Consider the following 72,089-nt stretch of genomic DNA (forward strand, 5'->3'; position numbering starts at 1 on the left):
GGGATGTAGTAGAGTTTGTGGGTAGGTGTTTTGATTGTCAGCGAGTGAAGGCAAAGTGCAAACATCCAGGTGGACTACTATAGCTTATTGCGATTCCATAATGGAAATGGGAGGTCATTTCCATGGACTTCATTACAGGGTTTGTGAAGACAATGAGACAACATGATTCCATCACGGTTATCGTGGATAGGTTGAAAAAGGCTGCACATTTCATTCTAGTGAAATTTGCATTCTCAACTAATGATGTAGCACATGTATTCATCAGAGATGTGGTCAGGTTGCACGATGTTTCAAAGAAGATTGTGTCAGACAAGGATGCAAAGTTCAATTCCAGGTTTTGGAAGGAGTTATTTGCAGGTTTGGGCATAGAGTTGGCCTTTAGTACAACTTATCATCCACAGAAATATGGAAAGATAGAGAGGGCCAACAGAATATTGGAGGACATGTTGAGGATGTATGTGATGCATCAACAGTGGAAGTGGGAAGAGTATCTCCCCTTGGTAGAGTTTGGATACAACAACGGGTATCAGGAGTCATTAAGGATGAGTCCTTTTGAGGCATTGTATGGGCAGATTTGTAACACTCCTATCAGTTGGAGTGATTCGATTAACAGGGTGTTGATTGGACCAAAGATGTTGGCAGACATGGAACAAGAAATGCAAGTTATAAAGAAAAATCTAAAGGCATCATAGGATAGGCAGAAAATCTATGTATATCAGAACACATTGTTCAAGGAGTTCCAGGTTTAAGAACAAGTGTACTTCCTCATAAAATTGAAGAAGAGCTCCTTATGGATTGGATCATGTGCCAAGATGACACCACGGTTTTCTGGACCCTTCAATATCATTGAGAGGATTGGGCCAGTAGCCTATTGACTTGCACTACCTTCGACAATGAAAGTCCATGATATTTTCTATGTATCATTGCTTAAGAAGTATGTTAAGGATGTTGATCATGTGATTGACTGGTCTATATTGTAGGTGGAACCAGATGGAGAATTCTAGCTGGAGCCTTAATGTATGTTGCAGAAAAAGGTGCTCATCTTCCGAACCGAGAAATCAAGCAAGTTAGAGTGCAGTGGAAGCACTTTGGTCCCAATGAAGATACATGGGAGATGGTGGATCAGATGTGGGCTATGTAGCCTTCATTGTTTTTTGGTTGAGGCAAATAAATTTTGGCTTTGTGTTTTAGTGTGATTTTGGTATATGTTTTGATGATTTTTCTAAATGTACATATGCAAATGGATGTAAATATTGTCATGATCTAAGCTATAAAGCTCCAATAAGCGGTATGAGCGGTATGTCATTATGATGTCATGTTATTATGTTGTTATGTTGCTTTTCTTTCAACAGGGTGATCATTGTAGATATTGCATTGAGCTATGTTATAAAGTTCCATGGGAAATATGTTTGCTTTTAGCGGTTTTGCTGAGGTCTTGGTGTGGTCTAACACTGAGGATGGTGTTCCCCAAAGGGGAGGGTTCTGTAACAACCCTGGTGAAAATTCCATGTAATAAAAGTTAATAAAGGAAAAAATAATAACCATGGTTGATGGGACACTTATTCCAAGCTGAATGTTGGGCAAGACATCCTAGGGGCTATTCATTTGGTTGTTTATGGCTAAGGAAATTGGCAAAGGAAATGGATAAGGCTTTGGTAAGGTAAAATGAAATTTTTGGCATATTTATTTATGAAAATAATGGAAATTAGGAGAAAAGGGAGGTGAAAGGTCACAGGTTACATGTGAGGAGGAAATTGAAGGAAAATAATGGAAAATAAAGAAAATAGAGGCCTCATTCATAAAAAGGCTTCTGAGGATCAGTTGGTAACCTTTTGTTAGTTGAGTTTTGGAGCTCTCTCATTATTCTCTCTCTCTCTCTCTCTCTCTCTCTCTCTCTCTCTCTCTCTCTCTCGCTTGGACACTTAGAGTTTTCTTGGAGCATTTTGGCATTGGAGCAAGAAAGGAAAAGAAGGCAAGAGGAAGCAAAGATCAAGCAGGGAAAGGCAAGATCAAGTAGCTATTGTAGGCTTCATTATAGGTATCAATTTGCATGGGTATTTTCCTTGCTATATTTGGTATGCATGGGATTGCATGTGGTTCTTTTCTATCATGGAATGGGTTTTGCTAGGTGTGAAAGTGTTTTCAGCCTAGCCTTGCCATTTTTGGATAGCCATGGTATGACAGGGTTCTCATGTTTTGGTTGAGCTAGATTGTCATATGGGTTCGAAGCTGAGTGAGCTGGATCTCCGAAATGATAGAACACATGGCCTAATAACCCCTGAGCCAGATTGTGGGTTGCAGTAAAGCCAAATTTTGTATTACCTAGGATGCCCTAGGAATCCTTACCGGTGAATGGCAGGATATGCTGTAAAGCCTAGAGGTGGTTTTCTCTATGTTGGGCCTAGTGATCACGGGTTTGGGATATGTGGTAAATCCTAGAGAGTGGGTCTCGGTTTAGGGCCTAGTGATTCGTTGTGGATTATGGTAAAGCCTGAGAGACTGGGGTCTTGGTGTAGGGCCTAGTGATCCGGGTTTGGATTGCGGCAAATCCTGAGAGACTAGGAGACATGAAAATTCCTCACGGTGTAGCTGGAGAAATCCAATGGCATCCATGCTTGTTTGGCCTAATGATCGAGTGAATATTATAGTAAAGCCTATTATGATGTGTTCATTGTGTTGGCCTAATGATCCAAGCTGGATTACGATAAAGCCTGGTTTCTATTGATGAGGGTGAGGTGGTTTATCCTCGGTATGCCATGGTTGGTTCTTTTGGTTTGAGTCCCACATTCATGCTTGGAATATGGCATGGGGGTGAATGGTTGAAGAGAGATTTGGATCAGCCATTCTATGGTCGTGTGGAATGTGGTAGTCCTATTTCTGGTTGTTTTATTGCATTCATCAATGAGAAATTCATTCCCTTTATTTTTATGTGTAAATGTACTAATGTATATGTGGATTTTGATGGTTGATATGTTAATGGTATTTTTGTTCCTATTATGTTGGTTATATGTATATTTTGTGGCAACAACTATGTATGTCTCTCAGAATGTTTTTACTTGTAAATGAATGGATATTGTATATATGGCCTAATAGTTGATAATGCAACAAATGACACGAGGGAACAATGGTTCATAGCGATTCTCAGATAAGTATGAGATCCCTACACTTAATTATGTTGTTTACACCTGTAGGTTACATGTTGATGATATGTTTGATGAAATGCGTGGCATGGCTAGTAGGGGCCTAATTAAGGTCTTGTTCAACTTATTTCTTTTGCATTATTGTTTCCCTATATTTTTACTGATTCTAAGCTATCATTCCATTCTAGGCAGTGGCCTCAACTCTGGGCCTGAAAAAGTGGCTTAAATTCTAGGGTCGTTGGCACCAAACTGGCAACTTTGGTCTTTGGCCGTTGGCAGGAAAGCCCGTGAGAACAACTTTGGGTCTCTGGTCACTCCCATGCCCATAACATGAGAGCGACTGTGGCTTAAGAGATCCAGAACAACAGTGGGACCCAGGGGCACACCGTCTGAGTGGCTGACATGTCTCCAAGGATCCCGAAGTTAATGTTGGATGACTGTGTGTGATGTTTTCATCGATTCCACTTCCTTAAGGTCACATAGGAGGTTGAATCTGATCATAGTAGCATCTTGTCTCATGTTTACCCCAGTTGGCATGGTTACTTGGGTGGATGTGGGAGGAGGGTGTTACATAATAGATGTAGGAGAAGCCACCATTAAATAAGTACCTGCTGCTACTAATTCCTATTTATCTTGTCGTGATAGACTTATTGCTACATTAATTGTCTTCTTCAAACTTCCACCCCATGCTTCCTCTTCTATGAATTGTACACCTATGTTGATTATGACATTTTTGGTTAATGGGTTGTACAAATTATATGCCTTGGATTCATCGCTATAACCAACAAATATTAATTTATCTCCCTTATTGTTTAATTTATTTCTTAACTCATCTGGGACATGCACATAAGCCACACATCCAAACACTCTCATGTGAGTAACACTATGTTTTCTTCCACTCCATGCTTCTTCAAGAATCATGTTCCTTACACTTTTGGTTGGACATCAATTTATAAGTTAAGTTGTGCATGATACAACTTTAGCCCAATATTCATTTGATAAATTCTTTGTTTTTAACATACTCCTTTCCATTTCCATAATTGTTCTATTTTTACTTTTAGTGATACCATTTTGTTAATGTGTGTACCTTGTTGTGAATTCCATGCCCCCTGCAAAAACGTAAGAGGTCATTTTAAATGTTTTCACCGCCTCTATTTGTTCTCAAATCTTTGATGTAGTTCCCACTTTGTTTTTCAGCAAGCGCCTTGAATTGACAAAAGTGTTGAAACACTTCATTTTTATGTATCAGAAAATGACCCATGTATCTCTTGTGTAGTCATCTATGAATTTTAATAAATAATAACTTCCATCAATTGAGTGTGTAGACATTGATCCACACAAATATAATTGGACAATCTCCAAAGGTGCCTTTTCCCTTATTGACTTTCCTGCTATAAATGAGTCCCTATGTTGTTTTTCCATTATGCATCCCCCACATACATTATTTGGTTTTCCTATAAGTGGAAAACACTTTACCATGCATTTCGTATGTAATACTTTTAGGCCTCAAAAGTTGAGATGTCCAAACCTTAAATGCCATAACCGATATTTATCTTTAATCTTTACTTAAGAGGTTGTTTGTGTGATTGTTGCAATTTTTCTTTCATCTTCTTGTTGGTTCATTAAGAGTTGTGCTTAAGCAAGCTCTGCCTTCAAAGCTATTTTTATCCTTAAGGGAAACATTATATTACTTTTCATTTATACTTTTCCTATGATCTCTTTGCCTGAAAATTTATCTAGAATTGTGCATTTCCCATTTTTAAAAAATAAATTTATACCCCTTTGCATAAGTTGTCCAATACTTATCAAATTGTGTTTTAAACTGACACAAAATACACATCTAAAATATACTTTTTTCTCCCCCTTCTTGGTTAGGATATTGACATTTCCTTTACCCATGACTGACACTTTGTTATTAGTCCCTAATGCGACTTCTAATTTTACACTCTCATCCAAATTAAAAAAAAATTATATGTTCTCTCTCATGTGATTGCTACAACCTGAGTCTAGAAACCATACATCTTTTTGCTTCTCTTGTGCTACATTGCAAGTTAATAACATAGTGTCTTGGTTTTGGTTTTCCTTGTAAATTTTTCATTTGGTTACTAAGATCATATTGTTTCTTTCTACATCCATTTGAATAATGTCCATACATCTTGCAATAATGACATTGAACTTTAGATTTTTCATACCTTTGACCTTGCGTTTGATTTTGGCTTGGATTTTGATTTAAACTTTAAGTGTTGTCTCTTCCACTTGAGCTTGAGGAGTTGCTTCTTCAACCTTTATATGAATTTCTTCGTCTACCTCTCGAATTTGATCTTCCTCTGCCTCTACCTTGGCCCACTAAGACTTGTGTCTTCAAAATATGTTCTAATGAAGAGTTTTTTGTCCTTCTCAGCCTATGTTCATGCGAAATGAGTGATGCATGAAGTTCATCCACTAAAACTATGAAATATCCTTTGTCTCCTCTATGTTCACAACAATAGATTGAAACATTACTCATGAATTTCTTAAAAAAAATCAACAACTCTCCTATCTTCAACAGTCTCACCATGAGATCTGATTTGAGTTACTAGTTCAATAATTTGTGTAAAAAACGAGTCTACTATCATAGAATCCTTCATATAAACTGTATCAAAATATCTTCTCAACATTTGCAACTTTGTTTTCTTCACTTTTTCCATGCCTTGATACGTTCTCCAGAGAATGACCCATGCTTGCTTTTACTTTGTTGCTCCTATAATCCTTGGGAAAATACTCTCATGCACTGCTTGAAATATGTAGAAAAGGGATTTGGAGTTCTTCATGTTATCTCTCAAAAAATATCTCTCTACTTGTGTTAGTGCATTGTATGTTGCTGCAATGGCTGGTTCTTGGAACCAATTCTCTACAAGATCCCATATATCATGATAAAAAAACAATGCCTTCACTGTGATTTCCCAATAATCATAGCTTGTGCTTGAAGCTACCATTGCTCACTGATAAAACCTTGACTCCTTGTCCAAAGTTAATAAACGTTCGCTCTTTGGATCTAATAAACTCGATTTGATAAGTTTGCTATGATAAACCTTGCACTGATAAACCTCTTTTGATACCACTTTGAAAGAAAAGATAAAAGTTACAAAAAATAGAGGAAAATAGAGTAGCCTTAAGAGAAAAGAAAAATTAAATATGGGCTTATATGACAAAATAAATTTTACTAAAGAGAGGGAGGTTATATCTCTAAACAAAATCTAAAGAGCTTTACCACAACTTTGTTTTTACTTATAGTAACTTTTTAAGTAGGATGAAAAAACTCTAGACATAGGAAAAAACATGATGACTTATATGCAAGGAAAATTTGAAGGATGGAACTTTAAACCTTGGTGAATCTTACTAGTCCCCAATATGCAAATTGTAAAATGTATAGTGATATTTTTGTAAAAATATTCAAATTTCCAATGGTTCTTTATAGTCTCTATAAAAAATTTGTGATGTATAAGGTAAAATAATTCTATACTTAAAAAATTTGGGCAATCATTTTTAAGAAAAAATGGAAATTGATGCATACAAAAACATACATTGGATAGTCAACCATACATTTAATGACTATTTAACATTTTCTTGATTTTGATCGATGGATACTCATAACCAATTAAGGATGTCTTGGAGGAAAAAGAAAACATTACACTAGTCAAAACATTCATTTACTATTAAATTGTTTCAACCAAAATAAATAAATAAATAAATAAATAAATAAAAATAATAAAAATTATACTATTGGATTTGTTTATACCCTAGCAATGACACATTTCCGAATATTAAACAAGATAATTGAGATTATTTGCAACACACTCTCCTCATCACTATTTTTATCCCTTATCACATGAAATAAAGAAATAATTAACTAACTACATTTTTACATTTCAATTTTTCATTAAATAAAAATAAAATAATATTCAATAAACAACATGAAAAATCAATAAACCAATATAATCCAATGATCCAATAATTAACTTACTTATAATACTTCATATGTATCCATTCTACCTACTACCAAAGACACGTAACTACATCAGTGCTACTCTATTTACCCTACCAAGTACACATTGATCGCTAAAAAAATGAACTCCACAAACAATATATAAGCTTCATAATTAACTTACTTATAATGCTTCATATTTATCCGTGCTACCTACTCTATCTACTAAGGATACATAACTACATCAGTGCTACTCTATTGAACTTACCAAATTACCAGGGATACATTGATTGCTATAAAAATGAACTCCAGAAATAATATATAAGCTTCTTGATCGCTAGACGTTTGTTTATACTTTTTCATCTTCAGGAAAGTGCATCCTAGCCCTCCATTCAGATTTCCAATCGAATGGCATCCAAGCCAGGACCTCTTACGCCATGGCCATGGGAAAAACTTGGCAACTTCAAGGTAAGTTTATCGGCTACATCTGCAGATTAATTGAAAAAATTATGGGTTTCGACTGATAATATGAAATCGGATGTATTTGTGCATGAAGTATCTCCTCCTGTCACCATTGGCGATCAAGGCTTTTCATACCAATTTACTAGGAGGACAAGAGGCAGATAATTTCAGCCTCATTCTTCTTATCTTGATCGCTGTTCGATACCTTCATAATCAGTTATGGATAAGCATTTCTCGCTATCAGAATGCAAGGAGCAAACGCCAGATTCAATCAAAAAGTGTCGAGTTTGAGCAGGTTGATCGAGAGGGTACCTGGTATGTTCATCCCTCGGGTTTTAGTAATTATATGCCAGAAGAAATCACTTAACATCATCACTAACAACATTGCACACCATGTATTTCAGGGACGATTATATTTTTTTCCATGCCCTGTTGCTTTTCCTAGTTCATGCCTTCCTTCCAGGAGCTTCGAATCTCCCTCTGTGGAATACGAAAGGTCTTATTGTGACAACCTTGGCTCAGGCCGGGCCTACTGAGTTCATATATTACTGGGCACATAGAGCCCTGCATCATCATTTTCTGTATAGCCGGTACCATTCGCATCACCACTCTTCTTTCGTAACGGAACCCATTACATGTAAGAAAAACGTCCATTTTCTCTGTCATTAATTACGTTGCATTGACCGTGCGTTATATTGATGTCTCATACTGAAAATGTGCTTTTCGTTTCTGTTCAGCTGTCGTGCATCCCTTTGCAGAACATATCATGTATGGAGCAATATTTTCCGTGGCTCAACTACCCATGGTTATCACCAATACTGCTTCCATTGGTGTTCTGTTCGGCTATCATTTATGGTTTGATTTAATGAATAACATGGGCCACTGCAACTTCGAATTTGTCCCCCAATGGCCATTTAAGATTTTTCCGGTTCTCAAATACCTCGTGTACACACCCTCGTAAGTAATTCACGGGCTATACGATATATGAAAAGGATGGCTGGTTGTACAGTATGCCTTTGAAATTTCGCCAAAGATTGCTGATAATTACCTGTCATTTCACATTTCTTTTCGTCGTTCGATATTAAAGAAAGAAAATTAGTTTTTGCAGATTTCACTCTCTTCATCATTCTCAAGTGCGCACCAATTACAGCCTTTTCATGCCAATCTATGACTATCTTTATGGAACAGTCGACAAATCTTCAAATACTCTCTATGAGGCTGCACGTGAGGGTATATATCTCTGTCAACTGATTTGAAAAAGGTTGAATGGCTCAATATTTATTTATGTCAAACAGCATAAATGATGGAATATGACGAAATATATCTTTTATGGCGATTAATCACCAAAAATTTAATTTGAAACAGGGCGAAAAGAGAGGGTTGATTTCGTATGCCTGACGCACTTAACAAACCTGTCGTCGGTTTTTCATTTGCGTTTGGGTTTTGCCTCATTTGCTGCAAAGCCATACTCTTCCAAATGGTATATTGAGATGCTGAGGCCTATCAGCAACGCAGTCATGCTGGTTTTATGGGTGTTTGGACGAACATTCATCTCCGAAAAGAATCGGCTCGATCGACTGCATATGCAAACATGGGTGATTCCACGATACACTTTTCAGGTGATGCACACAGCTTTATTATTTGTGGGTTTAATAATTCATCTAGTAATTTTATATGGTAAAACTGAACTTTCTGTACGCAGGTGTTATATCAATTTAAATGTTTCTGAGCCTTGATGCTTAAGATTTTTAATGCATATTATTGTTTTGATCAATCTAGATTTAATAATCAATATAATCTAAACTAAGCTATATATTATTCTTAAGCACAGATAAGATACATGCAATCATTTTAATGGTGTATTGATTGCAAAGATACATGCAGTCAATACACCATTCAAATAAAATACTATATGTTGTGGGAGAGCAGTATTACTAAGCGTTTATGAAATATCTTGCCATAATAACATTGTTTGCTTTGGTTTAAGAAAGCACAGATAAGATGCCAGCTTTTTGTTGATATCCATAATTTTCTTATCCATAAATCCTTATTTCTTTACCGTCTTTTTTTTCTTCTATTTATCGCTGTTATGGGTCATGGTATTATACATGAGGGGCTAATAATAGATGGTTTGGCTGATGCAGTATTTCCTACCTTACGAGAAACCCAGGATTAACAAGCTCATTGAGGAATCCATATTGGACGCGGACAAGAAGGGAGCAAAAGTTATAAATTTGTACCTTCTCAACAAGGTATTATTGATCAATCTCATTTCGACCATTAGTCTTCTATCTTCTTTTCTATTTGGTTGAAACGGATCCTGTTTAAATTTTTCCTATTGATAACGCCCAGAATGAAGACTTAAACGAAAGTGGAAAACTGTTTGTCAAGCGACACGAGAATCTCAGAATTCGTATTGTTGATGGGAGTACTTTGGCATCCGCTTTTATTTTGAATTCCATTCCAGAGAAGGAAACAACCGAGGTGCTTCTTATTTCTGGGGGAGCATCCAAGTTGGAATCGGGTATAGCAAGAGTGCTCTGTGAGCGTGGGGTTAGGGTTCAGGTTTGCATATATATCCCCAACTAAATCATTGATTAAACACGGCTCCACTTTGCCTTTCGGTTTGATTCACTTACTATTTTACTTTAATGACCAGCATCTTCTGGCGGACTCGGAAGAACAAATCCAAAAAACAAAGTTGGAGGTGCCTCGGGGATTTAGACATAACCTCTTCCATGTCACAAGCTACCAGTCACACATTACCTGCAAGGTGGGTCTATGCATTATCTAGTGGTTTGTACTGTTGCAGAGATGTGATGCAAAGATTCTTCCTTGGGGAACTGTTTTAATGAATTCATATCATCCTCAGAAGCACGCTGTAATGAGGTTTTAGGGTTTTTAATCACACAGACGTCCCATGCATAGTTTTTTTTTTATATTGTGGTTCACGGGCATTGAGTGGCCGCTACATTCACAGTAGAGAAGCGGGGCAGTTCCACCCGAAGGGATCTGCCCGTAGGCCTACATCCACAGTAGAGAAGCGGGGGTGGTAGGCCTACATCCACAGTAGAGAAGCGGGGCAGTTCCACCCGAAGGGATTTGCCCGTAGGCCTACATCCACAGTAGAGAAGCGGGGGTGGTAGGCCTACATCCACAGTAGAGAAGCGGGGCAGTTCCACCCGAAGGGATCTGCCCGTCGGCCTTTACAGACCTAACCCCGAGGGCGTCGAGGAGATTTGACCCCGTGACCTCCCAACTGGCCCAACTGGGAAAGTACTTAGCAACGGGAACTCGACCATTTGAGCTATCCCTTAAGACTTACGTCCCATGCATAGTTGTGTTTTGACTAACCGCTGTATTTTTTGAAATCAATTTTGTAGATTAATTGTCACTGGTACTTCAGGATTTTGGTGTATTGGTATACTTACAATGGTAAACTTTAATGTGGTAAACTTTTATATGGGGTCAGAGCTTTGGCTTAGGATTTTCCCTAGGTACTTCCCTGTGTTACACTATGAAGTCATTATTTAAAAATATTTTAAATTTAGCTTTCTGGGTAAGGTTCAATTCCCAAGCAATTATTTTAAATTCCTATTTGATAAAATATGAAGGTGATTATTTAAAATAATTCGAATATGATACAGACATGGATAGTAGGCAGATGGCTCAGTCGAGAAGATCAGATGAAGGCACCAGAGGGCACTCGTTTTATTCCGCTTCTTCCTTTTCCAATACCAAATATTCGTAACGACTGCACTTACGAGACCGTCCCTGCAATGAGTGTGCCCAAGAATCTTGAGAATCTGCATGCCTGTGAGGTAAGCCTCATATTTTGTAAAAGTAATTATGTGTCCACTGGCACTATTTTATGGAAGATGCTGACAGTGATTCCGTGATTTTGTTGGGATGGAAAACGAAATGAAAGAACGGGTTGCCTAGAAGAGTGCTCAGCGCATGGCGTGTTGGAGGAATTGTGCATGCACTAGAAGATTGGAATCATCATGAATGTGATGATATCATTGACAGGGACAGCGTTGCTCGAGTATGGGAAGCTGCAATCAAACATGGCTTTCATCCTTTCAATTCGATCAATGCCAATTAATGATGTTTCCGTAGATGCAGAGTCCGAATAAATTCCTCAGACTGTTTTTTACAGAAAATAATTGTTGCTAGTAAGTACTGACAATAAAAGTAGTTTAGTCGAACGTGCTGTTAATAACAAGTATCAGTCTGCTTTTAGTTTGATATTTTATATAGGAGTGGGGCCTAAAGTTTCCTTTTATTCATGGTAATATGTTTGAAGGATATGCAACTTTCATATATTATTTTTATTACAAGTAATTTGTGTTTCTTTTCATATAATTTTAAATTTTTTTGGCGTCGGATCAAAATTTCTTCATTGATGAACTCTCTGAAGTGTTTTCCTTTATATACTTGTAAGAAGAAAAATAAAGAAATTTGAAGTTTCTTTATTTATGAATTTCCTTGAGTTCTTTGAGTTATACGCTTGTAAGAAGAAAAGTAAAGAAATTTGATGTTTATATGGTTATGGAAATATATAAAATAACGTATTGTCGTTTTTAGTCAAATTTCGGCCATTAAAATGTATTATACTAAATAGGATGGCGCACATCCAAACATGGAGTTGTAGATCTTGTTTCCAGGTACAGGCATCACGATGATCGATGCTTTAAAATTTGTCGCCCTTGCACAGCCTCACAGTTTTTTTACTTTACTGGAAACGTATTTGGGTAATTATGAGGGTTTGATATTGAATAAGCATTCAGAAGGAAGAATTAATGACTGTTTCATAACTTCGCGGGAGCATCCATTAATTATAGATGGACAAACAAATTTGAATGCAACTAACAGAAACATTTATTCGTGAATGATGTGAATGCAACTAATAGAAACATTTATTCGTGAATGATGTATAGCCTGGTTGGTTGGGAAGGTTTAGTTATGTTGAATAACTTTAGTTGGTTGGGAAGGTTTAGTTATGTTGAATAACTTTAATAAAAAGTTCTATGTACGGATATGTCGGGTTTTTTCAGTACTGGACAGAAGCATTTATTCTATATTAGAGAGCAAGGATGGAGGGCGATTCTTAAATCCACCTCTATTGCATAGTTAATGCCCCTGACATGCTGGAGCGATAGCCACATATAAAGTGTGTAGTGATGATTAGAGAAAAAAAAAAAACGGTGCGCGTTTTATATCGCTATCGCCACGCATGTAAGGAGCATTAACTATGCAATAAAGGTGGATTTAAGAATCGCCAGAATGGAAGCTCCAACGAACCAAATTTGAGAAAACCCTACCCAAAAGTGTACGATACCTACAAACAGTGTCGGACCTGCTCAACATTTCACAGTGAACTAAAAGAATTTACCGAGTCGCATTGATTTAGGTTAAAAAATAGTACTTAGAACTTAAATTCATGATGTAAACCTCACTCTAAAATTAATAATGTTTTCAAAGAAATCTTTGTGAAACTCTCCAGTAATAGGATAGCATATTCAGATCCAAGTCACAAAGTCACATAAATGACAAAGGCGGCTTTCCGTTGAACACTATCTATTAAGTAATAAAAGGAAATATTATTTAATTAAGTGAAGTTTTTTTTATAGAAATCTGATTTTTACTGAAAAACTTTGCCTAAGTAGATCACATAAGCTTGAATACAGAAATATTATTCTTGAATATTAAATAATATACATATTAAAATGTTTTAAACATAGTGGAGTTTTTCTCATTTTAATAAGATATAGAAAATATATAAAATGTTTTTATATAAAACCTGTTAAATCAAAACTATGAAGAGATAGCATTGTAATCAATACTTGCAGCATAATAAAATATTGAATATAAAATATAATGAATGTAAATATGAAACATAATTTCAAATTTCAAAATATATATTATAATATATTTTATTTTTTATTTTCTATGGTTTGTTGTAAAACCTTTATATTATATATTTAAAATTTCTTTTTAATATTTTGATTATATTTAATATTGTTTTAAGTATAATGTTCATATTACATATAAAGTTATTTATTATTATCTGTGGGCACGACAGGTATAATGTATTGGGAAAATCATTGACTACCTAATTAGTAACTATTTGACAAAAAAATAAAAAAAATGTCTAAAGTTAATTTTATAAAAACATTTTTTTGAATTTTTTTTTTTTGTTTTTTGGTCATCTATTGGTTATGATTCTTCTTTTACAATGATTTCATAGTACTGGTATGACTGACATTGACCATTTGGGCGACCAATAGTGTATGTTTGCATATGTATTTACACGTTTAAAGCCAATAATGTATGTTTGCATATGTATTTACGCGTTTAAAGTAGAAGTCACATGGAATTAATCACTAGCTTGCATCCTTATATTGTGAATCATTGAAAAAATGATAAAACATGCCCTGGGTTTGATGTGACTTTGGAGTCATTGTTCCATTGCATGTGGCATAGTCCCCATGTGTTCTCCTATTGCGACTTTGGAGTCATTGTTCCATTGCATGTGGCATAGTCCCCATGTGTTCTCCTATTGCCCGCATAGCCAGCCTACAACAACATCATTAGCTTGCATCCTTATATTTCTAATCATTTAAAAAAAATGATAAGACATGCCGTGGGTTTGATGCCACTTTGGCGTCATTGTTCCATTGCATGTAGCATAGTCCCCATGTGTTCTCCTAGTGTCGAGCATAGCCAGCCTACAACAAATTTAATAGTATGTATTTTATTATGGAATACAAGTTGTAGTATAAACCTTTTAGATCATCGAAAAGCTAATAAATTCACATCAAAAATACTTTATGTCATTGTGTATTGTGATTCATGCCAACGTACAACAACTTTAATAGTCTGTATTTTATTATGGAATACAAGTTGCTAGTATAAACCTTTTAGATCCACGAAAAGCCTATAAATTCACATCAATGATACTTCATGTAATTGTGTATTGTGATTCCTGCCACCTGTCTTTTTATCATTTTCCTCGATGTATCATTCTATCCCGTATAAACAAAGCTCTCGGAGAAAAAAATTGATTTGTGATCTCACCATGACAGTGAAAATCAATTAAATTAAAATATTAATAAATTATTTAATTATATTTTATTTTCAATTTGAAAATACATTTTTTCATTATTTTGTATATATTAATTAACTTATCCAGTTTTATTTATTAAAAATAAAAAATATTTTGTATATCATTTAAATTTTAAAATTAGTCATTTATTAATTTTTTATGCAGGAGCATCCCGACTTAGCCAACAGTGTGATTGTATGTTCACATGTTGTGGCTAACATGAGATGAATTTCATTGACTTGAGTGGTCAAAATCAATTCTTAGTAGAGAGGGTTGGATCTCTCGAAAATTATCTTTACTACAATTATTGTAATAATTAGAATATCGTATTATTTTTAGAATAGGAGATAAGTTCTTAGTATAGGTGTGTATCAGAGCTTGAGAATAGGGATTTAATGGTTGAGATTGATAAAAATAGAGATTGAGTTGTCAATGCAGTTAGGATAGGATTTGATTCATAAAATAGGAATGGCTGTAATGATAGGGAGATTAGATGATCGAGAACAGAGCAAGTAGGCAAGAGTTTGAGTGAGAGATATGGTTTGAGATTGAAATAGAGGTCAGAAAAACTGTTGTAATCGAGCCGAAAGGGCCAAGACTCTTTAATTTCCATTTTGTTGAATAATTGATTGAATTGTACTATGACGCACTGTTCTGGTGCAGAAATTCTCTTATGACTGTGTATCGGCATCCTGGACCCTAATCAGGTAGTTTCTCTGTTCATACATTTTATTGAATATCACAGTCGATTAATATTAATGGTTAATATTGAGCTTAAGCATTAAACTTTCCTTAAGCGTCTTTATTAAGATTTTGAATTAAGAACGTGGTAGTATTTGATAAGTGAGAAGTGGTATTTCGCACGCCCTAAAGGTGGTAAGCGGTATTCCTAAATTTCACGCGATTAGCCTAAGTGGGTGACACATAGCACGCGAAAACTACTTTTCTCACGCGCTCGCGACCTGATATCGGTCGTGTAAGGATCCGCGGGAGATTGCGCGACAACTGTTCGATTGGACGGGTCACATCGACGGTGGAGATCGTCCGGGTTAGTTGGTGAGACGATGATGTGATATCCATTAGATCTGGAGAAGTGAGATCAACGACGTGGATTGAAGCACTTGATAAAAGGAGAAGTCAACGAGGGACAGAAAATGATTGGTCAGATAAGTGGGACCCTCAAGGGGAAAATCCACTTACAGAATCTGTTTGTGCGCAACTTATCGGTTACAAAGTTAACTAGTAGTCTAATTCCAGACTACCACCCCATTTTCCTCAACCTCCTATGTCATTTTGGTATCAAAGCACAGAGATTAAGTTTTTCTATAGTAAACATGCCACCGAGGAGAGAAGGAGGCATAGGTCCGGGGATATCTGTAGCGAATGCAATTCTGCTGGATGAGATCCGAAATTTGCGTACAAAGATGGAGACAATGGAGACTGCTCAGAGGAGAGCACCTGATGAAGGAGATGCCAGTGCTGCAGAAGAATCTTCTGAGGAAGAAGAAGACAATGAAAGTGAAGCTACCAAAGTTATCAAGATATTGGCCAAAGCAAGTGGAAGACCAAAGGTGGAAATACTTTTGTATGACGATAATCTCAATGTAGAAGAATTGATGGACTAGATGAGTTCATTAGATAAGTATTTTGACTATGAGGAGGTTGATGATAAAAAGAAGGTGAATTTTGTAGTTACCAGATTGAAGGGTCATGCAGCTATCTGGTGGGATGAATTAGAAACATCCATAGTAAGAAAAGGGAATTCCAAGATCAAACAATGGGATTAAATGGTAAGTAGATTGAAATCCAAATTTATGCCAAAAGATTATCAGTTAAATCTTTTCAGACAATTACAAAATTTTAGGCAAAAAGGAATGGCTATCAAAGAATACACAAAAGAGTTTTATAAGTTGAGCATTAGAGCAGGACATACAGAGGATGATGTAGAAAAGGTAGCCAGATACATAAATGGGTTGAGATATGACATACAGGATGAAACCAACTTGCTAAGTCTGAAGACAATTGAAGATGTCACTCAAGTAGATTTGAAGGCAGAAGAGAAGATGTTGAGAAAGAAAAATCAAAGGAATAGAGGAAAAAGTTCAGCAAGAGATAAAGGAACTACTAGATCAAGATTTCAACACCCTCAGGGTGAAGCAGGAGGTTCAAGTAGTAGACCACCACAGAGAGGAGAATTTAGTAAAGGAATATTTGTACCCAGAGGAAGAGGCCGAGGAAGAGAAATTTGGTGTCACACATGTGGAGAATGGGGACATGGATCATGGGAATATCCTCATAGTAAAGTAACAAAGAAGAGGAATGTGAATGTGGCTGAGGCAAGGGAAGAAAAACCTTAAATTGCAAACAAGGAAGAATCACCTGAAGTAGGAGAATCCTTGTTGTTGAAAAGGGTATTGCTTAATGCAGAGAAAGAGACAGGAGAACCAGCTCAGAGAAAGAGTTTATTCAGAACTACATGCAAGTCCAAATGAAAATGTTGTAAAGTGATAATTGATAGTGGAAGTACTAATAACCTTGTTTCTATAGCAATGGTGGAAAAGTTAGGACTAGTAAAAATAGTACACCCTACTCCTTACAAAATATCATCGCTGCAAAAATGGCATCAACTTATTGTGGCAGAACAATGCAAGGTAGAGATACATATTGGTACTTATAAGGATGTGATATTGTGTGATGTAATGCCAATGGATGTATGCCATGTGTTGTTGGGAATACCTTGGCAATTTGATCGGAAAGTTATTCATGATAGGAGAATAAATACTTACACTTTGGAGAAGGATGGAAATAAACACACACTGTTGCCATTGAAGGATGAAGCAGGCAAAGAAGCGCCTGGAAACAATGTTATGCTAATGAGTGGGAAAGAATTGCTGCAAGAAGTCAAGAAGAATGAACATATGCATTTTGTTGTCATAAGGAGACCTAAGGTAATTTTAACTTCCACAAACTTACATGATTTATCTGAAGAAATAAAAACTCTGTTGAATGATTTTGTTGATATTATTGTGGATGATTTTCCAAATGCATTACCACCCATCAAGAGTATTAGTCATCATATTGATCTGATACCTAGAGAAATTTTGCCAAACAAAGCAGCATACAAGTTAACTCCTCAAGAAAATGCAAAAGTTGGAAGACAAGTATAAGAACTTATGGATAAGGGATTAATCAGAGAGAGTCTTAGTCCATGTGTTGTACCAACAGTACTCAGTCCAAAGAAAGGTGGTGAATGGCGTATCTGTACAAATTCCAGAGCCATAAACAAGATTACTATCAGGTATAGATTTCCTTTACCATGCATGGATGATTTGATGGATTGTTTAATTGGGTCAAAGTATTTTTCTAAAATAGATCTGAAGAGTGGATACCATCAAATAAGGATTAGAGAGGGAGATGAATGGAAGACTGCATTTAAAACAAATAGTGGGTTGTATGAATGGTTAGTGATGCCTTTTGGACTCACTAATGCACCTAGCACATTCATGAGATTAATGAATGAAGTCTTGAAGGAATATGTAGGCAAGTTTGTCATTTTTTATCTTGATGATATTCTAGTTTTTAGTATAAGAAAAGAAGACCATCTGGAGCATCTTAAGTTGGTTTTAAGAACTCTGTAGAAAGAGAAACTGCTGATAAATCTGATGAAATGTAGTTTCATGAAAGAAGAATTAATCTATTTGGGATTTGTAGTTTCTAAAGAAGGTTTGAAAATGGATCCAGAGAAAGTCCAAGCAATTTGGAAGTGGCCTGCTCCAAGAAACATATTTGAGGTAAGAAGTTTTCATGGTCTTGCAAGTTTTTATAGAAAATTTATTAGAAATTTTAGTCAAATTTGTGCACCAATCATTGAAACAATCAAAGCCATTCAAGTGGACAGAAGCAACAGACCAAAATTTTAAGTTGTTGAAGAAGAAAATTACAAAGAAACCAGTTTTAACTTTACCTGATTTTGGGAAAGTTTTCCAAGTTGAAACTAATTCTATTGGAGTTGCAATTGGAGCAGTTTTGAGTTAGGAACAGAGACCAATAGCCTAATTTAGTGTGAAACTAAATGAAGCTAAGAAAAAGTATTCTTCTTATGATAAAGAATTTTATGTTATTGTGCCAGCTTTAAAAAAATGGAGACATTATTTGCTACCAAAGGAGTTTGTATTGTATTCTGACAATCATGCAATACAGTTCATAAACAATCAGCCAAAATTGAACCAGAAACATGCCAAGCGGGTAGAGTTTTTACAAAGTTTTACTTTTGTGATAAAACACTCAAGTGGTAAGTTGAACAAAGTTGTTGATGCTTTGAGCAGGGAAAATTTCATTGTACAAGAATTAAGAGTTAGTGTTGTAGGATTTGAAGAAATGGTTGGTGTGTATAAAGATGATGCAGAATTAAAGGTAACAAATTGTGCATTCCCAAATGTTCTATGAGAGAACATAATAAAGGAAAAACAGAGTGGAGGATTATCTAGTCACTTTGGACAAGACAAAACCTTTGCTCAGGTAAATTCTTTTTACTATTGGCCAAAGATGCAAGTTGATGTTAAGAAATTTGTTGAGTAGTGCAAAATCTGTCAACATGCTAAAGGGAGAAGCCAAAATACAAGATTGTACCATCCATTGCAAATACCAGACCGACCATGGGATGCAATTAGTATGGACATTGTTATGGGTTACCTAAAAATCAAAGAGGGAATGATTCCATTTATGTTGTAGTAGATAGATTTTCCAAAATGGCACATTTCATTGCATGTAAAAAGACTAGTGACGCAACACATATTGCTAATCTGTTTTTTTCAGAGGTTGTAAGGTTACATGGATTCCCTGTAAGTATTTTGTCTGATAGGGATACAAAGTTTGTTGGGAATTTCTAGAGAAATCTTTGGAAGAAACTAGGTGCCAACCTTAGTTTCAATTTAGCATATCATCCTCAAACAGATGGATAGACCGAAGTGGTAAACAGAAGCTTGGGAAACATATTGAGAATTTTGTGTATAACAATCCTAAGCAGTGGGATTTAGCACTTGCTTAAGTTGAGTTTGCTTATAATGACACTCCAAACCGAAGTACTGGGATGAGTGCATTTCAGATTGTTTTTGGAACAAATCGAAGAGGTGTGTATGAACTTGGAAATTTGGGTAAACAGGAGACAATAAGTGCAAAAGCTAAAGAGTTTGCAGAGCAGATGCAAAGACTACAAGAAGATGTCAAAGATAGATTGCAGGAAAGTAGTGGAAAATACAAACAGAGAGCTGATATGAGGAGGAGAGAAAAAGAATTCCAAGTGGGAGATCTGGTGATGGTATACTTGAGAAAAGAAAGATTTCCTGCGAGGACTTACAATAAACTAAAGATGAAAAATATAGGGCCATCCAGAATTGTGAGGAAGTTTTCAACTAATGCTTATGAAATTGAATTGCGAGAAGGGAGTGGAATATCACCTATATTTAATGTTGCAGATTTGTATCCATACAAGGATACAGAGTCAGAGCTACAGAAGGAACCTGAAGGAGATGAAGTTCAAACTTTAAATTGGGAAGAACAAATGCCAAAGACATTCAAGAAAGAGGTGGAAGCTATTTGGAGAAAAGAGTATCCAAAAGAACCAGAGGATAGGTTTATTTTCAATATTTAGTCAAATGGAGGGGACAACCAGTGGAGGATGGTAGTTGGATTACAATAGCAGAATTACAGAAGTATGGAGTAAATGCTGAAAGTTTGATGAAGAATTCTTTTCTTCCCCAGGAGTCTCATGTAGGAGCATCCAGACTTAGCCAACAATGTGATTGTATGTTCACATGTTGTGGCTAACATGAGATAAATTTCATTGACCTGAGACATTCAAGAAAGAGGTGGAAGCTATTTGGAGAAAAGAGTATCCAAAAGAACCAGAGGATAGGTTTATTTTCAATATTTAGTCAAATGGAGGGGACAACCAGTGGAGGATGGTAGTTGGATTACAATAGCAGAATTACAGAAGTATGGAGTAAATCCTGAAAGTTTGATGAAGAATTCTTTTCTTCCCCAGGAGTCTCATGTAGGAGCATCCAGACTTAGCCAACAATGTGATTATATGTTCACATGTTATGGCTAACATGAGATAAATTTCATTGACCTGAGTGGTCAAAATCAATTCTTAGTAGAGAGAGTTGGATCTCTCAAAAATTATCTTTACTCTAATTATTGTAATAATTAGAATATTGTATTATTTTTAGAATAGGAGATAAGTTGTTAGTATAGGTGTGTATCAGAGCTTAAGAATAGGGATTTAATGGTTGAGATTGATAAAAATAGAGATTGAGTTGTCAATGCAGTTAGGATAGGATTTGATTCATAAAATAGGAAAGAATGTAATGACAGGGAGATTAGATGATCGAGAACAGAGTGAGTAAGTGAGAGTTTGAGTGAGAGATAGGGTTTGAGATTGAAATAAAGGTCAGGCAAACTGTTGTAATCGAGCCAAGAGGGCCAAGACTCTGTAATTTCCATTTTGTTGAATAATTGATTAAAGTGTGGTGTGACACACTATTTTGGGACATAAATTCTCTTATGACTGTGTATCGACATTTTGGACCCTAATTGAGTATTTTCTTTGTTCATACATTTTATTGAATATCACAGTCGATTAATATTAATGATTAATATTGAGCTTAAGTGTTAAAATTTCCTTAAGCATCTTTATTAAGATTGTGAATTAAGCACATGGTAGTATTCGATAAGTGGGAAGTGGTATCTCGTGCGCCCTAAAGGTGGTAAGTGGTATTCCTAAATTTCACGCGATTAGCCTAAATTGGTGACACGTAGCACGAGAAAACTACTTTTCTCATGCGCTTTCGACTTGATATCAGTTGTTTAAGAATCTGTGCAAGATTGCGCGACAACCGTTCGATTAAACGGGTCACATCGACGGTGGAGATCGTCTGGGTTAGTTGGTGAGCAGACGATGTGATATCTGTTGGATCTGGAGAAGTGAGAACAACGGCATGGATTAAAGCGCCTGATAAAAGGAGAAGTCAACGAGGGACCGACAGTGATTGGTCAGATAAGCGAGACCCTGAGAGGGAAAATCCAAGTACAGAATCTGTTTGTGCGCGGCTGATTGGTTACAAAGTTAACCAGTGGTCTAATTCTAGACTACCACCCCATTTTCATCAACCTCCTATGTCAATTTTATTATATTTATTCACAACAAAGGTAAAAAATGTTAAAATGTAACTTGCTTTTACCTTAGTTGCATATATCATTATTTTAGAATTTGGAATGTAGTGAAATGGTTTGTCTATTTAGTTAATATCATTAAAGAGAAATACCTAGTTGGTGATTTATACAAAAAGTTCATTTTAAACTCCAAATCTATTCAGAGTTGTAGAAGTAAGAATCTTAAGCTCTAACACTGTAATTGGCAAGAATACATCACAGAGAAATTGTATACATTAAAAAACATTAATTTGCTAATTTCAAAGTTCAATATTCTAAGTAAATTGACGCTAAAAAGATTTTCTTGTTTTGATGTAATAAAAATGTTTTTTTTTTTTTTTTTTTCGCTAAATATAGTTTGAATTATCCACATTATTATATAAATATAGTTTGAATTATCCACATTAATATATACATCTCATCAATGTTTCAAATCCCAAAAAAATCCCTTTTCAAAACAAAAAAGATTTTTTTGTTTGATAACAACATTCACATGGTTGTATTCAAAAGGCAGAAAGGAATATAACTGAGTTATAAAAAAGCCAAGTGTCTATCTAAAAGAGCACTACCTCCATCCAAGGGTTGAATTTGACGTGTACTCTTACCCGTTAGAAATTTTTTTTTATGACGGTTTTATTTTTAAAATGCTCTTCACATGACTTTTAATATTTATTTTTACCTATTTTTAATAATCTTTTGCAAATTATATTTCTAATTGCTCTTACATGAAAATAATGAATGTAGATATTATTGCAATTAAATTAGACAATAAAATTTAATTTACAAAAATTGAAATACACATACTATATCATGTTTTCCATTTAAATAACTTCAATACCAATCCAATTAAAATTCAATATTTGTGAAATAAATTTCAAACAAAAAACATAATGTGCATGAACTATGTAAATGTTCAAAAATTACATTCAATATCATCATGTAAAGGAATTAAATTTTTAGATAGTTTCACCCAAAAAAATAATTGTCAAAGATATATATAAAAATCGAAAAAGAAAGACAAACTACATACCTGAAAAGATTTCAGGTATTCAACAGCCTCATCAAATATTCCTGCAGTGTTCGTTAGCTGCATTGAGTCCAAAAATGAAAATTTATTATATTAATAATATTATTTAATAAAATTAATAAAATTAATTATTATCATTTTATATTAATATAATTAATTAAGTATTATATTTTAATAATTAATTAATTAAATAGTTAATTATTATATTATTTATTATATTAATAATAATAATTAGTAAAATTAATTATTATCATATTTATATTAATATAATTAATTAAGTAGTATATTAATTATTATATTATTTATTATATCAATATTAATAATTAATAAAATCAATTCTGCATTAACAATAGTTATTATAATAATTATTATCATTTCCATTTTTAATTATAATTAATAATTAATAGTATATTAATAATTAATTAATATCCAATTAATAATTAAATAAAGAATTAAGATTTTAATGAGTAATAAAATTTTTAAACTATTTATAATTAAAATAATTAATTATTATATTAATAGAATTAACTATTATATTAATATAATTAATTATTATATTAATAAGTAAAATTTTTATATATTATAATAATTAATATAATTAATGATTAAATTAATAATTCTAATTAAAATAATTATGGTAATAAAAAAAAAAAAAAAAAAAAAAATTAATTAAATAAATAAATAAATTAATTAATTAATAATAATAATAATAAATTATTAAATAAAGAGGCAGCCGACTTCTCAAAAATTGAGAGCCGACCTTCACCTCCTTTCTCTCCTCATTTCTATTTAAACCCTAAATAACTACTCTTCTTCTATCAAAGCATTCTTGTTGTCCTGATGATGGATCCCGGTTGGGATTCGAAACGTTGGCAAAAAAATGTTATTACTGTGGAAACTCCGGTGACTAATTCGAAAATAATTATAAATTACCAATTGTAATAACTTTTATAAAGAATGAGTTCAAAAACGAAAATTTATCATTATAAACAACCAATTGTAATAACTTTATAAGGAATGATTTCACTGCATAACACATTCAGAATATTATGTTCTAATTTTATTATTTTTTCATATTTGGTAGAAGCTATTCGTTTATTTATTTTTGTTCTTAGCATATGCAAATATGCTATTATAGATATGGCATGCATTGTGAGAAAATACTATAAAAACACCAAATATTATGGCATCTATAACATAATTTTCCAAGAAAAAAGATTTCTTTCAATTAAATAATTAGACTTTTCTGTTAAAGATTAAACATCCAAACATGACAGAATGAAATCATATAAAATATCGAAACATAACAAAATGAAATCATATAAACATTCAATTGTATAAAATTTAAACTTTCTTTGATTAATTCAAAAAATCATATAATAGAATTAAAAAATTCCATAAAAAAATTATATAGTAGAATTATAATTATGGTCAAAGAAAATCCAAGTTGTAAAATTGTTAGACTTGTCCTTCAATTATTAATTTGTGTTGGGAAATTTTCCTACAAATACAATGAAATTTTGCATTTTGTGTGGAACGTATTTTGTGATAAATACACTAAAATTATGTGGAAAATTCATGAAAACACTTATGTGAGAAAAACCAGAGGAGAACCTAAACACAAGAAATTTCGTTCTAAAGTTGGTCTTGTTGGTCCTTGGGTAGCGGCAATGGCCTTGGCCCTAAAGTGTACGATGTCCACTAACCAAGGTTCGTTTCTTGAAATAGTGAGGGCTCTGAAGTGAGGGCAAGGGATCGATACTCACGCACAAAACAGAGATTTGGGAAATCTATGTGTCAAAAATAAACTATTCCTGGAGAGTGGTTAGCGGTAAAAGCAAGGCCCGACTTGTCTTTGAGTAATTAACCAACTATAAGTGGCAATTAACCATCAAATCCAAAAATACCCATTATATACCATTGTTTATACTCTTATATACTCTGTTTATTACACTGGTGCATACCTATATACCCCTGTTTATTAGACTAGTGCATACCTTGACCTGTGACCATGATGGAAAAACTCTTGCCCTAACTGGCCGGATAGAAGAAGGCATGGAAAATTTTATAGGCAACACTTGAAAAAGCATTTTCTTCTAATCACCCTAGTCTATTCATCCTCGGTTACATCGTTGAAGTGATCATGAAAAGCTTGTCCTCGTTTTCTCTGTGACGGCGTTCCATCTAACATGGATTCATCTAAATTAAGAGTCTTTATGATAATGAATCGGGGTGAGTTACAACAAAATATATATGCAGATTCCGTTTAGTACAAAGAAGAAGGCATTTATATATATATATAAAATATATATGTGAAAATTTGAAACTTCCCATTTTTTAATACACCCGTCATTATGATATTTTCAAAAATTATTAACCAGTCAAAGATTACGGGTTTATTTTGAAATAACCAGTATTTCATAGGTAAAAATGGAAAAACGTTCATACAGGCGTCAATTTTAAAACTTGTTCCCGGCAATTTAACACCCTAATATAAGTGACACGGAAAAGATTTCCCTGTTTTGACAACAAAATTCGAAACATTCCTGCCAATATAAGTGGCAATTTTTTTTTCTTGTTTTGACGTAATAAAGATGTTTTTTTCTTTTGAATATAGTTTGGATTATCCACATTATTATCTTTGCAGCAGTGCAGGAATAATCTACGAGATAAATTATTGATTATTTAATGAGTAATTATTGGATAAAAATTAAAAATATTTGTCTAAAATTAACTTTATAAAAACAATAATTTTTTTTTAGTTTTCATTCATCTATTAATTAAGCTCTTATTTTACTATTAGTTAAGTTTTTATTTTGCAATGATTTCAAACGGTACACGTATTTTACACATTAAATATTATCCATTTCAAAATCTACAAGTTATTTTTAACTTGCCAATAATTTTAAAAATGTCATATTGACGGGCATGTTAAAAAAGAAAGTTTTAATTTATATTTATATTTATATATATATATTTATTGCAAGTTGGCTGATTAACACTGAAAGGTGAGAGTGTGATTCATTAATACCTTTCTTAATGACCCTGGTATCCCAATCACATGTAAAGATTACAGCTTACGGTTTATAAGACAAAGCCATAAATCTAAATGCCATAGCAATTAATCGGTTTGGTGACCTTCGAGCTACTCACCGCCTAGTTATGTTATGGTTAGTCGTCTGGCTTCCAACTTGCAAGTTCAAAATTTCAATCAATTGCAAGGTATTACTTGATGTGAAGTCTCGTGAGCAAGAGTATAGGTAGAATGCTGCAAAAATTTCGAAGGCTACAAAACCTGGAACTCAGCAAACCACTGTGTTGCACAATCTAACCATGAAGAACTTTCAAGAATAAATAACCAGTGAGTGATAGTTGATACCTTGTTCTCTGGATTCCGATTATTTTGTTTCGAAAGCATTACTTGACATAATGGTTCTCCCCTGCTTTGCGCAACCTGTTTGAATAAAATGGTTATAATTCAAATTAATTAATGCATAAGGGCAAATGGTGTCATGTTACCATATCACTGTTTATCTGTATAAAAACCTTGTTGCCTTATCTTTTCCTTGTCTGACTTCTTTGTCTCTCCTCTCTTGTTTTCAATGAGTAAGTCAATCACTCACAGGGCCGAGTCTGTCTCACTCCTGTGTAGAGCTTGGATGGCCTTGCAATATCCAGTTTTGAATAATTTTTTGCAGAAAGTTTCATGGGTTGAGCTCTTGCTCCAAGTAGGTTTATTGATAAAGATAAATCCCTCAATTGTTTTAGCAGCAGCGACTGATAATGGTAGGCTAGAGACCCCAATACTTGCTGTGAATGGTGGCTTTTGGCTAAGAGAAGCTGCAATTGTAGCTGGTCCATCTGTTGTTTCTTCTCCGTCTGTATATTGACCTGAATTTGCTCATGTATTTCAGATATGCTCAATGGCTGAGATGAATTGACTCCCAACTCGGTAGAACCCATTTGGGATGAAGGCATAGACCTCAAACCCATATCCATATTGCTGTTGATTATTGACTTCTAACCCATGAAAACTCGGGTACCAAGCCACATCTCCAGTGTTACTGCATCCATTCATTAGCAATTTAGATCATGAGCTTGAAATAGTGGGTGCACATGTTGACATCTCTAGAACATTTCTAGCAGAATTGTTTCCTAGAAGTCTCGTATGTATTTGTTCTTAATCTGCCCATGAAAAGCAAGAAGAAGAGCAAGAAACACCTATGAGATCCTCGCTATCAGACAAATTTGTCTTTGAATTTCTCATTACATAAGGTTCCATTGCTTTCATCAGTTCCTCATAGATTACATGATCTGTGAAAAAAACTCTACCATTTATGCTAGGAACATGCCAAGAAAACTCACTCTGCATATCCTTCTACTAAAATTGTCCAAACACCTAAAAACAAATTTCTCTTGGAGGCTCTACGAAAACATAGAAAGATAAAAAAAAAAATGACTGCTTGCAATAACTCAACTTCCATTTCAATTTCTATAAAAAGGTACCAATTCCCTCGGTTCTGCATGCAATAACTCAACTTCCATTTCAATTTCTATAAAAAAGTACTAATTCCCTCTGTTCTGCATGCCTATGGTGATTTATTAAAAATAAAAACCAGCGACAACCCCATCCATAAAATAGACCTGTAGTTCAAAAGTGTGTACTAATTCCCTCTGTTCTGCATGCCTATGGTGATTTATTAAAAAAAAAAAACCAGCGACAACCCCATCCATAAAATAGACCTGTAGTTCAAAAGTGTGAGTGACAGGTGGAATTTGATTGCCAAATTGAACCTCAAGGGTGATTTTCTTTTCTAATATAACAAAAAATTTCCCAACCCGTTAGAGTTGCAATTTTTTTTGGTAAAATGATTGAAAGACATTAGAGTTGCAAAGACCGTCGTCAGATGCGTCAAATTTGAAATTCCTAGCCTCTGTTGATGAATCACTATCATTTGGTGCTCTCCATGGAATATGCACGCAAGTGAATAATTAGCTCTTCGTGGATTATCGACACGAGTGAATAATTGTAGAGAGAATTAGGGTGAAAAAATTATACAAATGGTTTGTCTATTTATAAGATACATATGGAGAACTAATTCGAGAAGGTAAAAGAATATTTGACATTAGAATATATCGGTAATAAATTGATATTTTTTCTTTTTATTGTTTTTTATTTTTATTATTAATTATTTAAGTTTTTATTATTAATATTTTTTTATAGTTTTTATTATTAGTTATTTTACAGTTGAAAAATTATACTAATTATATATATATATATATATATTAAAAGTTTTGTGATAAGTAATTTAAAAATAAAACAGTCATAAAAAAAATTCGTTGGCGAGTAAAGACACCCGTCAAATTTAACCCTGGCTGGGAATGCTTCGAATCCTTCGAGGCACATTGTATTTACCCCGCCAAGAAAGTAAATTAATAATAAATATCCTATCCGCATTGTCGTTGACCGCGCAATCATAATAAAAAAATATTTTACCACAAGGTTGTTGACCTAAATTAATAAATATTATTTTAACAAATATTAGTTTAACATGTTGAACATATATAGTGTAATAAATCTTATTTTAACATGTTGAACATATCAGTTCCTATATAGTTTAAAAAAGAAGTGGTCAACATATTATTTTTACATAAAAGTGAACAAGGTGAAGTAAAGCCAAGTTATTTTGTGCCACATTGATAGGCATCAGATTTATTTATAAATATTTTACATATTTAATTATTGTTTTTTTTATTATTTAGATTTTAAATAAATTAAAATTTATAATCATCAAATTAATATCTAAAATAATTAAATATTAATTTATTAAAATTAAAGTTTGATGGAAAGGTTATTGGGTTTGAATAAGTCATACTTCATGATCTTTTGTTTGTGTTCTTTTTCTTTTTTTTTTAAATCATGTTGCATCTAAATTGCATCTAATACATCTTAGTTAGATACGAATTAACAAGATTCAAATCATATTTTTTTCAATTTCTTTCTTAGTTAACTTTTTCAATTTAAAAGAGATGCTATGAGTATTTTGAATAAATTTTTGTTTCAAAGTTTTTGTAATAGTAAAAGACCATATTACAATTATAAATTTGTTCTTAGTATTTTGCTATAAATTTTATTCTTGCATTTAATACTTTTCATTTTATTTCGAGCTGATATTATTAATTTGCATTGTTTAACTTGTCTAAGTTACATTTTGTAATTTTATTTTATTAACTATCAATAATCGAAGAAAAATATGTCTATATACTAGTTGAAAGATGATATTTCAAAGAGAACAGATTTAATTGAGACCTACCATTGACTAACTCTTTCCATTATTTATTTATTTCACTTTTATTTGTCAACATTTCCTTTGGCTTCTTTTTTTTTACGGAATATATACTTGTGAGAGCGAATGAAATGACTGCTGAGTCATTTTCCCTAATTGATAAACTTATTTTAGAAAAGGGAAGGTTTGAGGAAGCAAAGCATATGGAAGTCCACATTCCCATATTGGAAAGGTCTGAGAATGTTCTATAACCCATGCCTGGGCTTCGTTGTAGACACACTTAGGTGTATTGCTAGTTACATATATCTAAAAAATGTACAAGGCCCTATTTAGAAAAAATTCGAAGTGTTAGGGTCTTTTATACTATTGTTAGAGAAATTAGCTCTCTTCTTGGGTTCCATAACTCATAATATCTTTTAATGAAATGCAAAGGAAAAAATGAACATATCTATTTATATGGAGGATTGCTCCCTACAATTAACCACTGTAAGCTCCTCTTATCAACCATTATCCATTCAAATGATTACCAGTATTACTGAAAATTATCTTTAAAGTGTGATAATAAACTTTGAAATAATGATTTCATGCATCATCAAGGAAGGAATTAATGGCAGTTTGTGAGTTGAAATTTTTCACCCTAGAAATTTTTCAAAGATATGTGGGTGGTTTTACTCACGGTTCAAGTAGTTTTATCTTGGGTTTATGCTAGGTTGATAATGGCCAATTGTATTAGAAAAATTAGGGACATGAGCAAAGAGAACAATTAGACACAAATCACACACTATTTTATCGATCACAAGAGATACAAATATAAAGGATATAATACATTGACTTGAACGCATATAGATTATGACTCCAACTCATATTATAGGAATCAATAGCTTCTAGACCGATGCTTGCGAACTTACAATGACGACTCACAACAACACATGGAAGCATTACTTCCAACACTCTCCCTTAATGCTTGCATGAAAAAAATTATTACAACGACAAGGATAATCTGTCTGACTGGTTTTCATCAACACTCACATCCACTCTGGAATCTCGCAAACACTACTTTTTCACCACCACATCTTCGAGCTGTTACTTAACCTCCATTTAAAATGTAACTGCCTCTGACCATCGTTGATGAACTTTGCACGATCAACAATATTGACACCTTGACTCATTGACGCTTCTGCGATAAGAGTTTTCAAGTAATGAACCATCATATGGACCAATCACCATGTGTTGGATATTTCACTTTCGACTATCCGTCAGTTGTTAGGATGGAGGTCTGGATACTGAATGTGTTCAAACGTTGATGAAATAACTTGACCTTACTAACACACAAGAATTGATGTTTATGACACCAGGGCTTCCAATTTAACCACCATCAACCCTTTTTATAACCAATAACAACATATTCCAATTTAACCACCATCAACCCTTTTTATAACCAATAACAACATAGAAGAACTGATGTGGACACTAGGGCTTCCAATTTAAGAACCAGCAACCATTTTTTATAACCAAAATTAAAAAAAATAGTGAAATTCTTCCACTCACACCACAATAATTTACATATATAATAACCGCTCAACTACTCTGACCATTACATTATTTTCCTTTTTAATAATAAAGTAGGTCTCAAACCAGCATTAAAATGACTTTAAAACTATAAGGCTAAAAATAAATAACTTTTCCATTAATAAGAAATGTGGCCAATTTATAACTCAAGTTGTGCTCCCTTCTCATTGAATTCCTTCGGCACAAATTCCAAGGGGCGTTCTAACCCAACGGGGTCTCAAAAGGCTGACTATTTGTTCGCACGTGATACCCTCCAACTGTGCACGCCTCCTTCTCCATGTGCAGAAGGATCATAGGGGCTACAAGATAAAGACAAAGACATTGATCACATGTTGATCGATTTCCGGTTGCAAGGCGGATGTCATAATACTCTGGATAGCAACGTTTCAACATGTCTTTCAGGCCCTCTATGTTGTTTATCCATGCCAACCCCTTCTCTGTATACACTTCTTTCTTGAAATCATTGGTGAAAAAGTGATTTGTCTCTAATTGACGTGATGCCATGAGCAAAAAGATAAATAAGGTTGTCTCGTTGGTTCCAAAAACTTTAATTTTATTCTCTTTCATCGCTTTCAAATTTGGGATCAAAGATTTTACTAAGAGTGCAGATCTGGTTCTTCTCCCAAGCTACAACAACTTGACTCAATGTGGGCCAAATATTAGGAGATCAAACTGAGCGAAATTGATTTCTGACAGGTTCTTCTCCCAAGCTACAACAACTTGACTCAATGTGGGCCAAATATTAGGAGATCAAACTGAGCGAAATTGATTTCTGACAACCAAAAAAACAGAAGCAGGGTCTTCAAAAAATTTACTCACACTAGTAGCAGCTCCTTAATTTCATTCAAAAGTCGATTTAACTCACGAGTTGTCCATCTCCGCATATTCACGGTGGATCTTAGACATGCTTGGATGCGTGTAGTCACTGCATAACCAATTAATCCATGACAAATTATTTTCCTTTTCCACACCTGCGACAACAATGAATTAATACTCTGGCATGTAATGGTGGGTATCCTCAACCAATTCCACGACAAACTCCTCCTCCAACAACGATAATTTACCCAAAATTTTTCAAACTACAGCAATGGAAAGTTGTATCTCACACCCTCACAATCGACTAATAGCCACACATAGATCTAATTACAGATCCTGATTAAAGCAACGATGATTGTGAAGATTCCAGCGGCAACATCATGTCGTTTCTCACAGAACCTAATATGTGCATCACACAATGACTTTAAAACAAACAACACTCACAAAACAAGATTGCAGTAGCTTTAACAATCTAGATCTTGCCTCTCATATCTCATCCTTATGGCTCTGATATCATATTCGAAAATTTAGGGAGATGAGCATTTAGTGTAGAAAATCTTATAGATTCACAAGTTCATGTAATGTACTAAAGCACAGGACAAGAATCTACTTCTACTCTCAACCAACGGAAGCCAATAGATCGATGAAAACAATATGAACAAGAAGAAGACAAATTAATGGCACACAACACAAGATGTATTTGGGGAAATCCATTACTCAAGACCTTGCTATTTGTATTGGATATATTAGAAATATGAGTGAAGATACAAAACTTGTTCTCACTAGAACAATTCTGTACAAGTATCCTCAACTCTCTCATCTCACAAGCTAGCTCAACCATATCCTTAGCCTATTCAATGTCTCTCCAAGCCCCTAATCTCTTGCTTAATTCCTAGGATGAATAGCCTGTATTTAAAGGGAATTCATGCTTCCAAAATATTGCAATCCAAACATAGGATCAATCTCTGGCGCATGCATGATATTTACACTCTAGTAAATAATACAACTGATAATACAATTTCCCTGCACTCTAGCCTCAACTGGGTCTTTCTCAGAATCAACATGCATGAGTTTCTGATGAGGGAATCTTCAGTTAACTAGAGTGGCACTTGTGGATGCACTAGTGCACCAACTGACTGTCAACTCTCTATTAGTTCCTTAAACATTTTGGAACTAATTTAACTGAACTTAACTCAGTAAATTGAGTGGTCTAAATTCCAACTCAATTTAAACTCATACTAGACTCCTAAAACTTAGGGAGAACATATACATGACTATAGAAAGACTTCCAACTTGAATAGAATAGAATTCAAGGACAAATTTAAACTAGAATTTCTTGTTGCCATTTCTCAACACTCTCTCTCAACAGGAAAGGGATTATCAACTACCCTAATCCTATCTCTGTGAAACTTGAATTTACATCTTGATAATGCCTTTGTCAAAATGTCAACATCTTACTCCTGTATGGGAATGTACTCTAACAACATAATCCACCTCAATACACAATCTCTGAGATGATGATATCAGATATCAATATGCTTGGACCGATCATGAAAAACTAGATTTTTATAGAGTTTGATACAACTCTGATTATCGCAGTAAATCATAGTTGGATCCATTTGTTGACCAAACAAACCAACCAGGATCTTCCGCATCCACATGGTCTCACATGATACCTGACTCGCAACCATGTATTATGCCTCTTCCGAACTGAGTGCCACTGATCTATGTTTCTTGTTGTACCAATATACTACCATTGACTCAATGCTGAAGTCCCTCTTGATGTGCTCTTCCTATCAGATGGACTCCCTACCCATTCTGCATTGGTGAAGCCTTGAAACTTCACTCCCTCTGTTCTTATGTACCATAATCCATAATGAAAAGTGCCCTTGAGGTATCTCAATACATGCTTTGCTGCCTTCCAATACAACTTGTTAGGCCTAACCATCACTTGACTAAGCTAGTTAACTACATAGCACATATCCAGTCGTGTGTTTGCCAAGTACATTAGTGAACCCACAAGCTTCCTGTAAATAGTAGCTTCCACTACTTCCCCTAAAGTAGCATCCTCCTTCCTCTAGTTACCTGCTAGAGGAGCCTCCATGGGTTTGCTGCTCTCCATGTGGAATCTCATGAGTATTTCGTTGGCATACTTTCCCTGAGACACAAATAATTCCCCATTTCCCTGCCATACCTCCATCCCAAGAAATTAATGCATGAGCCCCATGTATTTCATCTCAAACACTCTTGCAAGGTCCTCATTGTAAGACTTAATTAGCTAATCATTACTTGTCAGTATGAGATCATCAACATAAAGTACTATGATCAACAGTTTACCTTCCACCACTATGTGGTACAGGTTCGCATCCGATTCACTCTTCATGAAGCCCAACCCGATGAAGTAGCTATCTATCATGGTGTACCAAGCATGGGGTGCTTGCTTCAGCCCATATAACACTCTCTTGAGTCGGCACACATGCGATTCACGGTCAAAGGTCTCAAAATGTTCAGGTTTCTATATGTACACCTCTTCCTCAATCATGCCATTAAGGAGGCTGTCTTCACATCCATTTGATGTATCTTCCAACCCATCTACGTTAATAGTGCCAATATAGATCTAATCGATGAGTACCTTGCAGCAGGAGCAAAAGTCTCATCACAGTCAATCACCTCTACCCGTGAAAAGCCATGCACCACAAATCTAGCCTTATGCTTCTCCATACTACTATCTGTAGCTTGATTTACGTTGTAAAGCCAATAGGAGCTCACCACTAACTTGTCCTCCGATCTTGGGACCACATCCCAAATACTGTTACGAACTATGGAGTCATACTCCTCCACCATGGCATCAACTCAAACTGGTTGTTGCACTGCTTCTTTAAAGGAAGATGGCTTTGTCACAACACATTCACCCATACGAGCCATGTATCCAGTGTACCTCTCGGGTGACCTCCTCTCTCTGCGCTACGAAGTGGGTGCTCCCACACTCTCCCTGCATCATCCAACAATCTATCAGCCTCTGCATGTGGCTGCTCCACATCAATCTGAGGCTCCTCAACCTTAGGAGCTAAAATATCCTCATCTGCACGTAGCCCAAGCTCCCTCTCAAGGGAAACTCACATGGCCTTCTCCTCATTGAATCTGACATCCTTGCGAACCACTGTCATCCTGCTGGTCAGAAAGTAGTTGTGAGGTGTATCAGTGTACCCCACAAATATCCCCAACTTTGTTCTTGGCTTAAACTTCTTTCATGCATCTTTGTTCACATGGAAATATACCGATGACCCAAAAATCTTGAAGTGACCAACATTTGGCCTCTTACCAGAATAAGGCTCCTCTGGTGTCTTCATCTCAAGTATCCAATGTGAGCTGCGGTTATGAACATACACCATCATGTTGCATGCCTCAGCCCACGAGTGTAGTGGTAGGCCCTGATCATGCAACAATGCCTTCGCTACCCCTACTATGCTTTTTTTCTTCCTCTCGGGCACCCCATTCTACTGAGGGTTATGGGGTGCTGTCAACTCCTGTTTAATCCCTTCTGGTGCACAAAAGTTCTTAAACTTGTTTGAGACATACTCACCACTGTTATCACTTCGTAGAGCTTTAACCTTGTTTCCCGACTCTTTATCCCCCATTTCTTTAAACTCACAAAACTTTGTGAAATTTTGATCCTTTTTCTACATGAAAAATATGCAACATTTATGAGAATAGTCATCAACAAATATAACTGATAATACCTATGTTTGGTCATGGATGTTGTCAAGAATGGTCCACACACATCTGAATGGACTTGCTCTAGAATAACTTCTGCTCGACTGTCTTTGTCATGAAAGGAAGACTTGGTGTATTTTCCCAAAATACACCCCTTGCATGTATCAACTTTCTCATGCATGCCTTTGAGAAGATCGATAGAGATCTGGTGTAATATCTTCAAAGCTCCTTTATGCAAGTGGCCCAATCTCCTATGCCACAACTTGCCAATGTCTCAACTCTGTGCCCTTTCTAATTTTGTTCTCAAAGCAGCACACTTCTCTACCTCCAGCTTAAAGAGATCCTTCACCCGAATCCCTGTCTTCTTTACTTGACCCCTGGCTATGTGTCGAAGGAACGCCTTTCCTTTCGAGAAGATCACATCATAGCCTCTATCCTCAAGCATGGCAACAGATACCAAGTTATTCTTTAGCCCGGACACATACATAACATTCTTCAAGGTGAGTGGAGCCCTATTCTCCCTCTAAAAGGTAATCGTGCCCAATCCAGTAACACTATACTTCTCGTTGTCACCCATCTCGATATGCATCTGGAGATCTTTCTCCTCCAGGTCACTGAATAACTCTTTGTCGCCAGTCATGTGGAATGAAGCTCCATTGCCTAAGTACCATACACTTCCCATCATTGATGACACCATGCATGCAAAATATCCAACATTTATGAGAATAGTCATCAGCAAATATAACTGATAATACCTGTGTTTGGTGATGGATGCTGTCAAGAATGGTCCACACACATTTAAATGGACTTGCTCTAGAATAACCTCTGCTCGATTGTCTTTGTCATGAAAGGAAGACTTTGTGTATTTTCCCAAAGTAAACCCCTTGCATGTATCAACTTTCTCAAGCGTACCTTTGAGAAGATCGATAGAGATCTGCTGCAATATCCTTAAACCTCCTTTATGCAAGTGGCCCAATCTCCTGTGCCACAACTTGCCAACGTCTCGGCTCTATGCCCATTCTAATTTTGTTCTCAAAGCAACACACTCTTCTACCTCTAGCTTAAAGAGATCCTTCACCCGAATCCCTATCTTCTTTACTTGAACCATGGCTATGTGTCGAAGGAACACCTTTTCTTTCAAGAAGATCACATTATAGCCTCTATCCTCAAGCATGGAAACGGATACCAAGTTCTTCTTTAGCCTGGGCACATACATAACATTCTTCAAGGTGAGTGGAGCCCTATTCTCCCACTAAAAGGTAATCGTGCCCAATCTCGTAACATTATACTTCTCATTGTCACCCATCTCATTATGCATCTGGAGATCTTTCTCCTCCAGGTCACTGAATAGCTCTTTGTTGCTAGTCATGTGGAATGAAGCTCCATTGTCTAAGTACCATAAGATTCCCATCATTGATGACACCATGCATGCAATGAGGGAAAATTCCAATTTGAATTGAGAGGCTAAAGCCTCACCCCCCCGCTCCTCCTGAGGACTTCTTCTTGGACTTCTTGAGTGGACAATTTGTAAAAAAAAAAGCCCATCCCATGACAATGAAAGCACTTAAATTTCATCATGTATTTCTTCTTACCTCCACAATAAAAATCCGATTTGGAATGGGAAGCTTTCCCTTTCCCCTTCTTCACCTTTTGCACGCCTCTTCTAACTAACATGAAGAGTCAATTGACCTCTATACAAAAGGGTCAAATGAAGAATTTTGGATATGTAACCATCTTGTGTTCATTCTTCTTCGAGAAGTTACCTGGGCTATGTCCAAAAGTATCAGTGTCCATCAGTAGCCCTAGAGATCCACGAATGGGTAGATGGGTGGACCTGATGAAGTGCCTTGGGGGCGGTGACATGCCCAAAATGACCTTTGATGATGAGTTTTTCACTTGGTGGGATCAACAGATCATCGCGGTCAATGACTACCCATATGCCGACATGGATTTCTGAGGAGATACAGACTTAGTGTTACCAGCAAACGCAACATGGGGAGACATAGGTAACAATTTTTAAACTTTTGTGAGTTTTTAAGATTTTTTGGATTTTTTAATATGAAATGAACTTAGAAAAAAAATATTTTTGATGAGACAAAATACTGACAAAATATAATGACCATGTTCCAAATGTGGGTCCAGTGAGACCTGATGGATTTCTGAGGCACAGGCGTCACGGAAGAGGGGCCGAAGAGGCGGCAGCTGAGACAAAGAGAGTCCTTTATGCTGTTCAGAGAAACTTGGTGAGACTAACTCACCAGGTACCTATGATAGCTGTAGAGGATCTACCTAAGGAGATGCAACGCCATGTGGTAGGGGTGCCACGGGACTAGGTCCAGATACTTCGGCGTGTAGCCAATGCTGTGGTTAACTTTTTAGCCGCTCATCCTGAGCCAGCTCGATAAATAGATCTATGCATGACTGGACATGATTATGGGCATAAGCCCAAATTTTGAGGGCATCCTGTCCCAATTTTTCATATTATTTTTTAAACACACCATCTATATATAGGTGATTTTATGATATATATATAGATTCATATTTTTTAATGTTATTTAATTTGATGAATGATTAATGTGCCAATCTAATTCTTGATTAGAAATAGAGTCTACTAATGAATTCTCAGATCGTGGAATGTGAACATATGTGATATAAATAAATGAGCGTTGCAACACTCTCACTCTCAAAAGTTGGCAATATAAATAAGGATTGCGAACCCGATAAGTGTTATTTAACTGCGACAACACCAGTTGTGAGTCTAGATAAACTACCAACGAATCAATCCCATAAGATATTGCTTCAGATAATAAATTTAGAAAGGAAGTATATTCAACAATGTTGTTCGAAGCAAGGCCAATACATACTCACCTCGACACCATCAATTGGCCAGATGGATATTAAATCACCCAAACCGCCGAAGCAAGATTCCGAGTGTGCCTACTTGCACCATCGGCGAATCCGAAATATATCGAATCATCCATCAATACCTGCCAAAGTAGATTAAAAAATACTGATATCACAAAACGTCAGACAGATATGTACAAAGATACAATATATACAAACAAGCAATTGCTCAGACAAAGCCTAAGAAAAATACTTCATAAGGTAGAGCCCATTTCTAGGATCCGCTAGCTTGTTCCCTTCAAAATCAATTAATTCATAAGCCCCCTTTTTCAAAACACGCTTGACTATAAAGGGACCATACCACATAGATTTGAACTTGCCTGCCCCCAGGGCGTCTTTGTCTTGGTCATAGACTAATACAAGGTCGCCTTCAGAAAAAACTCGAGGACGGACAACTTTATCATATTGAGTTTTAATCCTCTTTTTATGGGCTTCATTTATTATGGCTGCATCTCAATGCTGCTCATCAAGATGTTCCAAATGAACGATGCATTCTTCAAGACTAGATGTCTCTGGAAGAAGTTAGCTTAAGGGACAGAATTTCACATTCGATAGGGAAGATAGATTCCAACCCGTAAACTAGCTGAAAAGGAGTAAAACCAGTGGCAGCCTTAACTGAGGTTTGGTATGCCAAAAGTTCTGGATACAACATGATGTGCCAATTGGATCGAGTTTTATCAATTGTCCTTTGCAGGATGGTCTTAAGGGACTTATTCACGGCTTCAACCTGCCCATTGGCCTGAGGATAATATGGAGATGAATGCTCCTGCCAGAAGCCCAACTTGAGAGATAATTCGGTCATCAGTTGATTTTGGAAGTGACTGCCATGGTCAGTGACAATCTCTCTTGGGATACCAAATCGTGAAATAACCTGGTTGAAGAGAAAAAATACTATTGCTTCACTATCGTTCTTCAAAGTAGGCATGGCCTCAGCCCACTTCGTAAAGTAGTCCATGACCATGATGATGTACTTGTGTTTCCCTGCCGAAGGTGGATTACAAGTAGTAAAATTAATGCCCCACTTTGCAAATGGACCGACAGTGATAACAGGAAAAGGTGGAGCTAAATGTGCACACATTTTTCAAGTATAAACTTGAAAAGGATGGCAACATTTGACCGCTTCAATATAGTCTTTGAAAATTGAAGGCCAAGAGTAGCTTGCTCACAAAATTTTCTAGGTTGTTGTAAGCCTTGATAGATGACCGCCACAAGCTCCACTGTGGCAATCATTGAGTACTGACTCAAATTCTTCCAAAGTTAAGCAACACCTAAGGATTGAGTCAACCCCTCTGCGATATAATGCATCACTAATAATAACATAGTTTTTGGCAAGATGACGTAACTTTCCATGCTCATATTTGGAGAAAGCAAGTGGAAACTTTGAAGTTTGGAGATATATAATGATATCTCTGTACCAGGGATCCTATGAAGAAATGAGGAATAAATGTTCGTCGGGAAAATTTTCCTCGTAAACAATAGCTTCCTCACAATGCAGCTCCGAATTCAATTTCACAAAGACTAATGACTTCTTAGATTTAGCTGACAAGAATTCGAGATCGAACTCTTGCAAAATAACAATCCATCCATTATACTTGCCCCCAATCACTCGCCTACTGAGGACAAACTGAAAGGGATTGACAGCCGCTAAGATGAACATTTTGCGAAGTAAAATGTAAGGATGAAGCTGCTGAACATCATGGACAGCCACCAAGGCCAACTTCTCAATGGGGGAATAACGTAGCTCAGGTCCTACTAAGCCTCGACTCAAGTAGTATATTACATGCTCACTGAGAGCATCATCCTCCTGAACCAGAACCATACCAATGGTTGATTCTGTCGTAGCGAGATACAAAAGGAAATCTTTGAAATAATCTAGTGGACTCAATAATGGAACAGAGGTTAATGCTTTTTTCAAATCATCAAAAGATCATTGCACAATATCGTCCCATAAAAATGGAACTACTTTCTTAAGCAAACACATAAATCCTTTGGTTATCTCGGCATAATTTGTTATAAATCTCCTCAAGAAAATTTCCTTTCCTTGGAGACTTTGAAGTTGACGAATGGAAGATGCGGGAGGCAACTGAATTATTGCCTCAACCTTGAAAGGATCAACTAAAATCCCTTCAGTCGATCCAATGAATCCTAACAACCGACCAGATGTGACCACAAAAACACATTTATTCGGATTCAACTAGATTTTATAAAAACAATGTCTCTCAAAGACTAACCAAAGGTGCCTGGGATGATCAATTATCTTGCGAGAACGAACAACTAAGTCATCCAAGTATGCTTCAATAACATGTTTGATGTCAAGGAAAGCATAAGACATGGCCCACTGAAAAGTAGCTCTAGCATTTTTAAGGCGAAAAGGTATCTTCTTGTATGCATACGTGCCCCAAGGACAAATAAAGTTTGTCTTGTGCTGATCCTCTTGACGGATAGTAATTTGATTGTAACCAAAGAATCTGTCCATGAACGAAAAAATTTCATTGCCCACACATTCATCAACAATTTGATCAATAAAAGGCGTGGGGTAATTGTCTTTTGAACAAGCTTTATTTAAATCCCTAAAGTCGATACATACTCGGATCATTCCTTGCTTCTTATCTATTGGGACTGGGTTGGAAACCCATTCAGTTAGAGGAACGGGGTATATGAAACCCACCTTAAGTAGCTTTTCAAATTCAACTTTAATAGCTGATGCTTTTCAAGGATTGACCGGTCGAAGTTTTTGAAAAATAGGTTTGGCGTTTTCGTATGTCTTGATCTCATGCTGGACTATAGATGGATCAATTCCAAGCATTTCCTCATAAGACCAAACGAACACATCTTGAAATTATTTAAAGAGATCGGTGTAGATTTGAATTTCTTCAGGGGAATAGTCAGCTTCGATGAAGAAATTTTCAATTACGTTAGGATTCCTAGAGATGTTCACATGTACAGTTCGTGAGATAACCGACATGTTACCTTCGGTAGAAAATTGTGCTAGAGCCAAAGGGTTTGAAACTATACAAACATCACTAGTAGACATATTGGACAAACTAGATTCAACTTCACGCAATGGAGGGAGAAAATATGAATGATGATGTAAATCCTCCCATGGTCAATCCACACCCATCATTGCTTCCAAAATTGCTTCTTCAGATGGTAAGACTATATCCAAGCAATCTAGAGCTGAAGTAGAATCGAGGGTCCAAGCCGAAGCCACATCACCATCTAACTCCTCTTGTGAAAAAGGAGTGGGACAGTTGTCTGCAGAGTTAATGATAGATTGATAAGTAAGTTTTGTTGTAGACATGGGAAATGCCATTCCACCTACCCGCCCTGCATCTAATGTGGTGGTAGATGAAGGTAAGGGCTAAGGGTCTGAAAAATAATGAGTTTGAAAGAACTCTTTCCGAGAAGGTCCCCTAGAGGATGAAATCACATTAATTATAGTTGTAGGAGCAGGGAGGTCAAATATACCCATTAACGAAGAGTACATCCCAACTCCTAAATTCTCAATAGGTTGACAGGGATTGTCCACTAATGGAATGGTAGAATCTGAAGTTGCGTGAGAGTCACCTGGAGAATAATCTAACTGATCAACTCTAACAATCCTCCCCTCATGAGGAAAATATAGGATGTAGAATAATGATGAAACTATGGCATCCATCTCGTAAATCCAATTCTTGCCTAAGAGGAGGTTATAATCCAGGTTCGCATCAACGATTTCTACCTCAATATTCACTACCTTTCCCCCAACACAGATAGGAAAGGCTGGGATAATCCCGTGTAGCCTATGAGAATGTCCATCAAATGCCGTCAAAAGAGTCGGTGAAGGAACAACTGAAGGTGATCCAATGGCCTTCCAACATGACATAGACATCACGCATGTGGAAGCTCCCTCATCTATAACAGTTCGAAAAATATTGGTCTTTCAGTATGTGGACTTTATTTGGAAAGCCATATGGTGAGGAAGTCTCTTTTTGACATTCAACATATCAAAAGTGAGCACTAAAGAATTCTTTGGATCTACTGCACCGATTGCTGAAAGAAAAACACTTCTCTGAGCAGGGCATGACTGGAGTACCTCTAATGCTGACATATCACAAGGACTTTGAGCTAGATCTTCTACAATCGAGTAGATTTGGGCTGCCCTAGCATTAGGGTTAATAGTCGAGCATTTTGTGGAACCTTTCAGTATCTAAGGTATAGACTCAATAGAGGGCCATTCAATATGAAGTGATTTTGTGGCTTGAGGAAAAGATTTAGCCTTAGATGTTTTTAAAACCATAATCACGTGCTCGCGTAGTGACGTCAATATGAGAGCTCATCATATAAACATTTGACAAATTTTCCCCTTCCTGGTTGCCCCCAGTGGAGGTATTGACATTAGAATTCATGCCAGCAAGTAATTGTTGCCCTTGGGGAAAAGGGTTAGTCAGAACAGCTTCGGAGCTAGAGGTCCCTTGCTGTACTAATAAACGCTGAGTGTCTTGCACTTAGGGCAGAGGTGAGTTAGATAATCTCCATTGCATAACTTGCATGGAAATTTTACCTTTTTCTTGGACTCTTTCTTGCCCTCTTCGGCATCATTGCTGGGTTTATTTGTATTGCCTTTCCCTTCTTGGTTCTTCTTCTTACCTCCTCCTTTCCTCTTCCCATCGGATTTTTGATTTCCTTTGGGGTTAGCGGTCTGGACAACGTTTATAGAGGTAGGTTGGGAAGGTGTAGGTACAGACAGTGTTGCCTGGGTAGAAGAAGCAGTTTGTAGAGACAACTGCTGTAATTGATTTAATAGGTTCACCGCGTTAACATCAATCGATCCAACTATACCATCGGCATGGGGACCTGGTTTCGGTTTAGATAAATCGGTCTTAGATCTATGAGCATCAGGGAGAATTTTCTAAAGAACCCAAACTGAGAATATATCAGTTCCAATTGTTGGGATCTAAAAATGGCCTGCTCTTCTATATAAACACCAGAGAGAGACACATCCTTTGAGATCTCAGGTTGTAATCATTTGGGAAACCATTCGAGAAGGAACTCTGGTGGGATCTCAACTTTGATAATCCTTTTCCTCCTCCTCCATTCCTAGATGTGATCCAAAATGTGGGTTGCAGTGTGTTGCCGAAAGTTAGCAAGAATTTCAGTTTCAGCTTCATATCGGACAGGCAACTAAAAATGGTTCAAAAAGACATTAGCCAAATCACAGAAAGAAGTATAGGTGCCCCCTGGGAACTCTATATACCATTTGGCCACATTTCCAGTTAGGGTGTGCTGAAATAATCTCAACTTGATCGAATCATCTATCAGGGAGTTGGATGAGCACCATAAGTGAATTGTGGTTATGCGGTCTCTCGGATCTTCACCACTCTTCCCTTCAAATTTTGGGATATCTGAGGGAAGTTTAGTTGGGACCGTAGGCCAAGCCAGATTGTACTAAATTAGATCATTTGTCAATTTAGTTAATTATGGCAAGTTCAATGTGGCCAGAAAAGGGATTCATGGCGGACCTTGGGAATTCCATCTAGTGTAGGCGGGGTTCCCAAAGGTCTGAAAAGAATGACCTGGATTTTGAAAAACACCAGGTTTCCCAAAGTAACTCATAGAGCCTACTAAACCAAAAGGTGCTCCTTGTGGTCTAGAAAAATTCAGAGTTTGACCAACTCCTGCTGAAAATCCTCCGTAACCAGTGAAGTTACCCCCTAACGAAGTGTTAAAAGGAGTTGATAGCCCCTAATAAGGATTCCATGCATTAGAAAAGGGTGGAAAATTCTGAAACAAATTAATTGAAGAATACGACACATTCCCTTGTTGGCTGAAAAATTGATTCCCAGCTCCTATCCCACTAATCGCAGGGTTTTTCCAACTCTGGAATGGGTTATTACCTTGAATTGTAAAAGAAAAAGGCATTGACCCTACTGTTGGATTGGAGTGTGGTATATGACCACTTCCAAATGGGAAACCCTGAAAAGAAGTCGATCCACTCATCATGGATGTGGAGGCAGTCAATGGTATATTCAAAAGAACTGAAGGAATCCCGTGAGATGACATTCTATAAGGGATAAATCCAAAATCGGATGTAGTAGCCTAAGAACTTCCACTCGTTGACTGAATGGAAGTAGACACAAATATACCCGTGCTGGGAGTAATATAAGGGATGGAAATAGTTCCTCCTCCTTGTACAGATATGGGAGTCTGCATACTCTCAACACTCGTCATAGATTCCATGCTTCCAGCAGTGGTCATCGAAGGAACATATGGGTGTAAACATGGGCTTGAAGGCCTATGAGTCGGGATTTCAATGTATAATAGAACCTCTGGATGATTAGGAGGAAGAGGAGAATTCAGAGCCGCAACTGACTCTGAAAGCTCTTCAACTTTGATATTATCTTCCGACTAAAAAAGTACTCAAGAAAGAACTGGTGTGTTCCTCTCTAACTCTCTATTAGTGCTAGGTCTATCTTGTGAATTAATGACCCCAAGTGGAGGATCAATCTTCGATGCGCCTACTGCCACTGGCTGAAAACCATTGGCAGAATCGCTCCTATGCCTTCTAGGGGAAGGCTCTGGACTCGTAGGTGATAGCCCACAAAGTCCCCTAGACCGTTGATATGGTCAATAAACCACTTTGAATTATTTAAAAGATCTACTTAAAGACTCAAAAAAGATTACAAAGCTAGGCTGACTAGGAGCAAAGAACACTCACTAAAAAGTCCCTAAAGATATTAGCAATAAAACAACTCTCGAGTATTTCCACTCCAAGTGATTAGGACCAAACACCCAAATACAAGAAATTTAATAACAAGGGCCTTTCGAAAATAGACTGGGGTAATTACGCCCCAGGCCTACTAGCGAAGGTATCAGAGGCAGTTACGCTGACCTCCAGATAACAACCTTTGCCAGTGTAAGCACCCAAGCTTCGCAAGGGCACCCTCCAGAAGTATTGCTAAACATGATACAACATCAGCCTCAGGTGCCACGGGATTCCCTTCCACAGCCACCTGTGTGATCCCTAGGATAAGCAACTATGATCACCAACTCGTATCAGAAGTTAGGCGAAATAGTCATGAGGTGGGATGCGACAAGTAAGAGAGGGGGTATCTCTCGTCCTTATCTTCACCCTCCCTCGTGCTTTACTCCCAGTTACGGAGCTCTCCTGGTCTCCCTAACACTTTTGGATTTTGGTTCATCAATCAAACTTCTATGTTTTATAATTTTCAGCGGCCTTGGAGAGTTAATTCTCCTCTCGCCTAATTCAAGGCCCTAATAAACATAAACTTGTTGGTGTATTCTGATGACAACATAAAATTTCTAGTTTATTTTAATTAATTGCTTGATTTTAATGGTTGTTCTTTAAGTCAAGGGTAAAGATGGGAGTGAAACCAATGATGTTTGTATGACGCAACATAAATCAATGAAAAACTAACTACATGAATGCAATCATTTTTTCTTCGATGAAAAGACATCTCTATACGGGTTCTATGAAATTTATACAAAGCAAAGTACTTTTTCTCTTCTTTTCTTGAAACACACTTCACACACCCAAAAACTAAAAGGCTATGAATGCTTTACAATGAAAACTACCATAATGCAAGATATAATGGAGATGCAAGGTCCTAAATAAGACTTAAAAAAGCAAAAGCACTTGTTTATAACTAACAATGAGCCAACTTAAGTACTGAAGAGGATACAAATTTTGAGCACAAAATTCACTCTAAACAAGAAGGACAAATTGTAAAAGATTGCAATTCACTTTCAACAACCAAAAGAAACCATAAACCAAACTTGGCAAAAGAAAAACAAAACAAATTTTTTTGAGATCTTTTCATTTTTAAAGAAGCAACCAAAACAACTTTTTGAAATCACCAAAATGCTACTAAAACTCAAAAGATCAAAAAAAGAGCACAAGGAGTCTTTGCAAGTTACAAACTCGAAAATGAATGAAAACTTGAGCAAAAAGACTTCAATTTGTACAGAACAACCCAAATAGTAGCAAAGAGTTTGACAAACTGACCAAGAAGCCAGGACAGAAATACTTCCAAATTCGTCAAAGAGACTTTCAAAAAGTAAGAAAAGCTATGAGGCCACAAAACAAAGGAGAGCAAAGCAAGTAGATTTGAAATCCAGGCTTAACACTGAAACTAAAAACAATCTTGTGTTCTGGAGGACCAGAACAATCAAGAACTTCAGGATGAAGTCTTGTGTGCAAAAACACAAATTAGAAACTCGCTAAAGAAGCAAACCTACGCCAAATATTTTCAATGAGGAAGAGACTTTGAAACAGTAAGCTTGCAAAATAATTAAATTCTTCAGACAACAATTGACCACACAAAGAATGAAAAGACCAGGCAACAAATCTATTTGGGCTGAAATATTTGAAAAAACAATGTAAAAATTTGCATACGATTGTGTTCAAACACAGAAGCGTGCACACATGCTTCTGACATAGGAAACTCGCATATATGTGAGTTCACTTTACATAAACAAGCGTGTATACGCTACTATAAACAAAGTAAAGAGCATATACAAAGCTTTGCAAGAAAATATAAAAAACAAAGTCTGATCCAAAAGATTAGACTTGAAGCCTGGGGTTCTAGTATACCAAATAAGACTGTAACCACAAGCAAACCAAATACCGAGCCTTGATTGAGAATGAACAACCCAAACCAGTAATAGCAAGATTGTTATCCCCAACAGAGTCACCAATTCTGTTTTTGGTGAAAGCACCCTAGGGATTTGGGTTAGAACCCCAACAGAGCAGAAACAAACTACAACAAGAAATACTCATACAGCTCAGGCAAGATGCTTATATTATCAAACTATGTAAGAGTGACTATACCCAGATTTCCTTCGTTTGAGTAGGTCCCACAGGGTTTAGACCCTCTGCAACTCCCAATGTTCTTCAAACCTGAAAATCATTCAATTCGAATATACATAGCAGTACAAAAGTAAAGCATATTCATGAAATTGACTTTATATCATATAAACAAATTATTGATCATACATCAAAACGAAATTAATATATAAATTAAAACATAATTTGATCCATAAACATAGTTAATTTCGGAAACAAGATAACATTTCTTTTATTGCAGTAAGCTATAAATAACATGGAGAGAATTCACTTTATTCTTTCTCTGGCTCCAAGCAGAATCGTCCTTCGAATTCATCCTGTGCCAACCTTCAACAATCTTCTTCCATCACCAACACCATAATATCTCAAGCAAAAGGAAGGATATCTATAATCAAGGAAACAAGGGTTTCCTGAAACTTGGGGAAGTGCATGAGGCATAGGGATTCATTAGACTCAGTCAGGGATAATCTCAGTATAATAACTCTATCTCTTCTCCTCCTTAAGGCCTTCCCATATAGGTCTATTTATACCTCTCCCAATTAGTTTTTTAGTTGGGAAACAGTTGGGCCACGAGCAATAGGAGGTAATCAACTGGTAAAACCCGTGAAATCCGCCAAAAATTAAGGAAATTTATTTTTTTAAGTGTTTTAATACATATAAGCGGGTTGGGTATTGAATGACCCATGTGTGCACGCTTTTAGCTAAGGGAAAAGTAGCGTACAGGAAATAAAACACTGTTTTTTTATATATTTGGACCAAGTCTGAAAGGAGGGGTTTCCCTAGGCCATAAACAAAGCATCACATATACCAAAAGTGGTAAATGGTGCTATAACAACAATTCTCTTCATCATCAGTATTTGATGAAGAGTGATCCCTAGTGTTCCTCTTGATCTCCTCCTGCATCAAATCTGACCACAGTCGTTCCCAATTTGGAAACTTCTCCCGACCATTGACAGAGTCCTGATAAATATGCCAACTCTTTGGGAGGCTTAGAAGAGAAAGAGTCACCATATCATCCTAGGCAACAGTGATTCCAACACTTCCAAGTTCATCATGACACTGAGTGAACTTGGTCAAGTATTTTGGAATCATCTCACCTTTCTCCATTTTGTTTTTTCAAAGTTTGTCCTTCAGTGCCAATTTCCTTTGGCCACGGTTGTTTTAATACAAGTCCTTCAATGTTTTCCACATATTATACGAAGTTTCCTTGCAATGAAGACTCAAGACAATGTGGTCTCGAACTCCCTCAAGGATTATCCTCCTCACCTTTGCCACACACTTATTTTATTCGGCCAAATTATGTGCATACAATGCTACTGGCTTAGGAAATTCTTGATCAACGAATTCCTTCAAGCCATTATCCTCTAGCACAAACTCCATTATGTCCCTCCAAGCTATAAAATTTGAGATGCCTTCCAAGGCATACTCGAGCCGCAAACCATAGAACGCCATCTGTCGATCCTGAAGTATGTATTGCAAATTCGAATTTCCCCTGTAACCAAAAAACTCAAAACTTTGAAATGTCCTCTAGTATACCATTCTCAACTCCGATACCATGTAGAAAATCCTATATATTCACAAGCTCATGCAATGTACTAAAGCACAGGACATGAATCTATTTCTACTTTCAACTAGCGGAAGCCAATAGTTCGATGAAAACAATATGAACAAGAAGAAGAAAAATCAATGACACATAACACAAGATATATATGGGGAAATCCATTGCTTAAAACCATATTATTTGTATTTCATATATTATAAATATGAGTGAAGATAAAAATATTTTTCTCACTAGAACAATTCCACACAAGTATGCTCAACTCTCTCAGCTCACAAGTTAGCTCAAGCCAAATCCTTACCATATTCAGCAGCTCTCGAAGCCCCTAATCTCTTGCTTAATTCCTAGGATGAATAGCTTGTATTTAAAGGGAATTCATGCTTCCAAAACTATGCAATCCAAACACAGGATCAATCTCTAATGCATGCATGCTATTTTACACTCTAGTAAATAATACAATTGATAGTACATTGTCCTTGCACTCTAGTCTCAACTCGGTCTTTCTCAGAATCGACATGCATGAGTTTCTGATGAGGGAATCTTCAGTTAACTAGAGTGACACTTGTGGATGCACTAGTGCACTATCTGATTATTAACTCTCTATTAGTTCCTCAAACAGTTTAGAAATAATTTAATTAAACTTAACTCAATAAATTGAGTGATCTAATTTCCAACTCAATTTAAAATCATACTGGACTCCTAAAACTTAGGGAGAACATATACATGACTACAGAAAGACTTCCACTCGAAATTCCTAAGATAATTAATTTAATTAAACTTAATTAACTATTTACAAGTTGCTATGAGAATAGCATTCGATTTTAATTCACAATTTAAATTCAACGACAAATTTAAACTGGAATTTCTTGTTTCCATCACTCAACACTCCCTCTCAACAAGAAATGGATTATCACCTACCTTGATGCTGTCTCTATGAAAATCGAATTTACATATTGACAATGCCTTTGTCAAAATGTCAACATCTTGCTCCTCCATGGGAATGTACTCTAACAACATAATCCACCTCAATACACAATCTCTGAGATGATGATATCAGATATCAATATGCTTGGTCCGATCATGAAAAACTAGATTTTTAGAGAGTTTGTTACAACTCTGATTATCATAGTAAATCACAGCTAGATCAATTTGCTGACCAAACAAACCAACCAAGATCTTCCTCATCCAAATGGCCTCACATCCTGCCTGAATCGCAGCCATGTATTTGATAAGCCCCATAAATGGGTAATTATATGGGCTCATTTTGCCTCCTAACTTAGCCTAATCCACCACTCTCATTAGTTTATTGCATGTTTTTAATTATGTTTATGCTAATAGAGTGAGTTGGGTTAGTCATTATTCCATGAAGTCTAATGTGTGCTTTATGCAGATTTTTTGTCAATTTTGGGACAAAGTCAAAGGTTTAATGAGCATTTGGTAGCCAATATCGAGGAAGACAAGGGAGAGGATTTATAGGATGGTTTCCCCCTCATTGATGAATCCCTACTTCTAATCCTCCTTCAGAAAGCTCGGAGCACAAGTAGCGACATCAATGCATCAAAGAGGCAGTGAAGCAAGTGAAGAGTAACTGTTGTCTATCTCAAGTCTTGGGAGCCAAGACTCCTTGATTTTAGGAGAAATGTTGGGAGTTCCATTTGTATAAATAGAGATGCCTAGGGCCTCATTAGGTTGTTGGATGTTAGTCAAATTTTTTCACTTTTGTTGCAGCTTTTGCTTAGCTCATTTCAAGCTTACTTTTGTGGACAGTTTCATGTAATGTGACTATTATTTTGATAATGAAGATGAAGTCTTTTCTGAGCTAACACTGAGTTACCTCAGAGGGTTGAAGCTCTTGGGTTACGGCCCAACCCAAGCTACCCAACACCTCTTTTTCTGTATTTGTATGTTTTGTTGCAGTTTATGAATTAGTTGCAGTTAGATAGATTTCTTTCCTTGTTAGAATAGGTTGCTTTTGGTGATTTACATAGTTGTTTTCATTTCAGTTTGCTAAAGTAGGTTAAATAGTGTTAGAAGAAAGACACAAAAAGGCCATCAATAGAGTCTTGACCTCCTTTCCTCCCTTTGGGACCATGATCTGAGATTAAGACCCTCTTGCTGCCACAAAAACACAGTTTTGCCTTCTCCATGCAATTTCTGGTGTTGTAGTTTGATTTAGAGGTTAATGCTTTGCTTCAGATTTATTTTGTCATTCTCATTTTTGTTTCTACAATAAATATCTTTCCATGCTTTCTTTTCCATATAACATTATTCAACATTTTATTTTCCTAGATCAGAATTTAGGTTAACATGAGATACAATTCTTTTTTGGTGCAACTAGTTTCTTTGCTTGCTCAGTTTCAGTGTTTGATTTGAAACTCTCTTGCAGTACATATCTGCTCATAATAAGTCAATAAATCAGCCATCACCATCTCTCTTTGCTACATGTTCCACAGGTCATTCACAGCTCCTCATAAATCTGCCTTAATTTTCTGCACTTTTCTCATAAACTTTCCTCTCGTCCCTTGAACAAATCCAACCATCATTCTCTTTCCTAATCCTTCTAGATGGACCTCAGACACCTTAACACATCCTTCTATCCTTCAGCTACCATTTCCAACCATTTTCCCACCTTCAAAACCTCTAAAACAGCTCTTGGCATCCTCCTGTAGATCCTCTTGTAGACCTCCTATAGATCCCCTGCAGCCTCCTGTAGAATTTCCTGTAGGTGATTTTTTGAAGTTTGATTGTAGGGAAAGCCTCCAGAAGGTTACCAGAGGCCTCTGAGGACCCATCCACACCTTCCTACACCTCTACAAATCCCAATTTCGCCCTCCATCGCCACCTAATCCCTGCCACATCCATAAACAAATAAAGTACATGCATGACAATTTCACATAAAATACATAAAAACCCAAAAAGATGTTTTTTCTCATTTCCTTCTAGAAATAGCTTGAATAGATGTTGTTTACTTCCTAAGTAGGTAATGGCATTCATTTTATGGTTTTTCATCTCTCTTTCTGCAAAAGTAGGGTTAGTTGGTTAATTAGGGTTTGCTAGGGTTACTTCACATTTTAGTCTTCATTCTCTTTCTGCAAGTAGAGTAGCCTCTATAAAGTAAGCTTTTCTTTCTTTCATCACATATAAATCTTCTTCTGGAATTCATAGAAGTTGGCTTGAGCTCCTAGTAATCTTGCGCCATGTGACCAAGTGACAGCCTGCAGTAAGAACTAGTATTTGTGCATACAGCACCATCGCTTCCAAGTTTGTTACGAACTACCAGGTTAATAAAAGCAAAGTAGGAAGCCCCAGGAGTTGCATCATTATTGCTGCAATACTGGTGCTCATCACTTTTTGGCGCCGTTGCCGGGGAAGCGTCAGAGTATTTTGTGATTACTGCTTTCTTCTGTTTCTTCTTCCTCCTCTATCTAAAAAGTAGATTTGTCATTTCCCTACCTTCATTTCAATTCTGCAAATTCCATTTCAGCAAAAGTAGATTAGTCATTTCCCTGCTTTCATTTCAATTCTGCAAATTCCATTTCAACAAAAATAGATTAGTCATTTCTTTTCTTTCATTTCAATTCTGCAATTTCCATTTCAACAAAGTAGATTAGTCATTTCCTTGCTTTCAGTTCTGCAATTTCATTTCAGCAAGTTCATTTCAGTTAGTTGTAATTTGTTTGTTCCATCAATTTCATTTTTGCAGGTACAAGCAGAAAAAACAAAAAATCACCCAAAAAGATATTTTCTTTCATGCCTCGTAGGAACAGAGATAACTCAGGAAAATTCCTACCCAACACCCCCACTACATCACAAAGCCACCCTTTTCTCTTCTTCGGTGGCAGTGATCCAAAAGAACCTTTAGGGGAACAACCAGAGATATTTGGAGAACCTATAGGAGAAGAAGAGGAAGAAAACATCCCTCTTGGAACAATGGCTGAAAACAAAAATGTTAGGGGGAATGGAGGAAGAGTAGAGGGTACCTTTCCCATCTGAGAGACCAATGGGGACACTAAAATGAAGAACATAAGCCCTTCGGCCCTACCTCACTTCCATGTATTCGACTACAGAAGATCCTGACACCTTCTTGTTTGAGTTTTCTGTTATTAGTTAAACCTATGACTATGCAGAAGATGAGCAAAAGTTGAAACTATTTCCTTCTACTCTCAAGGATGCAACATTGCGCTAGTTCATGGGGTTCCCTGGAAATAGCATCACAACTTGGGCTCAGATGCAACAAGCCTTTCATAACAAATATCGAGACTATTGTAGGTCAAAATATACCAAGGAATAAATCTTCCGAATGACCATGGGAAGTGATGAATCTGTGGAAGATTATGAAGAGAGGTTCCAGCTCAGTTACAAAAGGGCCAGGTGCAAACTTGACCCCGAATCTCTGAAGTTGGCCCTTCTAAGAGGAATTATGGAAGACCTTCTAGAAATCCTCCATTTACTGGCTGGGGGAGACATCTACCAACTACCTTATGAAGACATAAAGACTGTTTTTAGAAACCATTCTAGGGTAGCTAGAAAGAGAGGTAGGGGGAGTCAACCCATAGCCAGTACCTCCTCATCCAGTTCATCCCTCAAAGGTGAACTTGGAAACATGCTGGAAGACTTCAAGAGTGAGATGTTGCAGACTCTTGCCATGCAAATGGATACCTTGCATATCAAAAGGAAACAAGAGGAAGTAGAGAGGGCTTTGGCCATTTTTTTCCTAGATGCACCAGAAGGCATCCTAGGAACAAATGTCCATTGAACTCTATAGAGGTTTGTTCATTCTGTGAAGAAGATCATTCTACAAATAAGTTCCCTTCCTTGCCTGGACTTAAAGCTATATACCAAGGGGCTGAAGGAGCCAATGAACCACTCTACTTCATGAACCAAAGGAGATCGCATGGACCTAGACAATATCAGTAGGGAATGCAAGGGACTTCTCAGGCATACTACAACCCCAATCAAGCCACTTCCGTACCTTCTTGGGGTCCCCTTGCTCATCCTTCTTGGTCCACACCTCCTCATTGGTCATATCCATCTCAATATCATGCCCAACCAGCCGCTCATTCATTTCACTCATATGCTCAGCCACAACCTCAGTCGAATGCATCTCATCAGGGGTGGAGGCCCCAGTACAACTCTCCTCCCGCTCTTTTGCCTCCACCACCTACTCAACTGCAACCATTGCCTCCTGCTCCACCAAGGCAACCCCAAATGCCTACTCAACTGAACTCGAACCCGAACAACAGACAGGCTCAACAAGTATATAGTGGGGAACCATCATGCCCAACCTATGTTGTGGAGATTCAGGAGATTAACCTACGATCTGGGAAGGTTCTCCCAGATACCTAGCCTCCCCCTCAGGAGGTTGAGGAAGATAAAGAGGAAAGTGAACCGAAAGCAATTCCACCCTTTCCTGAGAGATTATCCAGAACAACATAGCCCACCCCAAAAGAAACTGAACTTCTGGGAGAATTGAATCAATTATGTGTAAAGATACCACTTCTCCAAGCTATAAAGGATGTGCCTACATACAATAAGATTATCAAAGAGAAGTGATTCAAGCATCCAGGCAGGCATAAGAGAGATGCCCCAACCATCAATGTCATAGGACAATTGTCTGACCTAATGTTGGGGCGGGTAATCTATCCGAAATATCTAGACCTTGGAAGCCCAGTAGTTGATGTCCACATCAATGGCACCATGATCCCACATACCTTGATTGATTTGGGAGCTGTTATTAATGTGATGACAAAGGACACCATGCTCAAACTCAACCTCCAGGGCTCCTTGAGAAATACCACGATAGTACTGTAGCTAGCAGATCCCGTTACCCCTGAGGGGATTGTGGAGGATGTGATGGTATCCATTGATTCTTGGGAGTACCCTGCTGATTTCCTAGTTCTCCAGCCGAAGGCAAAGCTCACTGGGTATCCTCTCATCCTGGGAAGACCCTGGTTGGCTACTGCAGATGCCTACATCAGCTGTCGAGTTGGGAACATGACAATCAAGAACGGACATATGTCCAAACAACTAGTCCTATACCCTCCTGCCCAACCCCTGCTAGAACATGATCTACCTCTCTGGTTGGAGGAGGAGGATGAGGATGAAGTCTATTATATACTACTGTATATAGTAGAAACTATCATGGGGGGAACCTGCAAAATGAGGACGATATCATTGAAAAATTAATTCAGAATCCACCCCCCAGTATTTTGCCATTAGAATATCTAGTGAAAGAAACCCAAGACAATCCCTTAGCTGATCTCTGTGTGGCTGACCCAACCTCTCTCCGTGTTAAGAATATAGATTTCGGCCCAGAAAGAATATTGAAAATCAACTCATCCTTATCCACTTCCCAGGACAAGGAACTGTGTAGCTTATTGAGAAAACATTTAGATGCCTTCGCCTGGAGCTATAAGGAGATGAAGGGAGTGCACCCTTCAGTTTGTACTCATCACATTTACATTAAGGAAGATTGCAAACCAGTCAGGCAGCCTCAAAGGAGGATGAATCCAACCCTTAAAGACATTGTCAAGGAAGAATTGGAAAAGTTACTGGATGCAAGATTCATATACCCCATCTCTGACAGTGAATGGGTCTCTCCTTTGGTGCTAGTGTCAAAGAAACATGGTAAATGGAGAATCTGTGTCGATTATCGGGAACTGAACAAGGCCACTAAAAAGGACCATTTTCCTTTGCCCTTCATAGGTCAAATGTTAGATGGTCTGGTGGGGAAAAAGTTTTTTTCCTTCCTAGATGGGTACAGTGGGTACAATCAGATCCAAATCAGCTCGGAAGACCAAGATAAGACCACTTTCACTTGTCCTTGGGGTACCTTTGCATATCGAGTCCTTCCTTTTGGTTTGTGCAATGCTCTCGCCACTTTCCAGAGAGCAGTATTGAGTATATTTTCTGAACTGGTTCATGATGTAGTGGAAATATATATGGATGATTTTACTCCTTATGGTTCTAACTTCTAGAAATCTTTATCTAACCTGGAAAAAGTTTTGGACAAGTGTATTGAAATGAACCTATCCCTCAGTCTAGAAGAATGTGAATTCTTGATGACTGAAGGGATCATGCTAGGTCATGCAATATCTCAACAAGGATTGCAGGTGGACCCCAACAAAATTGCCATCATCCAAAGGGTCCCACCTCCTCAAAAGGTAAGAGATGTCCGAAGTTTCCTAGGCTTAGTGGGATATTACAGAAGATTCATTAAAGATTTCAGTAAGTTAGCCTCTCCATTGTTTGGTCTTTTTGGAAAAGATGTCGAGTTCATATGCACTGAAAACTGTCAAGAAGCCCTAGATACCCCTTGAAAAGCAAACTTGTGACTGCCCCAATTTTGAGAGTCCCAAACTGGGCCCTACCTTTCCACATTCACACAGATACCTCGAATAAAGCAATAGGAGCAGCCTTAGGGCAGATTGATGAGAAGTTACCTTATGCCATATACTTTATAAGTAAAAATTTGTCCAAGGCAGAGTTAAACTACATGGTAACCGAGAAGGAACTCCTGGCTGTAGTACATTCCTTATTTAAATTCAGACATTATATCAAAGGCTATCAAACCTTTGTACACACTAATCATGTTGCAATTAGGTATTTAATGAACAAACTAGATGTAAATGCTCACATTATTAGGTGGTTGCTTTTATTGTAGTAGTTTGATCTAACCATTGTTGATAAGCCTGGTAAAGAAAATGTTGTTGTTGACTTTTTGTCTAGGGTAAATCTGCTTGCAGGTGAGGAAGGAATGGTGGATGATCAAATGCCAGATGAGCACCTATTTGCTATCTCAATACTCTCTCCATGGTTTGCTAATATAGCAAATTACTTGGTTTTAGCATAGTTCCCACCACAGTTGTCCTCAAAAGAGAAGAGCAAGATCGTGAGGAAAAGCACTCCTTTCACCTGAATTGGGGTAATCTCTTCAAACATGGCCCAGATCAGATCTTGAGAAGATGTGTCAGGGAGGAGGAAGTTTTTGACATTCTCCTGACTTGTCATGATGGGCCTTGTGGAGGCCATTTTGCAGCAAATAGGACTGCCTTCAAAATCTTGCAAGCAGGTTACTATTGGCCCACTCTTCATTAAGATGCGAGGAGATATACCAACCAATGTGATCGGTGCCAAAAGATGGGGAAACCTACTCCAAAGGATGAAATGCCCATGCAGCCTCAAGTGAATTCTGAGCCATTTGAGAAGTGGGGCATGGATTTTTTGGTTCCTATCAACCCTCCTTCAAAACAGAAACAATACATCATTGTGTGCACTAACTATCTGACAAAATGGGCAAAGACAAAAGCAATCAAGGAAACAACAGAAGAAAAAGTAGTTGAGTTTTTAAGAGAAAACATATTTTACAAGTTCGGGTATCCCAAAGAACTGGTTACAGATCAAGGCAGTTAGTTCACTTCCAATTTGATTGAAGACCTGCTCACACATCATAAAATCAAGCATAGGATTTCCACCCCTTACCATCCACAAGCCAATGGGTAGGTGGAAGTCACTAACAAAGCTTTGGAAGGAATTCTGACCAAGGTAGTGAGCAGCAGTAGAAAAGATTGGGCAGATAGATTGGTTGAGGCCACCTGGGCCTATAACACCACATGAAAGACCACCACTGAGTTCACACCCTATGAACTAGTCTATGGGAAGAAGGCTTTGCTGACAATAGAATTTGAATACAATACACTAAGGATGGCAGCTTAGCTAGACCTAGATGTCAGCCATGCACAAAGGGAAAGGTTATTCCAACTCAATGGATTGGATGAACAAATATTGCAGGCCCTTCTCCACACAGAGGTAGTCCAGCTTCAAAGGAAGATATGGCATGACAAAAGTATCAAGGAGAAGCAATTCCAAGTAGGAGATTGGGTGCTTCTCTATGACTCAAGATATAAAGACTTCAAAGGCAAGCTGAGGACAAGATGGCTGTGACCCTACACTGTAGAGAAATGCAATGACAATGGTTCAATTATGATCAGAACCATTGATGATGAAGCCATCCACATGCTTGTCAATGGGCATAGGTTGAAAATTTACAAGAAGCCCCTCTCCAAGAAAGAGTTCATTGAAGATCTGAATAAGATAGTGTTGGTAGTGGAGCAAGTCTTAGCTTCCACTCCACCCACTCACTAAGAAAAATAAAAAATAATAAGGACTCAAGTGAAAACCTCTATGAGGTGCTTGAGTCCCATCATTGGGTTGAAAACCTCTTTTGAGGTGGCCCAATGATGACAAAAACAAAAAAAGAGAGAGAATAAGATCCCTAGGTGAAAACCTCCCTTGGAGGTGCCTAGGGCAGGCAAATAGGGTGAAAACCTCCTGGAGGCACATAGTTCTCTTTTCAAAAAAAAAAAGAAAAAAAAGATAAAAACCCGAGAAAAAAGGAAGAGAAAATTGACTTTTAAAATGCATTGCAGGTTACAGGTGGACCACAGGAAGCAAGAGGAAATGCCACAAAGCCTATTACACATCCTATATACTCTTCTCCATCATTTCTGACCTCTTTTTCACCTCTTTGTGTTTTTTTCTGAAGACTGTGTATCCTACAGGAGGCCCTGTGTGTTCTATAGGAGGCTCCTGTAGAAATCACAGAGAGCCTGAAATAGCTTTTAAAAATAGTTTGAGGAGCTAGGGATTTTCATAGAGAGCATGTAGGCCATCCTACAGCTATCCACCATCCTAACCCTCCATCCCACACCTGCACCACCTCATTTCCATTGATTTCTTTCCTTCCTGCAGAAAACACTCAGAAACCAGTTTTAAAAAAAATATAAGGAAATAAAAAGAATAGCACCTCGAAAACTCACCTGCATCTTACCAAATACCTCTTCATTTCCATCAGTATCTTTAGTAGCATCCTCAAAGCTCCCAGCACAGGAATCAGCTAAAAATTTTAGAGGGAGAAGTAGCTACAGGAGCTCCTATAGGATTTCTTGTAGCAGTTGATCCCCTTAAAATCAAGCTCCAACAACAAAATAGGTGCAACCACAAGAATGCAATGATGTCTGAAGCAAGATTCAACTAAAGGGTACATGTACTAAATAAACAAGCCACATATCAAGAAGTAAAAAGCATTTAAAATAAGGGATAAAGGCATGTAGCACTGAAATCGAGCATGCAGTAGCAACAGAACCAAGCAGCATCACAGCACAAACATTCAACCTGCAGGTAAGTGTCTAACCCTCTCCTCTATTGCATCTGTGTAATTCAAAAACTGCATGAATGAATGAGATGGTTAGGGTTGAACTATAAAGGTGGCCATTTAACTGGCCACCATCATCTAGTTCGACTGCACTCATCCGGAGATCCCACCACACGTGTGCCTAGTCAACTCACAGAAAATCCAAAAGACAGGTAGTGGCGGGTGTATGAACTCCGATGCAAATGATAGGAAGTGATTTTGGGAATAAGTCATGAGGAGTCATGATTACACAGCAGTGGGGACCAATGGTCCGAATAATGGCAACGTACCCTTTTTTCCAACTCACATCATCGCCAGAAATATCTCAAAATAGACATAAGTACTCTCCCTCAAACTCCTCCACCACCTTTGCTTCCATTTCATCATCATCCCCGTAGCTGCAGCAAGCTCCATACCACCTCCATAGCCTCAAAACCATCGTTCTCTGTCGTTTTCAGTCCTCCTCCTCCTATCGGCGTTCTACAGGAGCAGTAACAAGTTCTACGGGAGAACCTACAGCTAGTTCTAGAGGAGGGGCAGTAAGTAGTTTTTCAAGAGAAAACACGGGGTTTTCGCTCAAATTCGGACTTGAAGAGGTAGGATCTATACAAACCTGCCTTGGATATTCATATGTGCAAGGAGTGATGCAATTTTAAGGAAGATTTAAGCCTGAAAAAGAAGAGGAATTTCATTAAAAAATTCTGCTTGTTTACCTGCCTTGGATATTCATATGTGCAAGGAGTGATGCAATTTTAAGGAAGAATTAAGCCTGAAAAAGAAGAGGAATTTCATTAAAAAATTCTGCTTGTTTCTTAAAAAAAAAACACAGTTTTTCTCTGTTTCCTGTTTCTGCAAAAATTCTTGTCTCCTTCTCCACCTGAGGTGTTCCAAAAGGGTGCATGCAAAATGACAGGGGGATTCATGAGGAAGGAACCCACAAATTCAGTCAAGCTCCATGAACATCCCGAGGTAGTAGCCATTTTCACCAGAGACAATTAGATGCCATTTTTCGAAAAATTTAGAGGGTTTGATGAAGAAGTGGCTCAGGAGTTTTCCATTTCCTTGGTACCCCACTCAAGGACCCACGCCACTGTTACTTTCAGAGGTCTCATCAGAAATCACCCCAGAATTTATCAGTAGGGTTACCGCTCTTCCACTTGGATTACCCTGGAGCAAGGATGAAAAGCCATTGGGTCAAGTTTCCAAGAAAACCTTCTTCCAACCAAATGAACACCCTATAGAAGACAAAAATGGCATTAGAAGAACAAGCATACCTTACCCTTGGGATGAGGTCAGTTACCAAATCATCAAGTACATTTCATGTGAAGGGAGGTATAACATAGTTTATGGCTACCATTTTAGGCTTCTCCATGAGCTGAGGTATGGCATGGACATTCCCACACCCCAAAAACTCAACATTCTCTATTTTCTCCTATAGTCCCTTACAAAATTTAGCATTAAGTTGAAGGCAGGGGGTCCAAATTAGTTGGCTCACCATGGGTGGATTAAAATATTAGTGGAAGAATCCCTTCACACCTTCACAATCCCCATAGCCTGGGAAATCTTCATAAATATGACAGGGGAAGATGATATAAAAATCCTCACTTATGACCTCAGTCCTTTTGAAAGTGGGGGAGAAGAAAAAAAAGGGGAAGATGAGGACAAAACCAAAACAGAGGAAGAGCACACCAAAACAGAGGAGGAAGAAACCAAAACAGAGAAGGAAGAGACTAAAACAGAGAAGAGAAAGACTAAATCAGAGAAGGAAACCAAAACAGAGCTAGAGGAAACAAAGCTAGCAGAGGTAGAGAAGACAAAAGAAGAGGAAAAACGGGCAAAGAAGACAGAAGTGTCTCCTGAGATACTAGAAAGGGAGGCAACAGCTGTTCTTGCTGCCCTCAACACCCCAGTTAAACGCAAGCAAAATAGGAAAAGGAAACCATCAATGTATTTCAAGGCTCGAAAAAGCACAAGGAAAAAAATACGAAAGCCACAACCATCCTCAAAAGAGCCTATCACAATTGAATATTCCCCTACTAACAAAAGGGAAGAATCTCCCTCCAAAACCCCCATCACTTATGAAAGAGGAAGTCCTAGATCTTCCACTTGGAAGGAAAGAATAAAACTACAGGACTCAAAAACAGTCCTACAGGAGGCACAAACTACTCTACAGGAGACCCTAACAAAGCTACAGGAGACTGAAAAACTTGAGAAAAGGGCAGAAGAGCAGACCAAGGGGAAAATTGAAACAGCATAGACACAGGAATTTGGCCCCTAGCCTAATTTGGGCTATTATTACAACCTTCTTGAAGGAGGAAAAATTATTCCATAGAAATTTACAGTCCCACTTTTCTTTGAAATAAAAAAAGAAAGGATAAGGAGCCATAGATGGATGCAGATCTCCAAGTCAAAAGGGGTAAAAGATATTGGCCACATGGAGAGCAAGCTTAGAGAAATGGGTAAGGAGTTAAGCACTGTAAGACATACAGAAGCAATAAGAAGATCTCACTTGGAAGCAAAAAATGAAATGTTAAGAAAACAGCTGCAAGAAAAGGAAACAAAAATGGCATGCATGGCCAACTAGTCTATGGAGGCATTACAGTGCAGGACACTAGCAAAATCATATGGAGTATACCTCAAAGACCAGTGGCTACAGTTTTAGATCAAGACCTTGGCACAGAGAGGCACCATACCTTTTCAGGATTATGGATAGTTCATGGACCTATGTGACCACAGTTCAGCAGAAGACAAAGCGAAGATAGCATAGTTCTATTTGCATAACATGGCCCTAACTGATATGAACCTATGGGACCCCAATGCTAGGTTACGGGTCTTGCAGCTGATGGCCATGGCATCTTGGATGAGTCATGAGGAGAAAAGGGCAACAAAAATCAGGAAGTTGATGGCAAAAGAACAAAATGAACCCCTCATGATTAGAGCAGAGCCATCAGACCCTATGGCTCTCATTAGCACTCACCAACTGCTTGCAAATAATCCTCAAATTTCCCTTAAATATGTTAATGATCAAGCTCAAGCCATTGCACACTTTGAGGACATGGAGATATTTCTTGGAGATGACTGCATTCATGCCTGTATGAGAAGGTGGAATACACTGCCACACAACTTGCAGATTAGGGAGTATCACTCCCCAACTAGGATGAAAGAAGCCTTCAAGAGAGTGCCACTGTACAAGCACTCTATGCAGAGTTTGAGGGTCAATTGGATTGGCCTCAAATAAGCCCCCCATTGCTGCTAGGACTGCTAGAGGGCACAAAAGAAGAAGAAGAAAGACAACAGTGGGAAGAGGTGGAAAGAAAGGCAGGATTCCATGATAAAGAAGATGATCTCACATTAGAAGCATGGGATGTTAGGGAGGCTATCATGGCCATTAAAGATGAAGAGATGGAATAGTTTCTCAGAGGATGAGCAACACATTTAGTAGGGGGGTGATGATGAACCCTAGAAATGGGTAATTATATGGGCTCATTTTGCCTCCTAACTTAGCCTAATCCACAATTATCATTATTTTATTGCATTTTTTTAATTATATTTATGCTAATAGAGTGAGTTGGGTTAGTCATTATGCCATGAAGTCTAATGTGTGCTTTATGCAGATTTTTGGTCAATTTTGGGACAAAGTCAAAGGTTTAATGAGCATTTGGCAGCCAATATTCGAGGAAGACAAGGGAGAGGATTTATAAGAGGGTGTCCCCCTCATTGATGACTCCCTACTTCAAATCCTCCTTCAGAAAGATCGGAGCACAAGAAACCACCTTAATGCATCAAAGAGGCAGCCGATCAAGTGAAGAGTAACTGTTGTCTATCTCAAGTCTTGGGAGCCAAGCCTCCTCGATTATAGGAGAACTGTTGGGAGTTCTAGTCGTATAAATAGAGAGGCCTAGGGCCTCATTAGGTTGTTGGATGTTAGTCAAATTTTCGCACTTTTGTTGCAGCTTTTGCTCAGCTCATTTTGAGCTTACTTTTGTGGACATTTTCATGTAATGTGACTATTATTTTGATAATGAAGATGAAATATTTTCTGAGCCAGCACTGAGTTACCTCAGAGGGCTGAAGATCTTGGGTTAGGGCCCAACCCAAGCTTCCCAACACCTCTTGTTCTGTATTTATATGTTTTGTTGCAGTTAGATAGATTTCTTTCCTGGTTAGAATAGGTTGCTTTTGGTGATTTACATAGTTGTTTCCATTTCAGTTTGCTGAAGTAGGTTAAATAGTGTTAGGAGAAAGACACAAAAAGGCCATCAACAGAGCCTTGACCTCCTTTTCTCCCATTGGGACCATGAGCTGAGGTCCAGACCCTATTGCTGGCACAAAAACACAGTTTTTCCTTCTCCATGCAATTTCTGGTGTTGTAGTTTGATTTAGAGGTTAATACTTTGCTTCAGATTTATTTTGTCATGCTAATTTTTGTTTCTGCAATAAATCTCTTTCCATGCTTTCCTTTCCATATAGCATTGTTCAGCATTTTATTTTCCTAGATCAGAATTTAGGTTAACATGAGATACAGTTCTGTTTTTGGTGCAGCTAGTTTCTTTGCTTGCTCAGTTTCAGTGTTTGATTTGCAGCTCTCTTGCAGTACATCTCTGCTCATAATAAGTCAATAAATCAGCCATCACCATCTCTCTTTGCTACATGTTCCACAGGTCATTCACAGCCCCTCATAAATCTGCCCTAATTTTCTGCACTTTTCTCATAAACTTTCCTCTCGTCCCTTGAACAAATCCAACCATCATTCTCTTTCGTAATCCTTCTAGATGGACCTCAGACACCTTAACACATCCTTCTATCCTTCAGCTACCATTTCCAACCATTTTTCCACCTTCAAAACCTCTAAAACAACTCTCAGCATCCTCCTATAGACCTCCTGTAGATTCCCTGCAGCGTCCTGTAGAATTTCCTGTAGTTGACTTTTTGAAGTCCGATTGCAGGGAAAGCCTCCAGAAGGTTACCAGAGGCCTCCTAGGACCCATCCACACCTTCCTACACCTCAAAAATCCCAAAGTCGCCCTCCATCGCCACCTAATCACTGCCACATCCACAAACAGATAAATTACATGCATGACAATTTCACATAAAATACATAAAAACCCAAAAAGATGTTTTTTTCTCATTTCCTTCTAGAAATAACTTGAATAGATATTGTTTACTTCCTAAGTAGGTAATGAAATTCATTTTATGGTTTTTCATCTCTCTTTCTGCAAAAGTAGGGTTAGTTGGTTAATTAGGGCTTGCTAGGGTTACTTCACATTTCAGTCTTCATTCTCTTTCTGTAAGTAGAGTAGCCTCTGTAGAGTAAGCTTTTCTTTCTTTCATCACATAGAAAGCTTCTTATGGAATTCATAGAAGTTGGCTTGAGCTCCTGGTGATCTTGCACCAGTTGACCAAGTGACAGCTTGGAGTAAGAACTAGTACTTGTGCATACAACAATGTCGGTTCCAAGTTTGTTACGAGCTACTGGGTTGATAAAAGTAAAGTAGGAAGCCCCAGGAGTTGTAACATTATTTATGCAATACTGGTGCTGACCAGTACTCTGCCTCTATCGAACTGAGTGCAACCGATCTCTGTTCCTCGCTGTACCAAGAAACTACCACTGACCCAATACTGAAGATCTTGGTTCCTTGCTCTTCCTGCCGGATGGACTCCCTATTCGTTCTGTATTGGTGAAGCCTTGAGTCTTCACTCCCTCTGTCCATCTGTACCATAATCCATAATTAGAAGTGTCCTTGAGGTATCTCAACACATGCTTTGCCACCTTCCAATACAGCTTTGTAGGCCTAACCATCACCTGACTAAGCTGGTTAACTGTTTAGCACATATCTGGTCGTGTGTTCACCAAGTACATGAGTGGACCCACAAGCTGCCTGTAAGTAATAGCTTCCACTATTTCCCCTGAAATAACATCCTCCTTCCTCCAGTTACCTGCTAGAGGATTCTCCATGGGTTTTTTGCTCTCCATGTGGAATCTTCTGAGTATCTCATTGACATACTTTCCCTAAGACACAAACAGCTCCTGATCTACCCCTTCCATACCTCCATGCCAAGAAAGTAATGCATGGGCACCATGTCCTTCATCACAAACTCCCTTGCAAGGTCCTCCTTGCAAGACTTGATCAGCTGATCATCACCCGTCAGTGTGAGATCATCAACATAAAGTACAATGATCTACAATTTAGCTTCCACCACTATGTGGTACAGGTTCACATCTGCTTCAATATTCGTGAAGCCAAACCCAGTGAAGTAGCTATCTATCCTGGTGTACCAAGCACAAGGTCCTTGCTTCAACCCATATAACACTCTCTTGAGCCGACACACATGCGACTCATGGTCAAAGGTCTCAAAACCTTCAATCTGCTCTATGTACACCTCTTCCTCAATCATGCCATTAAGGAGACTATCTTCACATCCCCTTGATGTATCTTCCAACCCATTTGTGCTGATAGTGCCAATATAGATATGATCGACAAGTACCTTGCAATAGGAGAAATGGTCCCATCATAGTCAATCCCCTCTACCTATGAAAATCCACGAGCTATAAATCTAGCTTGCTTTGCTTTGTAAATCCAACGAGAGCTCACAACTAACTTGTTCTCCGGTCTTGGGACCACATCCCAAACACTGTTACGAACTATGGAGTCATGCTCCTCAACCATGGCATCAACCCAAACCGGCTGTTGAACTGCTTCCTTAAAGGAAGATAGCTCTGTCATAACACCTTCACCCATAAGAGCCATGTATCCAGTGTACCTATCAGGTGACCTCCTCTGCCTGAAGTAAGAAGTGGGTGCTCCCACATTCTCCCGTGCATCATCCAACAATATGTTAGCCTCTCCGGTGTGATTTCTTCCATCTCTAGAAGACTCTACCTGAGTGGATGTCTCCACTTCTGGATCCTCTCCATGAGGCTGCTCCACATCAATCTAAGGCTCCTTAAACTTATGAGCTAAAAGCTCCTCATCTGCATGTAGCTCAAGCTCCCTCTCAAGGGAAACTCGCATGGCCTTCTCCTCATCATGGTCAACCATAGTCCAACGTCGCATTGTCATAAAGATTGTGTCAATATGAAAATCATCCATGGTAAACCATGGCCAACCATTGTACAACATCCCATTGTGATAAACGTTGTCTCATATGAAAATCAATCATGGTCAACCATATTCTAACGTCACATTGTGACAAAGATTGTGTCAATGTGAAAATCAACCATGGTTAACCATGGCCAACCATTGTCCAATTTCCCATTGTGACATATGTTGTCTGAATATAAAAATCACTCATGGTTAACCATAGTCCAACGTTGCTTTGTAATAAATATTTTCTCAATATGAAAATCAATCGCGGTCAACCATTGTCAACCATGTTTATTTTAGGTTTTATAATATTTATCTTAGCATTTATATACCTTGGGTTTATAATGTTTATCCCTTGGGTTTAACATTATTCCTTTGGGCTTGTAATCCCTTGACTTTTTAGTTTCAATCCCTTGGGTTTATAATATTTATCTTAGGATTTATGTACCTAGGGTTTATAATATTAATCCATTTTGTTTAATATTATTCCCTTAGGTTTCTAATACCTTGGGGTTTTAGAAATAATCTCTTGGGGTTATAAGTTCAATCCCTTCAATTTATCAATCTAAAGGTTCATATTCCTAGGGTATAATATATTTTTTTCCCAAGAAAAAATCATAATTTGCATTAGCAAAATAAGAAAATTACATGTTGTATCATCTACATGTGAGTATGCATAATCATAGGTAATGGACCAAACCATTCTATCTAGATCAATGTTCATATAGTTTATACAATATTTACAATAAAAGACAATTCTAAACAAATAAAAACATAGCTATCCATATAGTTCATAATATATAAAATAAAAAAAGCATCTAGCTACCGAATGATAGTGGCAGATCATTCAGATGTAAATCTATCTTGTTCAATGAATGGTCAGTGGAAAAACTAATAGAACTCATGGTCTCATAATTCTTGAATCAACCATTGCCCCCTGTGCTATTGCGCGGTCACCTTGGAAAGAAAGTCAGCGACCGAATTCCTTTCCCTGCATATATGTGAGCATACAATAAAATCAAAATGTGATTTTAAAGTGATGACTTCATCCAATAAACCCCTGAGTGTGTGTATGTGACAAAGATATGCAGAGTTGATCCAGTTTATAACAAGCTTTGAGTCCCCAAAGATCTTAATACTATGGTAGCTTTGTTCCAGAGAAAAAATGAGAAGGTATCTAAGACAATTTAGTTAAGAAAAAATGTTGGTGCCTCTCCCTAATCCCGATTTGAGCTTGAAGTAATGTGATTCAGTAATGTGTAGTACCGCACCACCCCCAAATCTAGTGTCTTGGGTCGACCCATCAAAATATGCCCAGGGGATATTATTATCAATAACTTCAGGAATGATGAAACGGGAGGGTTTTGTTGTTGATTCCTCAAGGATCAAATGATATATAGAAGCAATATGGTTAAAATTGGTTGACCATAGTATCGGTGCATCCTAAAAAATAGTACGATTCCTAGTTAGCCAAATATCCCAACAAACCAGCAGAGGGAGGCTCCTTTTTTTTTTGCTGCAGCCTTCCACCAAGATTATCAGTCATCAAATAGATGAGACCAATCTCATCTGAGCACAATGTTGAGGGATCTAGTAATATGTAGCCACACCTGACTAGTCACAGGGCAATGTAGGAATAGGTGATCAATATCTTCGGAACGGTCTTTTCAAAAGAAACATCTAGATGGACCATGATAGGCATGAAGATTTAGGTTATCATCTATGGGTGCTTTATTTGATAGTATAGAACACATGAATAGGCAAGGTTTGTGAGGTTCTTTGAGCTTCCAAAGTGGGCTCCACCACCAAATCACCTCCACTGGATCCTGTGCAGATATAAGAGCTGAGTATCCATCCCTAGGCGTGTATCGACCATGTGTTGTAGTATCCCATATGATTTCATCCTCCTATACAATAATCCTAATGTGAGCTTCTTATAGTGCCCCAATGTAACAATGCCACGCCCTGCTCCATCTTTCCAGTATCCTGAGTTCATGTGCATTAAACCATTTTTGTGAGATCCAAGATGAGTTTCTACCATCTGCTATATGAGAGAGATGAGTGATACCATCCAATGCAAGTGCTTGTTTGAGCTCGAGTGGTAGAATGTGTTCATTAACACATCCAGACCAAGCAACTATGCCTAGTCACACTAGCTCACCATTTCCAATACGCCAAGCTAGTCCCTCCTTAATGACGTTGACGGAATGAGTAATAGCTTTCCATATGATGGATTCTTCAGTATTTCCCAGGGTAGTCCTGAGAATCCAGTCCATTATTGATAAAGGGTGAATGTATTTATAATAAACCACCTCTTTCCATAGACTATCAGATGTGATAATTTGCCACCCCATCTTCACAGCAAGTGCCTTTGCAAATAAGTGTAGATCCTTTATACCCCAGCCTCCCCATTTTTTAGGTTTTCCAATTCTTTCCTATGTGACACAGGAAAAGGTACTCCCAAAATTTCCCCCCCGCCATATGAATCGATAACAAATTTGTTGTATTCTGTTGATTATGCCTTTTGGGATCCACGCGAGATCCATCCAATATACTGGGATGGTCTCCAGGTCAAATTTTATAAGTGTTAGTCTTCCCGATCTAGAAAGCGATTGTTGCTGCCATATATTGATGTGCCCTTCTATTTTTTCTATAAGCCATGTACAGTGTGCAATACGATAACCATTTGGCTTGAGCCTGAATCCAAGGTATTTTATTCCAGTCTCCATTTGTTGCCTAAAAAAATGAAAATGATGTAAGGCATGTCTTTTCTCATTTTGTAAACATGACACCAGTGTGATGGTGGACTTGTTGTAGTTGGGATCCATACATGTAGCTTTACAAAATAGGGATATAATATTCTTGAAGCAAGTGGTATCATGGATAATGTAGAGCTATAAAAAGGGTCTCTTTCACCTCTAGTTACCTCACATTAGAATGTCAATCCGGGAATGTCTTGCTATTTCAAAAGAGTGTCTCAGTCTAAGGCTTAGCACTTGTCAGAGTAATGCTTGTAGTACAGCTACTTAAAGGCTATGAAAGTAAATGGCTGCATGTCTACAACTTAACTACTTCAAAAGGCTAAATCACATCAAGCATTGCATCAGTCAAAGGTTCGGTAGCAATAACCCATCCTTTTCATAACTGATGAGAACAAGTCCGAGGTCTGGGAGCTAGGTAGCAGATGCTGGGGCTCACTACAGCCTGAGATCGTCCTTGATGAATATAAATGAAACGACAAGTAAAGGAAATAACAATGAAATAGAACAGCACATCAGCCAAGGGTTTGGTAGCAATAACCCATCCCTTTCATAGCTGATGGGGGTAGATCAGAGGTCTGGGAGCCAAATAGTAGATGTTGACACTCACTACAGCCTGAGTCTGTCCTTAAGAAATGTCAAGTAAATGAAACAACAAATCAGCAATCTTGAAATAGACCAGCAATTGAAATGGAACAACAATTCAGAAATGGAACAGCAACTAAATGGAACAGCAATTCAGAAATGGAACAACAACTAAATGGAACAGCAATTCAGAAATGGAACAACAACTGGAATAAGCAATAACCAAGTTCATCAAGCTGCGATTCTATCTAACCACTCCAATCAAAACATCAATCCTGCAGTCTCAAAAGAATTACAACCCTAGAAACACAACGTGCTCAATCTGCTTCTGTTATTGATCTAAATAAACGCATGCGATTGCATCTCAAGATATAAACAGTAACATTCAATAATCATCTGAAATCAAACTCCTCAAGATAACTGTCATAATGCTAAAACACAATCACAATGAACTCTGTACTGGAGTGATAATATCCTGTAGAGATTAATCAACACTTTAATGAATTGGTAACATAATACAGTGTCAATATAAGACTTCAATTTGCAGGAACATTAAACAAGTTAAACATAACAGAGCATGTAATATATCGTTCATAAAACACAACAGATTACCAGATTACGCCTATGAACAAACCACACAGAAACCACGCGTAATGGTACAAGAGCAAGTGTCCTCCAGGGCCGGGCCCTTAGCCTCCAGGGGTACACCGCTTAAGATTGATCCAGGATCAAAGATAAAAGAGTAACCAAGTCTGTATTAATGCATGAAATAAACTTACATCAAAGCAAGTCTTAACAGGACATAAACATCATAGTCTTGATCTGTCAAAAAGGAATTACAACAGAACCTCCCCCATAGCCAACAATGCTATCACTTATATAAGGATGATGACAGAGATATCTAGATACAGAAAATAGACAAAATAGCGATCCCTCAGGATCTAAGATCCTGAGGGATTCGCAGAATCATTAACCCTGAGTCACTTCTTTCTTTTTCTGCTCCGAGCTGGTATCTCCGCTTCCTTTTCTGGGTTGGTCTGTTTTGATCTGGTCTGTTTGCGGTTTCCCGTCAAAGGGACAACAGTTAGCTCCTCTTCGTCTTTCCCTTTGAGATGGCTAATTTCTGCTTTTCCTCCTTCCTGCACGTAGGAACGACAATTATCAGTTTTTCCCATTAACCTCACGTGTTTCGTTATTATCTAAGTTTAAAATGCAGAAAGGTTCATATATCCTAATGAAAAAGATACTGAAATAACCATCAAAACATACCTTCTTTGAGACTCTACACACCCCCCAGCTTATCCTTTTTCATGGCCTCATGAAAACATTGTAGTTGATATGCAATGTCGTGAGTGAGTAAGCTGGAGATGGAATCTCATTTGAGGGTCTACAGCCGTGATGCGAAACTAAATAATCAAAGAAGTGGCCTGTCTGACCCTCAGGCATCTCATATAGGGCTTGGTATCTGGGTGCTGGATGCCAAATGATTGGACTCCGGAACCTATATCCTAACCAGGATGGCCCTGCCCTCAAAACAATTTCACCATAGAGGGGAAAACGGCTAGCAACAAGTCTAAAGTTCTCGTATTTAAATGGTTCTCTGAACTGAATATTCAGATTAGATACTTGATATCGAAATTTAGCTGCATTAATGGCAGGGTCCTTAATAGAGGAAAAGTATTCAAGTCCCCGCCGAATGATTGCCTCATGCATGGTTCCTAGCACTTCAATCACTCCTAGAGCCCTCATAAGGTTTCTATGATTCCTCCATAACTGCGCTGGATCCCTAGGCTCGGCTCTTACCTAAAGATCTAATTCGTTCTCTTGTTTTTGAAAAGCGTTATAAGCTTTGAGCCATTTAATTTGATTAACTGCAAATGAGATAAATGCTTGCAATTGAATGTCCCCAACAAAAGGGCCTGGGTTCAATTCAGTCTCTTGTTCTAGTATAAATTTATGCAAGTAAAATTCACATAATAATCTCTGCACTTTCACCCCGTAATGTTTACAGCAGTTTATGAAATCATCCATATTGTTAATCTGTATAGGAGCGCCTGCTTTGACAGCCTTTATTTTCAATTGTAAATACCTCTCCATTAAAAATAGGGCATAATTTTTGGCAGGGGCTCTACATGCTAGAACGTCATTATATAAAGAACACAAGGTATCCATTTGTTTGATAACTACATCTAATCTACGGGTTACCTTGGCAACTTTCTCTTGTTCCCTTCGCCATCCTTCGAAAGCTTGGCTTTCAGATAAGTTGACTTTCCTTAGCTGCTGCTGTAATTCTTCATATTTTTCTCGGGGGACCATTTGCTCCCTGAGCTTTTCTGCTTCTTACTGGGCCTGCTTCAAATGTTTGTGGAGGGTTCTTGTTTTCGGGTCCTTCTTCCATGCATCCGTGGAGGCTGGGAGCTTTACTTGAACTTTCTTATTACGCTGCTTCGAGTTTAGAGCCCTTATTACTCCCAATGGTGGTGCCTCCGTCTGAACCATCTTATCATCCTTTTCAATTTTAACATGAACTACAGCCCACTGCTTTCTTCTTCTGCTTCTGTTTCTGCAGACTGCTCTGTTTCCTTACTGCTTTCTTCTTCTGCTTTTGTTTCTGCAGACTGCTCATCTTCGATTTCTATTGCTTGGCTCGTGCTTGCCTGGGGCTTCTCCAGCCCTCCTTGTAGCCCTGCGAGCCTTGCTGACTTTCTACGTTTTTCTGGCTGTTCGGGTGTACTAACGTCATGTTTCCGCTTTTCGGGTCGTTTTTCAGATTGTTTTTCAGGCTGCACTTCTGTGCAAGTGTCCTGTTTTCGTTTCTCTGAACGTTGGGGTGTGTTATCAACTCGTTTTCGTTTTTTCGGG

General features: G+C 37.5%; 1 protein-coding gene across 1 annotated transcript; it reads left to right on the plus strand.

The window, feature by feature from the left end:
- The first annotated feature begins 7,447 nt into the window (after nt 1-7,447).
- Nucleotides 7,448-11,910, plus strand: LOC149231821 (very-long-chain aldehyde decarbonylase GL1-5-like). The gene is made up of 11 exons (XM_089376377.1): nt 7,448-7,572; nt 7,661-7,881; nt 7,971-8,203; nt 8,304-8,523; nt 8,675-8,796; nt 8,932-9,185; nt 9,711-9,818; nt 9,919-10,131; nt 10,226-10,339; nt 11,214-11,387; nt 11,495-11,910. Exons 1-11 carry the CDS (start codon nt 7,513-7,515, stop codon nt 11,669-11,671), a joined length of 1,896 nt encoding a protein of 631 aa, XP_089232503.1. The 5' UTR covers nt 7,448-7,512; the 3' UTR covers nt 11,672-11,910.
- Nucleotides 11,911-72,089: the final 60,179 nt, after the last annotated feature.

The sequence above is a fragment of the Pinus tabuliformis genome, chromosome J, assembly GCF_031772625.1.
Source record: "Pinus tabuliformis cultivar Carrire ecotype Pingquan chromosome J, CPIR1, whole genome shotgun sequence".
NCBI classification, from domain to species: Eukaryota; Viridiplantae; Streptophyta; class Pinopsida; order Pinales; family Pinaceae; genus Pinus; species Pinus tabuliformis.

Coding starts and splice junctions, on each gene's coding strand:
- LOC149231821 (XM_089376377.1), top strand. CDS start 7,513: ATGGCATCCAAGCCAGGACCTCTTACGCCATGGCCATGGGAAAAACTT. Junction 8,204..8,303: donor CGTAACGGAACCCATTACAT/GTAAGAAAAACG, acceptor GTTTCTGTTCAG/CTGTCGTGCATCCCTTTGCA. Junction 9,186..9,710: donor TTCCACGATACACTTTTCAG/GTGATGCACACA, acceptor TGGCTGATGCAG/TATTTCCTACCTTACGAGAA.